Source organism: Theropithecus gelada, chromosome 12 (assembly GCF_003255815.1).
Source record: "Theropithecus gelada isolate Dixy chromosome 12, Tgel_1.0, whole genome shotgun sequence".
Taxonomy (NCBI): domain Eukaryota; kingdom Metazoa; phylum Chordata; class Mammalia; order Primates; family Cercopithecidae; genus Theropithecus; species Theropithecus gelada.
This window is the reverse complement of record NC_037680.1, coordinates 95640946-95709761: the sequence shown is the minus strand read 5'-3', so window position 1 is coordinate 95709761 and position 68816 is coordinate 95640946. Positions and strand designations below refer to the sequence as shown.

The following is a 68816-nucleotide window of genomic DNA, read 5'->3' as shown; positions in this document are numbered from 1 at the left end:
GCGGGAGAGTTCTGGGCGAGGCTGCGCCTACACCTGCACCTCGGCAGTCTCCTCCCGCCGATTTCGCTCCAGCTGATTTCGCGCACATTCCTCTCCCAGCGCTGTAAGGACCGGCTGAACTCGCTGGCTATCTCCGTGATGAACCAGTGGCCCGGTGTGAAGCTGCGGGTGACTGAGGGCTGGGACGAGGACGGCCACCACTCAGAGGAGTCCCTGCATTATGAGGGCCGCGCGGTGGACATCACCACATCAGACCGCGACCGCAATAAGTATGGACTGCTGGCGCGCTTGGCAGTGGAGGCCGGCTTTGACTGGGTGTATTACGAGTCAAAGGCCCACGTGCATTGCTCCGTCAAGTCCGGTGAGCCGCCGCCGGGGGGCTGGGCCCGGGGCCGGGGCCGGGGCCGCAGGGCGTGGGCAGGAGGCCTAGTGCCAAGAAGGTGAAGAGGCCCGCCCAGGGATGGAGGCAGGGATCCGGGGGAAGAGGACATCGGCGGCGCTCTCCAACGCTACTCCTGACCTTGACTGCCTGCTCATCCCATGCCTGGTAGTGTCATGGTAGGAGCCTAGGGAGATAGGGCCCTGTCCCAGGGCTGCTGGGTGCTGACCTGGTGGCCCACAGTCCAGAGCCTGCCACAGGAGGTGCAAGACAGAGCAAGCTGGACAGATGGAGGAAGCCAGGCTGCCAGAAAAGGCCTCCCCACCCCACCTGGTGCAGAGTAAGGCGGGTGGTGGGGCCAGGGGCCGGGATATGCCCAGACACCTGCATGCCTGACCAGGAGCCCAGAGGCTCCGAACCCATCACCCAGCTGCAGGTCAGCCCTCCCTGGGGCGCAGGCGTCCCCAAACTCAAACTCTACCCCTCATGCCCTGAAGCTGGACATTTCAGGGCAAAGCCAGCCAGGAGAGCCAGACTAAACAAAGTGGACTCAATAAAGTGGATTTTCCCAGATTGGCCGCATTGTTGATCAGAATCGGCAGGCACTGGGGCCTCACCCCTCCCTCAAGTCTTGTCAGCACCCTGTCAACTACACCAAACCCAGCCATGGAGGCTCCAAATGGTTCCTGTGTGGCTTCCAGCCTAGCCCCATCTGGCTGCCGGCTCAGCCCTTCACACTGGCAGCATGTAGTAGTCGCACTCTCATAGACCTGCACACTGAGCCCAGGCCCACATGTTGATATTCCTGACCCTACCCTGACCCACAACCACACCCTGAACCTTCCACTCAGTACTTCCCTGCCAACTGTGTCTACTGCAAGCCCCATCCACCCTCCACTGCAAACACCAGTCCAAACACTGTTCTTCAGCTCACTTGCTGATGCCCCAATGTCCTGTCCCTGCACAGGGACTCAGCACATGAACTGAAGATGGTGACTGTGTCCTCGCCCCTGGCTTGCTCCTGACCCAACCATTCACTCCGAGGCTGCCCAGGAGTCTGCCTTCGCCCCACTGGGTGGGCTTCTCCCATATCCCTACGTTCAAAGGGCCAGCTCTGTTACAGAACCTGGGGAATCAGCCTGAGAGGGCAATTTTTGGGGAGTGTCTGAGCAAGGGGTGAGAAATAACAAAACATCTAGGCCTCGGAGGAGCTAAGCAACCTCCCGCTCCATGAGGCAGCCCTTTCCTTCTCATCCACTGGGTCTTGGAGCCCTACTGTGCTCCTCTCGTTGGCAAAGTATTAGGCTGGGGAGGAGGGGGCAGAAGATCATATTGGAGTGAGGGGATGGGGGGCAGTGAAGTGTGGGTTCAAGCCTGCATAGGAAGTGGGGGGCAGGAGCCAGGATATGGTGACAGGGGCTCTCTGGGAGCAAGAGGAGCTCTGGCTGGCTGGGGTGGCCAAGGGAGGATCGTTGTGACCGGGAGGCCGAGCTACACAGCAGTAACACCTTCATGTCCCTTTCTCCCACAGAGCACTCGGCTGCAGCCAAGACGGGCGGCTGCTTCCCTGCCGGAGCCCAGGTACGCCTGGAGAGTGGGGCGCGTGTGGCCTTGTCAGCTGTGAGGCCGGGAGACCGCGTGCTGGCCATGGGGGAGGACGGGAGCCCCACCTTCAGTGATGTGCTCATTTTCCTGGACCGCGAGCCCCACAGGCTAAGAGCCTTCCAGGTCATCGAGACTCAGGACCCCCCACGCCGCCTGGCACTCACACCCGCTCACCTGCTCTTTACAGCTGACAATCACACGGAGCCGGCGGCCCGCTTCCGGGCCACATTTGCCAGCCACGTGCAGCCTGGCCAGTATGTGCTGGTGGCTGGGGTGCCAGGCCTGCAGCCTGCCCGCGTGGCAGCTGTCTCTACACACGTGGCCCTTGGGGCCTATGCCCCACTCACAAGGCACGGGACACTGGTGGTGGAAGATGTGGTGGCATCCTGCTTCGCGGCCGTGGCTGACCACCACCTGGCTCAGTTGGCCTTCTGGCCCCTGAGACTCTTTCACAGCTTGGCGTGGGGCAGCTGGACCCCTGGGGAGGGTGTGCATTGGTACCCCCAGCTGCTCTACCGCCTGGGGCGTCTCCTGCTAGAAGAGGGCAGCTTCCACCCACTGGGCATGTCCGGGGCAGGGAGCTGAAAGGACTCCACCGCTGCCCTCCTGGAACTGCTGTACTGGGTCCAGAAGCCTCTCGGCCAGGAGGGAGCTGGCCCTGGAAGGGACCTGTGCTGGGGTGCACTGGCTCCTGCCATCTCCTCTGCCATGGAGATACATCATTGAGACTTGATTGGGCAACACCAGGGTTCCCCACCCCCGCCGTGGTGTAGTCATAGAGCTGCAAGCTGAGCTGGTGAGGGGGTGGTTGTTGACCCCTCTATCCTAGAGACCTTGAGGCTGGCACGGCGACTCCCAACTCAGCCTGCTCTCACTATGAGTTTTCATACTCTGCCTCCCCCATTGGGGAGGGCCCATTCCATCTGTCTTAGGCCCCTTTGGGTGGGCTTGCACCTCAGTTGATGCTGCTAAATTCCCTGGGAGCCAGCATGGAGCTGGCTGGACCCGATGCTGTCCAGAACTGGGAAGGCCACAGGGGTGGGGCAGCCATCCCGGCCATTCTGAGGTATGACATTCCTCCCCGGCCACACTCCTCAAGACACATCCAGAGACTGTTGCTGTCAGTGGGCAGAGTTCTGTGTTCTGGCCAATGTGACCATAGTGCCGGGGACTGGGGGAAGTGGGCTGGATGTGCTTGCCACCCCCCGGGCTAAGCTCCCTCTTCTGCTGAACCATGATCCCCACCCCTTCCGCTGGTCAGTCTCCCATACCTTATTTATTGGCGCGGAGGGGGAAGCCCATGGGAGAATTCTGGGGATGTTTTGGTCTTTTCTTCCTTTTGTAATAAAAATTATTTAAGTTGTTAGAGCCACAGAGTCCAAGATGCTGAGAGGGGACAATTCACGGATAGTTTGGAGCCCTGGAAGGGTATGTCCAGGGTTTTCTTCCCTCCTCAGAGAGGCCTGGCTCACCTTCCTCCAAGGACAGAAACTCCAGGCCTCCCACCCTCCCTGCAGGTCTATTCCCACCCAGTAGCTCTGCAAAGCCCCTACAGAGAGCTGTGCTCTGCGCAGGGCAGGGCCTTTACACACTGACCTCACCGTTTACCCCAAACAAGGATGGATCCAAGAGAGAACAGAGATGACTAGTCCATGGTCACCTCACTCATCTATAATCATGCCCTTGTGCTGTTGGGGCCTGGGCTTCTGACTCTTCCCTGTTGGTAATGGACCACAGTGTGAAAAGATTCTGTAAAATTCACATCTATCTTGTGGACTATTCTGACTTCTTGGACAGGTCAGAGATCTCTAATCCAGCAGTTCTGAAACGTCAGGATCACCTAGGAAGCTTGTTTAAAGATGATTCCTGGCCCCACTTCCAGGATTCCACTTTTTTTTTTTGAGATGGAGTCTCACTCTGTTGGTCAGGATGGAGTGCAGTGGCACAATCTCGGCTCACTGCAAATTCCGCCTCCTGGGTTCACACCATTCTCCTGCCTCAGCCTCCCAACTAGCTGGGACTACAGGTGCCTGCCGCCATGCCTGGCTAATTCTTTTTTGTATTTTTACTAAAGACGGGGTTTCACCGTGTGAGCCAGGATGATCTTGATCTCCTGTCCTCGTGATCCACCCACCTTGGCCTCCCAAAGTGCTGGGATTACAGGCGTGAGCCACTGTGCCCAGCCCAGGATTCCACTTTAATAGATCCAGTGCAAGGCCCAGGAGCTTAGTTTTGTAGACACCCCAAACATGGCAGATGGTCCATGGGCCACACTCAAGAACTACTGCTTAGTCCAGAGGAGGCCTGGTTTACTGCCAAGACAGCATGACCCCCTTCTTTACTTTCCCTCCATCCCTCCATCCCAAGGCAAATTTTTCTATACTCACTACAGATAAACTGAGGTTCTAGGTCCAGTGATACAAAATTTTCAGGAGTTTTGTGAGTCAGTTGAAATAGGCACAGTGGCCATAGAACACTGGAAATTGGCAGAGACTACAAATTAGGGTTTCCCCCCACCTTGGGGAGCTAGTTGTTGAAGTGTGCCACTGCCCAGGCTCTGTCCTCTTACACAGATGACTGTGTTGAAAGTGGTGGGGATGACTGTTCAGACTCTTAGCTTATCCTCTCCTCACATCCATTGAAGAAAATGCCAGAGAAAACCATTATTCTGTGGTCCGTGTCATCTGGAGAAATCGGGCTCCACTGGCTGTATTGATAATTTCTATCATTTAATGATGACTAACCCTTGCTAGGCATCATTCTAGATCTTTACATTCAGTAGCTCATTTAATACTCATAATGACCATACGTGGTGTGTACTTCATTTAATATTACTACTTTCCAGAAGAGAACACAGAAGCACAGGGAGGTTAAGAAACTTGCCCAAGATTACACAGCAAACAACAGAAGCAGAATTTGAATCCTTCCAGACTGGCTCTTGTGCACATTGTTTTTACCCCCAAGCTTTTCCTCTGGGGAACTCGGGTTCTCTCTGGAAGGTCACACTCAGCATCTGAGGTCTGGAAATCTGCTTTGTCAACACATCTAGAGTGGACCCATCTCTCTGTGGCAGACTCTTACTGACCAGGCTCACAGGGACCAAAATGTTCATGAACTCATTCACAGTGAGAAATATCAGGCCTAGGTCAAGATGCTCTTGTCCATTCATTCACACATTCTCTCCCTGTAGACATTCTACCTGGGAGAGCAGATTGCAGTGACAAGTTGTTGGTGAGTGTGGATGCATGCAGTGGATGACTCCCCAGGTCATGGGGGAAGGAGTTGGTGGGGGGCGCCTCTCCTACTGGGGTTGGGCACACGTGGTCCAGCAGACAGTCATGTGGTGTCCCTAGAACTTTCTGTTCTAGATAGGCCTCCTCAGGGAACAAATTCATTTTTCAGACAAAGATTTCAAAGATTTCAAAGACAAAGAACTTTGTATGAATTCAGTCCCTCAAAAGAACAAATTTGGGGTGGGAATGGGACCCTACAGCTTTTCCTGGAATCCTGGGCCCAGATATGAAGAAACAAGGAGACAGCCTGGAGATCATCTTTCGTGTCTGCAGTGTGGTCGCCCAAATCTCTCCCATCCTCCGTACAGTGCCGAGACCCAGAGGAGGGTCATTTGCACTGCCCAGACCCAGGCAGTGCAGATCCAACGCCTCCTTCTCCACTTGGGCCCAAGCCTAGCCCCAAAGGCTGCTGCATCCACAACTGTGACGTTCGCTCATAGTCAATGCTTATTTTATTTTTTTTATTTTTTGAGACAGGGTCTCATTCTGTCACCCAGGCTGGAGAGCAGTGGCATGATCTCAGTTCACTGCAGCCTCTGCCTTAGGTTCAAGCAATTCTCCTGCCTCAGCCTCGCAAGTAGCTGGGATTACAGATGCATGCCACCAAACCCAGTTAATTTTTTGTATTTTTAGTAGAGATGGGGTTTTGCCATGTTGGCCAGGCTGGTCTCAAATTCCTGGCCTCAAGTGATCTGCCCACCTCAGCCTCCCAAAGTGCTGAGATTACAGATATGAGCCGCCGCGGTTGGCCAATCTCATAGTGTTAATGGATGCCACTCCATGTCAGGCACTGTGCCCAAGTTGGGGGAAAGAGGCAGTGCCTGTCTTCAGTGAACTCCTAAGTTGGGAGGGAGAAGTGTGGGAGACAGGGATATCCACATGGTGCACCAACTGCTGTGGCTGACATCCTTACAGTGGCTACCGAAGCACCATGGAGTGGCTGGTGACTAGGAAGACTTCCTGAAGGCGATGACGCTACAACATGGGGCAAGAAGGAGTTTGCCTGGCAGGCATGTGGAAGAGATCCAGGCTAAGGACATAGTTAAATCAAAGGTTTGGGGGCTTGCAGGCTTAGAGGAACCACCATTAGGCCAGCATGGTAAAGTTATGTGGGTCACGTGGGCTTGGCAAAAACCAAAGTGGAGAGAGAGGCAGGAGGCAGATGACACAGAGCCTGTGTTGCATGCAATAGGACTCAATCCTGGGGGCCCTCAAACAGGGGAAGCTCATGACTAGGTTGCTTCCAAAAGCTCATCTGGCTACAGTATGGAAGGCAGACCAGAGGAAACAATCGTGGAAGCACTACTGGGAAGTTGGTGTCCTAGACTAGGGAAGTGGCTCTAGGCTCATAAAGAAGGTGACGGATTGTAGACACTTAGGCAATAGAGTGGCCAGGATGGAAGCCAGGGTTGGATGAGCCAGGGGGATGAGAAAAGGGCCCAGGTCAACTTTGGGGGTTTTAAATAGGAAATCCAACTCCCCCACCCACAGCATCCTTGACCTTGGACCTTGGTCTTCTTTGGCCTTAGTGGCTGCACCTGTAAGGGTGATGTCCAGGGCTTTCCTGTGGAGATATCCTCTCTCCCTGTCATCCAAGGGTCTACTTGGGTTCAGGGGACCCTCCAAGCACCTGTTCTGTCTGTCTGCCTCTCTGCTCTGTCTTGGAAATGTATGGGAAAGAAATTCAGAGTAGCCTCTGATATCCCAGTCCAGGCAAAATGCAAGACCTGTGCCTAAGTCCACAGGTCCCTGGGAGGACGTGGAGTGTCAGGGTCTAGGAGTCACAATGGGGGAACTTCCTGGCTGCGAGGCCTCTGGAGCTGCCTGGGCCAGTTACCTTCTATAGAAGCTCACTGCACCCTGGTTCCCCTATCTGGCTGTGCTGGGGCCTCTCCATAAGTACTCTTCCTCAGGCGGGCCTTGCAGCCTCCTCTTTTTTGTTTGGAAAGCCCCAGTCACTGCTTGCATGGCTCTTTGGAAGCCCTGCAGGCCTGCACTCAGCCATCTTCCCTAAGACACACAGGGCTCAGGATAGAATGGCTTCTGACAGTGAGTGGTCTTGTGTTGGAAAGGGCTGAACCCAATGCACATGGCCTTTAGACAGCAGAGCCTACTGCTAGCACCTATGCCACCTGTGTGGGAACTGGAAATAGGAGCCCTCCATTGAAATATTTAGTAAGAAGTGCTCCCTCAGGGACACTCAACTAGAAAAGGCAGCTCTCCTGGTCTGGTGCCCGGAGCAGGAAGTCCATTTAGAAGAGACTAGTGCAGGGTATATGCTGGGACTTTCAGAGTGTGTCTGGATTGCAGTCCCCCTGCTGGCTCAACCTAGAGCCCTGTGCAGTGTACAACTTTTACAACCATCAATTCTGGTCCTGGTGGGCCTGGGCTTCTGCCAGGCTCAGCAGATTCTGCCAGGGATGAAGATTCAGACAGAAGCTCCACACAGTGTGACGCCAGAGGAAGTGCAGAGCGATTAGACAGGACTAGGGGCAGGATGCGCAATGCTCAGAGACTTCCTGGGGCTGGTGTTGGTCTGGGTCTTCAGGGGTATGAGTGACTTGGGCAAGGGCAGGTGGGTGGATCATCAGGAGCAGATGTACAGAGGGGAAGTTCAGGGCATGCCCAGGGATTGGGAGCCAGTGTAGTTGGGGCTAGAAGTTTGAGGAGGGGAGACTTCAAAATGGGAGGTGGGGAAGGGAAATGCTGTATCCCATGGCAGGAATGGAGTTGAGGGCCTGGAGGGAAATGCCCCAGCAGGTAGTGTCCTAAAGAGGACTGGGCTCCCACAATGGAGGACTTCTCTGGAGAACACAGACCCAGCGTCCCACCTTGGGGGCGCCCCTTCAGGACAAACCTCCTTGGCAGGGTAGGTGGTGGCACCTTCCCAGCCTGTGCCCTCTGGTCCCTGGGTGGTTGTGCCTTCTGGGGCTCGGCCCCACCTCCCACACCTCAGCCTGGTTCTCAAAGCCTCTTTGTTTCACGGGGCCAAGTGGTGGCCGGCTCGGATCTGATAAGGCTCAGTTGGGTAGATATAGCGCCGCCCTGTGTGCCTCACTGGCCTGAGTCACACCTGCCACCTGGCACGCATGCACATCCCATCCACCCCAGCTGGGCCTTCTGCCCAGGCAGGGTCAGGGTTTGACTTCTGGGCTGGCCTTCCCTGCAGCCTATTTAAGAGCTCTCTCATCCGTGTGGGGAAGCAGAATTGGGGAATTATTACCCCCATTTCAGAGATAAATAAACCAAGGCCCCAAGAGGGAAAATGCCTTGCCCACAGCCATATCTTCCATAATCTATTATGCACCTACTATGGATTAGGTGCGCTATGTGTGATATTCACATGTCTTTTTTCATCCTAACAGTGTGTGACATGAGGTTGTTCCTAATTCCTGCTTTGCAGATGAAGAAACAGAGGCCCAGAGAGGTGAAGTCATTTTCTTAAAAATCAAACATTAGCAGAGTTCAGACAAGATCCCAGGTCTCCCACAGCAGCAAACCAAGAGGATGGGAGGGACATACTCCTCACCTCAGCCTAAAGGACTGATGAACTTGGTAGTAACCAGAACCCTGTTAGAGAAGGGAGTTCTGGAGGAATAATGTTCTAGGTGCTGTGAGGGGATCCAGGATAGGGTTGGGTTGGAGGGACGGTCAAAATATGTCCACAAATTCTTTGACACTTCTCCTGTAGAGATGCTGGGTCTACCTCAAATCTGGTCTGAGGCTAGGTCAGAAAGGCCATGCAGCTTCTGCCTGGTTCTACACTAAGACTGCCATGCTGGAGAGTGTGTGCACCTAACCTATAGAGAGGTGTTCCAGTCCATGGTCCAATTGACACCCCAGCTAACAGCCAGAGCCAATTGTCAGCCATGGGAGTGCACCATCTTGGACATTCAGCCCAGCCGGGCCTTCAGATGGCTGCAACCCTGGCCAAAGTCTGAATGCAACCGCATGAGAGACCCCAAGCTAGAACTACATGGCCAAGCTGCTTCTGAATTCCTGACTCACAAAACCACAAAATAAAATGGCTGTTTGGAACCTTGACATTTTGGAGTAACTCCTTACACAGCGATAGTAACCAGGACAAAGGGCAAAGAGGGAATGTGGACTAATGAAGGTCTCCTGAGGCTTTCCGGAGCCTCAAAACACAATTTGGCACAAAGGCTTTTAAAAATGGAGACTGCATGAGCCTGGAGGAGGTGTGGCCTAACCCTTTGTCATCTGAAGAGGCAGCACAAGAAAACTATGAAATGGAATAAACTTGGGGCAGATGGAGATGGTGACAAAGGGGAGGATTGAATGAGCACATCTCCCCACATTCAGTTGATTGAAAAAATCAACTGTACATCTGCCTTTCTGGCAGTACCACCACAGAAGCGAGGAGCTTTGCAGTGATTCTAGAAGAAAGGAAGCTCGTGGATACAAGCTTGTGGTTAGCAAGAAGTTATACATGGTCAATTGGAGAGAAATGTGATTAGAGATTTTTAAAACCCAAACGTTAAATGTTGAAGAAAGTGCTCGAGGGTTGCAGCCAGAGCTGGGAATTGGATTGGACATGTCTGTGGACCGTTGCTAGCCACATTTGCTCAGAATGTCCCTGCAAGCAGAAAATGCAGGACCTCAGCAAGAAGGTTCTGAAAGTACCCTGTTCCCCTAGCAAACTCCAGGTGTATTTGCATCTGGCTTCTGCACACACCTCTGAATGGCTGACTTAGGAAAACTCAGAGGAAAGGAATCAGGTAGATGATAGGGAATGGGTGTGGCTTGGGAGAGTGGTTGGGAGTGTAGGGGTGAAAAGGATAGTGTGAGGACAGAGTTCTTGGTTTCGACCTATTAATCCTAGAGAAGCAAAAGATGGGGATGATCAGAATCTAAAAAGAGAGAGAAATAGCAATTTTATAGTGGAGAATCCCAGCAGATACCACTTTAGCCAGTTATCAAGCTAGCATCACTGATAATGCATACCAACACTATGATATAGTGCTCTGAGAAGGGCATATCACCTCTGTGTTACCCTCACTCTAATCATGAGAAATCATGATACAAACCCAGAATTAACCTTTTACAAAATAACTGACAGTACTCTTGAAAACAGTTAAGTCATGAAAGGCAAGGAAAGACTCAGGACACAGTGAAGGATACTAAGTAGGCATGAAAACTAACTGCCAAGTGGGATCCTCAACTACTGGAACAGGAATAGAACACTAATGGACAAACTTGAGATATCTAAATGCCATACTTTTGTTAATAGCATTTGTGTATCAAGGTTAATTTCCTGGTTTTGTTCTATGGTCATGTAAGATGTTAACATAAGGGAAAGGTGGGAGAAGTGTTTATGAAAACTGTCTGTATTATTTTCGTGACACTTTGGTACATCTAAAATTAGCTCCGCTGGAGTGGTGGCTCACTCCTGTAATCCCAGCACTTTGAGAGGTCGAGGCGGGAAGATCGCTTGAGCCCAGTAGTTGAAGACCAGCCTGGGCAACATGGTGAAACTCCATCTTCACAACAAAAGTACAAAAAAAATTAGTCTGGCATAGTGGCACGCACCTGTAGTCCCAGCTACTGGTGGTGGCAGATTGGGTGGGGGTTGGGGGGTGATGTGGGAGGATTGCTTGAACCCAGGAGGTCAAGGCTGCAGTGAGCCATAATTGTGCCACTGTACTCCAGCCTGGGCAACAGAACAAAACCCTATCTTGGTAACAATAATAATAATTTTAAAAAGAAAAATAATAAAATTAACTCAAAAATTTTAAAATGCAAAAATAACTAACAAACACAGAAAACTAACAAACACAGAATCTTATGGACCAGTCAAAGGTGGGCTCTCTTACCATACCTGAGTCCAGGCTGACTTCCACACTGAGGAAGGCCAGCCACACTGAGCTGGTGGTCATATCATAACACCTTCATTTGAGAGAGGGCTCTAGTCAGAAATGGAGTGGAAAAAGGTGTGAGGAATTAAGTAAGATGGAAAGTCACAGAATAACAGTGTTCTTCATTTACTCACAACCTGTAATGAACCAGGCACTGTGCTAAGTTTCTTAATTCTTTTGTCTCCCATAAACCTCATAACCTTTGAGGTAGCAGTTATAGGTTTGCCTGTTTACAGATGAGGAACCTGGTTCTTACAGAAATGAAGGAAAATATTATACAGTTGATAGCTGATGGTGTTGGGATTCAAATTCCAGTCTGCTTGGCTCCAGAGTCTTTTTCCTAGCCACTCCCCTGTACTGTCTTCTCGGGGGTGTTGTCATTCAGTTCAGACCTCGGGATTTCTGCGTTAGGGTAAGTGGAGAAAGAGGCGATAGAAGGTTGGAGGAAGGAGAAAGGGGGATGGCCTGGCCAGCGGGAGCTGTCCGTGGTGCTGGTCATAGAACCAGCTGGAGACTGTGTAGGTGAAAGCAGCAAGGAGAGCTACCACAGAGAAGCAGCAATGTTTAGACTAGAAGAAAACAAGTAGTTAGCTGTGTTCACAATTCCTTCCCCAGCGAGGAGGATCAAGAAGGGGAAAGATTTCAAGTTGAAATAAACAACCATATATACAGTAGCCAATAAGGTAGGAATTTGCCCTTAGGTGTGACTTGCACCTAGTACAGTATGGCTGTACTGGTTGTTTATATCTGGAAATACTTTGGTGCCAGTGGTAAACAGTCACTTACTGAGCCCTACATTGCCCTGGACGCTCTTCCAGTCCCCTCCCTAAACTACTCATGCTTCCTTATGACCCTGGCACAATGTGGGCTTCCAGGACCCTGGCTCTGGCTCTAAGGCCAACTGGTGTCCAGCTCACAGGTCCATTCTCATGCTCATAGGTGCACACACCTTACCAATTGTTATGTATTTTGATTACAATCCTGTTTGTTCCCATTTTACAGATGAGGAAAGTCAGGTTTAGGGAGTTTAACCGTTTTCCTGACATTGCTCAGCTATTAAAAGCTGGAACCAGGACTTGAACTTGAGTTTTCTGAGATTAGACTTCATGTCATTTTTCCTCCATCCTCCTACTATTAGCTTGTATGTCTTTCTACTCTGTGGTGGGGACAATGAATAGAGGGAGAAAGTTATCTATGGGGCCTGAGTTTTCATAGGAGAGTTAGAAAATCCTGGCTGGCCGGGTGCAGTGGCTCACTCCTGTAATCCCAGCACTTTGGGAGGCCAAGGCTGGTGGATCACGAGGTCAGGAGATGGAGACCATCCTGGCAAACACGGTGAAACCCCATCTCTATTAAAAATACAAAAAATTAGCTGGGCGTGGTGGCAGGCACCTGTAGTCCCAGCTACTCGGGAGGCTGAGGCAGGAGAATGGCATGAACCCGGGAGGCAGAGCTTGCAGTGAGCCAAGATCGCGCCACAGCACTCCAGCCTGGGTGAGAGAGCGAGACTCCGTCTCAAAAAATAAATAAAATAAAATAAAATAAAAAGAAAATTCTGGCTGGGCGTGGTGGCTCACTCCTGTAATCCCAGCACTTTGGGAGGCCGAGGTGGGCGGATCACGAGGTCAGGAGATGGAGACCATCCTGGCTAACACGGTGAAACCCTGTCTCTACTAAAAATACAAAAAAAAATTAGCCGGATGTGGTGGCGGTCTCCTGTAGTCCCAGCTACTCAGGGAGCTGAAGCAGGAGAATGCTGTGAATCCAGGAGGCGGAGCTTGCAGTGAGCCGAGATCGTACCACTGCACTCCAGCTTGGGCAGTGCAGTGCAGGAGAGCAAGACTCCGTTTCAAAAAAAAAAAAAAAAAGAACAAAAGAAAAAGAAAATCCTGTAGGAGTCCCAAGCAGAAAGGAATGCTTTCCTTTAAATTTTCTTGCCATTTGGCAGTCTATCCCCAAACCCTGCCAGTTTTGGGCCCCAGCAGCCCTTTTAGACTGGAGTTGCAACCAGTCTCTTAACACTTTCCAATACCAGTAGCTGCAGGGGACCATGACCCTCTAATGCAGAGAATGTCCTCTGTCTGCTCCTAGATCCAGCCCTAAACTACCCAGTGGCCCTCTTAGCTACAGCCTTTTCTCGCTCTCTATCCCCCACTCCAGACTGGGCTGAGAATACTTACCCCACTCATTTCTGAGGACAGGAGCTTCTGTGGGAGTGCCTACCTTTTCTTTTTCTGTTTGTTTGTTTGTTTATTTGTTTGTTTTCGGTATACCTTTACATTTTATTTTATTTTGTTTATTTTTTTATTATACTTTAAGTACTAGGGTACATGTTCACAATGTGCGGGTTTGTTACATAGGTGTACATGTGCCATGTTGGTTTGCTGCACCCATCAACTGTCATTTACATTAGGTATTTCTCCTAATGCTATCCCTCCCCCAGCCCCGCATCCCCCGACCGGCCCCAGTGTGTGATGTTCCCCACCCTATGTCCATGTGTTCTCATTGTTCAACTCCCACCTGTGAGTGAGAACTTGGCAGTGTTTGGTTTTCTGTCCTTGTTATAGTTTGCTTATAATGATGGTTTCCAACTTCATCCATGTCCCTGCAAAGGACATGAACTCATCCTTTTTTATGAGGAGAGCCCACCTTTTCACCTCCATCCCTCAAGTACAACTTGAATGCAAACTGATTCCAGAACCAACACTCAAAATGGAGTCAGAATCTCAGGACGGAGAGAGGCAGGAGAGGGCTTTCTAAGTGCTGGATCTGGGTGGACTTGTAACTGAATAGCAAGGCACCCTGGTGTCTCCTTTTGTCTTTCTCCATCCAGAGCAGCAAGGTAGCCTCCTTCTTGGAGAAACAAAGCAGGAGGATGTGGAGATGGCAAAAATTTCCCACTTCTCCAGCATGCAGCAGAGAGGCTGGATGCTTGTAGGAGGCGCAGGTGTGCAGAAGGCTGAGTGGCTTACCTACAGAGATCTCCCATTTAGTGAATGTTCTCTCTCTCTCTCTCTCTCTCTCTCTCTCTCTCTCTATCTCTCTATCTGTCTCTCTCTCTCTCCCTCCCTCCCTCTCTCTCTCTCTCTGTTTCTCTATCTGTCTCTCTCTCTCTCCCTCCCTCTCTCTCTCTCTCTGTCTCTCTATCTGTCTCTCTCTCTCTCCCTCCCTCTCTCTCTCTCTCTCTGTGTGAGAGAGAGATTTTGTTGATTGCCTACCACATGTCAAGTACTTTACACATACCTTATCACTCAATTTTCCCACCTGCCTTCTCAGAATTATCCCCAGGTAACAGATGAGGAAACTGAAGCTCAGAGAGGTCATGTGACTTGCCCGAGGTCATGTGACTTTCCCAAGGTCACACAGACAGTTAGTAATAGAGTGGGGATTAATCTCAGGTCTGCCTGATTTCCCAGCCCAGGGTCTTCTCTATATGATGGAGGGCATAGGGGTGTGGGAAGATACCTGGGAAAAAGAAGCTTAGAAAATGTATTTTTTTTGTATGTGTGTCGAAGTTCAAATCATGGAGTGTGCTTTTACCTTTATTATTCCTCACCCCAGCTTCCAGGCCAGGAAGATCTGAGGCCATCTCCCTTCCATCCTTCCTCCCTTCTCCTACATACTGATAATCAGTTTCCTGTATCATCACCCAGTCTTGAATCCATGATCTTTTTTTTCTTTCTTTCTTTTTCTTTTTTTTTTTTTTTTTGAGATAGAGTCTCGCTCTGTCACCCAGGCTGGAGAGCAGTGGTGCGATCTCAGCTTACTGCAACCTCCACCTTCCAGGTTCGAGCAATTCTCCTGCTTCAGCCTCTCGAGTAACTGGGATTACAGGCATGAGCCACCATGCCCGACTAATTTTTATGTTTTTAGTAGAGGCAGGGTTTCACCCTGTTGGTCAGGCTAGTCTTGAACTCCTGACCAAACTCCTGATCCACTAGCCTCAGCCTCCCAAAGAGTGGGCATTACAGGTGTGAGCTACCACACTTGGCTGCCTCCCCCATGATCTATTTTTGGGTTGAGGGAGAATATGATCAACAGGTCCCAGTACCCATTATTCCACTGGTTCTGGACTCCTGGAAAGGGAGAGTTTCAAAGCAAACCCAGCTTCCTCTTTTCCCTCCTCAGGCTCAATCCGTTGTGAAGCCTCTTTCCCTGTGTGTGCCTCCCTGGGCAAAGTCCAGCACACAGGCTTCTCCCTGGGAGTCCACCGATGTCAGTTGCGGTCACTAGGCATCAGGGCTTCTAGGTGGCAGCTAGACACCTATAGAAGCAGAGCCTACAGGGGCCCTGTTAAGAGGAGGAACCATCCCCTTTAATTTTTCCAAACCCAGAATCCACCATTGAGCAGGCAAGAACTCTGGAAGGAGGCTCCCCACTGAAGAGGCACAAGGACACCTTTAGCATGAGCTGTTCTTCCTCCTTGGGGTTTTCCCACTGAGATTCCTGGGGCCAACACAAAACCCTGCCCCCAAAGTCCCAATTTCTTTCTTTTTTTTTTTTTTTTTTTTTTTGAGACGGAGTCTGGCTCTGTTGCCCAGGCTGGAGTGCAGTGGCCGGATCTCAGCTCACTGCAAGCCCCGCCTCCCGGGTTCACGCCATTCTCCTGCCTCAGCCTCCCGAGTAGCTGGGAGTACAGGCGCCCGCCACCTCGCCCGGCTAATTTTTTTTTTTGTATTTTTAGTAGAGACGGGGTTTCACCATGTTAGCCAGGATGGTCTCGATCTCCTGACCTCGTGATCCGCCCGTCTTGGCCTCTCAAAGTGCTGGGATTACAGGCTTGAGCCACCGCGCCCGGCCCCCCAATTTCTTTTTATCCTAAAAGTGAACCAGTTCCTTTCCTTGTCCCTAAGGTCTAGCTGAGTCAGGCTGACCATTTCAAAAAGAATTTGGGGAAAAACAAAAAGGAAATCATTATAGAAACTACAAACAGCGTAAAAGTCGTCATGGCCAAAGTGCAGGTTTCAGATTCTGAGAATCCCGTTAAAACCAGTGAAAAGCTCACTGAGTTCCACATTCTTTGATTCCCGGAAAACTACTAATCATGCTGGCGTAATTTGCCTGCCCCTTCCCTCCAGCCCTGCCAGTCTCTGGCCATGTGATCTCCCAGGCCAGCTCAGGTCACTTTGTCATCTCAGTCCATCTTTCACCTTTCACAAGTCAACTCCAACTCTCCCAAAATGATAGCTTATCTTCTGTGTTTACCCCTCCACTCACTAAGCTCTCTCCGTCTAGTCACGTTCCCCCTTCCATCTGAAAGGAAACCGGTTGGCTGTCTTGGGGAGCAAAATATCCTTAGTTACCCAAGAGTAACTTGGAGACTTTCAGCTTCACGTACTAAGGAGTCTTCACAAAATGGGACCCTTCCTCCAACACACATGCCAGCAAATGAACCAACGGGCTTCCAAAAGTCTACATTATGTATAATAATTCCTTTATACGTTAACCTTCCGATCCCTTCAAAAGAGTAGTTTTTCTTGTTGCTGAGCAAGAAGAAATGCCGGAAGAAAACGCAGAGGACACCTTCCCTGTCATCAGCAAAAGGGATCTATTTGCAAAGCAATATTCAAATAAGAAATAACTGCGGGCTGCTTTTAAGTTAACAATTGCAATCACAGGGAATGAGGTTCTGTCTCTATGCGTGTCAGAGTGCCAAGCCCACCGAGGAGCTTCCTGAGAATTTGGTCGTCAATTAAAGTCATGATTGCTGGAACGTCACGACAACTAGGGGGCTCTACATTACCATGTCGCGACAGGTAGAAGCCCACAGTTACTGCCAGCAGGAAAAATCAGGGAATCAAAACTGAATACAGAAAATAAACTTGGGCGGCGCATTCGCCTTCTACGAATCTTGCCTCACTAGGGCTGCCGTCGTTGCCCTGGGATATCTGAAGACGCCGTTTCCTGCGCGTCCTGTGTCTATGGAGACGGCAATATGGCGGCGATGTAAGTTCTGAGCGTTAGTCCCAGGGTCCCAGGGTCCCAGGGTCCCAGGGTCCCAGGGTCCTAGGGAGCGGCGCGAGTGGCCAGGGAAGGTGTCTGTCCCGGGAGACCCTATCCTTCGGGAAATCGTGGCCAGAGGTCCCCTCCATGCTCTTCAGAGAGCCCCATGGGACTGAGTCTTGGGCGCGATCAATCAGACTAAAGATCCCGAAGAGAAAGGAGAGACAGCTCTAAGTGTATTTTGTCCCCCTTTGTTTCATCTATTTCTTTCTCCCTCGACTCTATACGACGACCTGCCACTTTTTCTAGTGGTTATCTTGGAGATTTTTAGATCAGCAATTAGGCAAATAAAGGAAGCTCATGATACATATTTTCAAAGTTCTCTAAATTGGAAACTTCAATTTAAAACAAAACAAATTCAAAACAAAACAAAAAAACCTCTCTTGCCCAGTCTCTTCACAACGACTGCAGATGTGTGAGTCTTTTGGAAGAATAGTGCAGGCTAGTGGGGAAGTTATGGTTGTTAATTACTATAACATAGATTTGTTTAGTGCTTTTTCAAATCCTGTTTCATTCGAGCTGCACATCAACTTTGTGAAATCGTCAGGATAACCCACATTTTACAGGCGAGGAGACTGAGGCTCCAGGAGATGGAGAAATTTGCCTATCCCCGTAGAGTCTGAGAAGATGCTGGCATCCAGCTTCCCTTGCCCTGGGACCACTTCCCTAGCCCTATGACATGGGTTGGACCAGCTTTCTACCCCATCATCTCTCATCTCTTCTATGCACTCTCTGGAATAGTTTCATGTGTTGAGTGGAGACTTTTTCAGAGCTCTGAGGCAGGAGCTGTCTGTACAATCCCCTGAGGTCAGAGGCATTAATGAGTCAGGGCAGGGCTGCAAGACCATCCCGTGGCAGAGAAGTAATGGACTCTCTCTGTGTCTCCTCAGCTTACATTTTCTTTGACTTCATCTGAACATCCAGTTCACAGTTGGAGGTAGGAGCCTTGCCTGCCTTGTCTGATGCCTAGCACAGTACCTGGTACATAATAGGCACTTAGCAAGTGCTTTGTGAATGAACGAATGACTGAATCTAGATAGTCCCCTCCAGAGGGTTTAGACATGTTGCCAACTAGGAAAACCAGGGTCAACAGAACCTTCCACTTTGGAAGGGTGATGCTGGGTGGTGGGGGAGGGACAAGAGAGTGTCTGATGGAACTGTATAAATTCCTAAAGGGTGATCTTAAAATTGCTAAATCCGAATACATTAAAATAAGGAACTGAACGACAAACTTGAAAAAGGATCATTTTAGGTCAAATAAATGGGTAAGTCACACATAATCATAAACTGTTGTAAGAATTAAAATACCTGTAAGGGAGAATTGCTTGAACCCAGGAGGTGGAGGTTACAGTGAGCTGAGATCTTGCCAGTCTGGGCAGGAGAGTAAGACTCTGTGTCAAATAAATAAATAAACAAACAAACAAATAAATAAGGGCAACAGAGTGAGACTCTGTCTCAAATAAATAAATAAATAAATAAATAAAATAAAATCCCTGTAAGGACCTTACAACACTGCCTGCCATGTAGGTTCTCAGTACATGTTAATAGACATTATTATTTTTGAGATTGTTATTTGAAGAAGAGGGGGAGGATACTGAGTAGTTTGAAAAATATACAAATGTTCAAAAAAAGTATTAAAGTGATGCTGTCCAATGTGGTAGCCAATAGCCATTTGTAGTTATTCAGCACTTAAAATATGGGTAGTCCAAATTGAGATGTGCTGTAAGTGTAAAATGCACACCAGATTTCAAAGACTTAATACAAAATACGAAAGTAAAGTATCTAAATAATTTATTGATTATTTACATATTGATTTATATATCGATTTACATATCGATTATTTACATATTGATATTTACATATCGATTACATATTCAATGTAGTATTTTTGATATGATAAGTTAAATAAAATATATCATTATAATTAATTTTACCTGTGTCTTTTCACTTTTTTAATGTGGCTACTAGAATGTTTTAAAGTACACATGTGGATTGCATTATATTTTGGGGAGCAGTGCCATGTTCTGTGATGTCATGGATGATGGCTTCGTATCAACTGTAAAGGGAAATCAGAGATGAACCATTTGTGGTAAGTCATTATAGGGATCTGCAAACCACTTCCACATGTGCTTGAGTGGAGCTGGCTTAGTCTTGGTGTGTGAGTGTGAAAATTGCTGTCCTCTTATAGAGGTAACAAAGTCACACTTGAGTGTGTGTGCTAAGGGAAGCCAGCTAAAGGAAGAGGGGATTCAAGGTGATGGAGCCAGAGCTAGTCTGAGATACTTTGTGTCCCTTAGATCGAGGTCAAGCATCCTCTTGAGCATTTGGTGAAAACTGTGGCCATTCCCCCTGGAAAACAGACATGTATGCATACATAGCATCTGGCATATCCTTTACATATGTGTCACATATATTTGCGTATGATTTCAGCTACAGTCATCAGGGATCCTGCTGCTCTAGAGATGGATTGACTTATGCTTTCATTGATCTATTTCAGTGATGTTTACCTTAACAGGTTGTAGACTGGTGGAGGAAACCCAGAAGGTAGAGAATCCGTCAGTCTCATTTGCCTCTTCTTTCCCCCTTATTCCTCTTCTCACAAGAGGCAAGAGCGTTCAGAGGAAACAAGCAGAGAGTAAAAGCCAGATAAAGGTAATGCACACACTTCAGTAACACCCACTGGAGCTTGCTGAGCAGTGCCAAGAGTGGCCACGGAGGGGCATAGTGGGGTGGGCCTTGTTCCCAAGTCTCTCTTTGGAGTGCCTTTCCTGATGGTGAGTCCCTAGGCTCCCAGGCAAAGCCCTGGATCTCGTGTACAGCCTCATTCCTCATGGTGCCACCTAGCACCTGTTGCCAGAGCTGGAAAGCAGACCCTTTCCTCCATGACAAGGATGGCTATGAGAGTCTCCTCCCTCAGCCTCTCTTTCTCATGTCACTCCTGTCTCCCCCACCCTCTGCTCTCTTCCCAGCTCCATACTCAGAGTGCTCCCTTTGGACTGTGTCCCAAGGGCCTGATGCTTACACAGGCTCCAAGCTCCATCATGAGGTCCAGGAACAGCAGGGACCACACCGTGAACTCTGGCGGATCCTGCCTGAGTACCAGCACGGTGGCCATCCCCGCCATCAATGACAGCAGTGCAGCCATGAGTGCCTGCAGCACCATCAGTGCCCGGGTAAGGATATAGCCAGGGCAGGCAGAGCAGGGTGTAGCAGGGCCAGGGCAGGGCATGGGGGGCAGGGCACTGGGGTGGGAATCTGAGAGGCCCTGACTCTTCCCTATGCATCTTAGCACTAGACCCTGTCTAGACTTTCCTTGTCACCTTTTTTCCACTCAGGAAAGAAAATATTACATTGGCCATTGAATACACTCAGTAAATATTGAAACTGAGAATGTAAGGTCCAAGAGAAAAGGGATTTGTCAGTCTTGTTCACCATTGTAGCACCAAGCACACTGGAGTGCTGGGAGCAGTGAGTGCCTGAGAGGCCGTGGGATAGGAGAGTGCCGGAGAGGAATGAGTCAGAGGCTGGTTGGATAGCCAGGATTTCTCTTTCCTCAGAAAGTTCTTCTGGCCTTGACCCCTAGGACTTTGTGTTTGACCAATAATGTATGGATGCTGTTTACTTTTTGCAACTCTTTGTAGTTCTCTCTATGTGATGATGCAGCTGTCCAGGGGTGTGACTATGGGTATGGCTTTGTGTATGATACAGTGTGTGTCTGTGTTGTGTGGTATACAGTGCCTAGCTCCTTAGATGTGCTGCCCTTGCCTCCCTGTGAATGGAGGGTCGTGTTTTAGAAGACATCTCTGTCCTCTGTGCCATTCCGGGCCTGTTTGCCCTTGGATTTACTCACTGCCCTTCCCTGCTCTGCTTTGAGCCAGTAGGAGATTGGAAAGTGGGAGGAAGGGAGAAGCCAGGGCATTTCTCTTCCTCTCTCTGCTGTTCACAGTGTCTCTGTCAGCAGCTGCATTTCCCCTGTGGCTCCAGTTCCCATCAGACAGGCCTCAAGGCTGTATTGACTCCACCACTTCTCACCTAGGTGTGGTGGCAGCTTCTTGATGTTGCCAACTCCCAGGTTCCCTCACTACCCATGGTTATGCAGTAAATTCCCTGGTTTTTGTTGTTGTTGTTGTTTGTTTGTTTTTTTTTCGAGACAGAGTCTTGCCCTGTCACCTGGGCTGGAGTGCGATGGCGCAATCTCGGCTCACTGCAACTTCTTCCTAGGTTTAAGCGGTTCTGCTGCCTCAGCCTCCCAAGTAGCTGGGATTACAGGTTCCTGCCACCATGCCCGTCTAATTTTTTGTATTTTTAGTAGAGACAGGGGTTTCACTATGTTGGCCAGGCTGGTGTTGAACTCCTGACCTTGTGATCTGCCCACCTCGGCCTCCCAAAGTGCTGGGATTATAGGCGTGAGCCATTGCGCCCGGCCACAGTAAATTCTCTGTTTTAAACATTCAGAGTGGCTTTTGTTTTCTTACCTGGACATTGGCTGATGCACCAACTGATATTTATAGTAAATTACCTCCCATAATCCATGTCACCTTTCTTCCATAGGTGACTCAGGAAAGAAAATAGTATGTTGGCCATCAGACACACTCAGTAAATATTGAAACTGAGAATGTAAGCTCCAAGAGAAAAGGGATTTGTTGGTCCTGTTCATCATTGTAGTCCCATAGCTAGCACAGTGTCCGGTGCATTATAGGTACTCAAAAAATATCTGTTGAATGGATGACTATATCCTTATATTATGCAACAATATAAAAGCAATACTTGGTCAAAGATTTAAAAAATGGTGGCCGGGCATGGTAGCTCATGCCTGTAATCCCAGCACTTTGGGAGGCCAAGGTGGGTAGATTACCTGAGGTCAGGAGTTCAAGACCAGCCTGACCAACATGGTGAAACCCTGTCTCTACAAAAATAGAAAAATCAGCCGGGCATGATGGCGGGTGCCTGTAATCCCAGCTACTTAGGAAGCTAAGGTGAGAAAATTGCTTGAACCTGGGAGGCAGAGGTTGCAGTGAGCTGAGATTATGCCATTATACTCCAGCCTGGGCGACAGAGCGAGACTCTTACAAAAAAAAATATATATATACACACACACACACACACACACACACACACAGTATAAAATATATATATACACATATATAGTATCAAATACACACACACACACACACACACATATAAAATGCCAATGAGTTGAGTGCTCATGCCAATGACCGTGGTAGGAAAAGGCAACCAGTTCATCCTCCCTCCACCTTACCACCCCAGGGAGGGTTTCCATGCCCCCTCCTTCTTCATCTAGAAAGGGGTGATGGATAAGCCTATGAAAAGATTTTCCATTACAGATGGAAATGCTGCACATGGCAGTGCTAGCATCAATCACCAGGAGCAGCCCTTAGAGTGGCCTCAGAAGTCAGGGGATGGGTGAGGTGAACAGCAGACAAATTGACTCCTCCTCTGCCCCACCAGCCAATTGAGGAATGGGAGAGGGAATGGTGCAGAGGGAACTGTGGTCTGGAAAAGGGCCTGGGATAGACTGCTCTAGCTAGGAGAGGCATCTGTAGCAAGGGGCAGGGCTGGGAGAAAGAAGAGGGGAGGAGGTACCTGATGGGGTGGTATCTGAGGGCGCACTGAAGAACAGAACAGAAGCCTGCATTTGTGTGCTTGCACAGAGTGGCTGATGGGGCTGCCCAGGGAAGGCTTCGGGGGCAGGGGCTCTAGTTGCAAAACAGTTCCAGTCTTGGAAGAGGTGATACCTGACTTCAGGGCCTACCTGCCTCTCACTATCTGTCTCCAGACCATCCTCCAGGGGTGAGGGGTGGTGTCAATCATTGTTTTTCTGTCTTGTCCTTTATTTTCTTGGTGGTGGAGGAGGAAGACCTTCACCTGTTCTCTGGATCTTGGCATCCTACCCTGCTGATACATCCTTTCTGCTCCCCCTTCTCCCTGCCACCCGAACAGCCTGCAAGCTCCGTGGACACTCAGATGCACTCCCCAAAGAAGCAGGAGAGAGTGAAGAAGAGGGTCATCTGGGGCATTGAGGTGGCCGAGGAGCTGCACTGGAAAGGCTGGGAGCTAGGAAAGGAGACCACAAGGAATCTGGTTCTGAAAAATCGATCCTTGAAACTCCAGAAGATGAAGTACAGGTACCAGTATAAGGGATCAAGGACCCAGTGCCAGAGCATTGAGCCCTGAAAGCAGGCTCTCTTCAAAACAAAACAAAGCAAACAAAAAACCTTCAACATGCCATATAAAAGCCAGTGAGTGTTTAAAACACGTGCAGTATGAATAATTGTGCAGCTATAGTCTATTCTTTTTCATTGTGGTATAGTGTCCCAATGTGTGCCTATACCATAATGCATTCATCCAGAATGAAGTGAGTTTGGACTGTTTCTAGTTTGGGACTGTTACCAACATTTGTGTATATGTGTCCAGTTACATAAGTACGAGAGTTTTTCTGGGGAATACCAGGTACTATGAAGGCTCACGTGATTTTGGGGTCTTATGAAAGTGGTTTTTTGTTTGCTTGTTTGTTTTTCTGCGTAGTTGTTAAATTAGTGTCCTTGCGGGATGGAGCCATCTATTCTGCCACCTTGCTCCACCTTCTGTCTTTTCTGGGGAATAGACACAGGAGTAGAATTGCTGAGGCTTAGGCCATGTACCTGTTCACTTTCTGTAGATAAACCAAATTGTTTCCCAAAGTGCACAGATTTCTTTAGACGCCCACCAGCAGCGTTAGAGAGTTCCCATTCTTCCACATCCTTACCAATAACTGCTATTGTCAGAATTTAAAATTTTTGCCAGTAATGGTAACTTGTGGTTTTAATGTGCATTTCCCTGATTACTGATGAATGAGGATGAGTGTCTTTTTGTAGGTTATTGACCCTTTGCATTTCTTCATGTGTGAAATTTATGATCAAGTCTGTGGCCATTTTTCTATTACATTATCTTTTCTTTCTTCTTTTTGGTATAAGTTCTTATCCCAATTAAAAACCCTTTGCCAGTTATGCGTTGTGGATATCTTCTCTCATCTTATGATTTGTCTTTACTCTCTTTATTGTGTCTTTTGAAGAATAAAAGTTCTGAATTTTAAAGGTATCAACTTTATCAGTCTTTTTCTTTTATGATTGGTGCTTTTTTATGCTTTTCCTAAGAAGTGCTTTTCTACCCCGAGGTCATTAAGATATTTTCCTCTAGTATCTTCTAAAGACTTTATATTTTTGCCTTTTAATATTTGTCTTTTATCTATATGGAATTGATTTTTATGAATAGTAAATTTTGATATCTGGTTGTATAAGTCCTCCTACTTAATTCTTCTTCTTTTTTTTTTTTTGAGACGGAGTCATGCTCTGTCGCCCAGGCTGGAGTGCAGTGGTGCTATCTCAGCTCACTGCAAGCTCCGTCTCCAGGGTTCACGCCATTCTCCTGCCTCAGCCTCCCAAGTAGCTGGGACTACAGGCGCCCACCACCACGCCCAGCTAATTTTTTGCATTTTTAGTAGAGACGGGGTTTCACCATGTTAGCCAGGATGATCTCGATCTCCTGACCTCGTGATCCACCCTCCTCGGCCTCCCAAAGTGCTGGGATTACAGGCGTGAGCCACCACGCCTGGCCTTAATTCTTCTTCAAGATTGTCTTAGCTATTCTTGGCCCTTCTTTTGATCTTTTATATAAATATTCAAATCAGCTTATCATACATGCACATAAAACTCTTCTTGAGATTTTGATTGGGATTTAATTGGACCTATAGATGAATATGGGGAGAAATGATATCATTACAATATTGAGTCTTTTAATCCATGAACACGGGCTATCTCTATATTCATTAGGTTATTTTTCATGTCTCTCAATAAAGTGTAAAGTTTTCTCCATAGACATTTAGCACATCTTTAGTTAGATTTATTCATAAGTATTTTATATTTTTGCTGTTGTTATATATGACATATTTTTTAGTTGTTTCATTTCTGTCTGTTGCTAGTTTTTAAAATGTCATTTTTATATAGGTATTGTGTTCAGTGTCTTGGCAAATCCTCTTATTAATTCTAATAATTTATTTGTTAGTATTCTTGTTTTTTCATGCACACATTTGTATTTTAAATGGAAAATGACATTTTTTTCTTTCTAGTCCTTACACTTTTTGTGTTTCCTTACTGTGTTGTTAAATAGAAAAGTGTTGAACAGAAGTGGTTATAGAGGCATCTTTGTTTTGTTTATCATCTCAGAGTAAAGGACTGCAATGTTTCACCATTAAGCTGTCTGGTAGGATTGATTTCCTGTAGGATTTCTGTAAAAGTGTATACATTGTCAGATTATGGGAATATTCTTCTATTCCTGCTTTGCTGAGAGGTTTTCTCATAAACACACATTAAAGTTTATCTAATTTCTTCTTTCTTTTTTTCTTTTCTTTCTTTTCTTTCTCTCTTTCTTTCTTGTTTTTTTTTGAGACAGGGTCTCGCTCTATTGCCCAGGCTGGAGTATAGTGCATTAACATGGCTCACTGTAGCCATGACCTCCTGAGCTCAAACAATCCTCCTACCTCAGCCTCTCAGGTAGCTCAGACTGTAGGCATGCACCACCATGCCTGGCTAATTAAAAGAAATTTTTTTTTTTATATAAACAGTATCTTGCCATGTTGCCCAGGGTGGTCTCGAACACCTGAGCTCAAATGATACTCCCGCCTTAGCCTCTCAAAGTGCCGGGATTCCAGATGTGAGGCACTGTGCCTGGCCTGTGGAAAGGTTTTTGACCACCCATTCCATGTTTTGGTGTTTTTAGGCAGAGCAGCCATAATATTTATTGTACAATTATTGGGTCAGTTTTGATAAATTATATTTTTATAGCAATTTTTTTTCATCTAAATTTAAACATTTGTTAGTGTAAAGTTGCTGACAATGTCATCGTCTTATTAATGTTTTGAAAGTCTGCAGCAGCTGTGGTTCTGACCCACTGTGGGATGCTGCAGCTCTGCTGAGGTCTCTGGAAAGGCATCCCCGGTCCCACCCTCCTCAGCTTTGGTTCCCCTGCCTCAGTGCTTGGGGACTTTTTAAAATCTGGGCAACCCTTCCCTGTCCCTGTCCCTTTCAGGCCTCCATACTCATCAGAGGTACAAACACTACTCCCTTTTTGTTCAGAGTGAAGATCTCTGAGAATAGGAGGGGGAGGAGGAGAATGGGTCCTCTTGTAACCAAACCCCTGAGTTTCCACCTCCACGTGCTCATCTCTTGATCTCTTTCTCTGTGGTCCCAAGGACTCAAGCTCCCTTGGCTGCAGGGCTTCCCTCGTTTCCTGCCTCTTCCAGTTGTTCTGAGCCTTGATCTGAGGTGCTCACCTCCCGGCTCTCTTCTGCAGGCCCCCCAGGACCAAGTTCTTCTTCACAGTCATCCCTCAGCCCATCTTCCTGAGCCCAGGCATAACCCTCACGCTCCCCATCGTCTTCCGGCCTCTGGAGGCGGTAAGGTCTGCCACAGTGAGTGAGGGCAGGGAGGCACCTGGGAACAGTGACCTCAGAACAGAAAGCAGGACAGAGCAACCAGGAGCACCCCCTGCCCCCTGCCCCACCACACACACACACACACACACACACATGATGCCCACTTCAGCAGCAATCCAGCTTGGGAGGCCCTGTCAAGGGCTTGGCCCCTCATCTCATTAGACAGAGGGCGTTCCCCAGGGGATGCTGGGGGTAGAGGCTGCAATATTATATTGACCATCAGAAAGCCCTACATTCCGTGGCCGGGGATGGTGACTCATTTCTGTAATCCCAGCACTTTGGGAGGCCGAGGCAGGCAGGTCACTTGAGGCCAGGAGTTTGAGACCAGCCTGGCCAAAATGGCAAAACCCCATCTCTACTAAAAAATACAAAAGTTAGCCGGGTGTGGTGGCGCATGCCTGTAGTCCCAGCTACTTGGTAGGCTGAGGCAGGAGAATCACCTGAACCAGGAGGCGGCTGTTGCAGTGAGCTGAGATCTCACCATTGCACTCCAGCCTGGGTGACAGAGCAAGACCCCCCCTCAAAAAAAAAGAAACCCCTTCTACATTCCTTGGCGTCTTCCTGCCACCCCCACCCACATTTCCTCAAAATACTTTTTCTACAAAAGAGACTCTAATCTTTGAGACCAAGACAACATAGGTGCCCAGCTCCCCTCAGAGTCTGACGTGGGGACCACGGCCCAGCCCTCCCCTCAGTGGTTGTGTTGGGGGTGGCTGAGGGTGGGCTGGATGTGCAGTCCCTGAGTGCCACTGATGGGTGACCGCCTCTGCCCCGCCTCACACTACAGAAGGAGTACGTGGACCAGCTGTGGTTTGAGAAAGCGGAGGGGATGTTCTGTGTGTGCCTGCGGGCCACCCTCCCCTGCCACAGACTGATCTGCCCGCCATCCCTGCAACTGCCCATGTGTGCTGTGGGGGACACGACCGAGGCCTGGTTCTGCCTGGATAATGTGGGGTGAGGAAGAGGCTGAAGTGCAGGCGGGGAGAGCAAGAGCTGTGAGGAGGGTGTCTGGAAGCAGGAGAGACAGGCATTCCCTTGTGGGGGTAGGGCAGTCTGAGGTCTGCCCAGCATCCTTGACTTGTTACTGCAGGAGCAGGGGCCAGAAGCCCAGTGCCCTGACCTGCCCCCCACCCCCAGGGACCTGCCCACCTTCTTCACCTGGGAGTTCTCCAGCCCATTCCAGATGCTGCCAACCACGGGGCTCCTGGAGCCAGGCCAGGCCTCTCAGATCAAGGTGACCTTTCAGCCCCTTACAGCCGTCATCCACGAGGTGCAGGCCACGTGCTGGTATGGGGCAGGCAGCCGGCAGAGGAGCAGCATCCAGCTGCAGGCTGTGGGTGAGGCCCGACCTCCCACCATCCCCAGACTGGCCCCTGCTGCACCTTCTGGGACCTCCAGGCCTCAGTGTCCCCCACCTCCCATCTGGCCTGCCCTCCACAGGGCCTCCACCGGCCTCCTGCCCTCCCCCCAGCCCCGAAGGCTTTGCCTTTGTCTTCCATGATGCTACAGACTAAATGTTCCCTGGGGCTATCTGCTTTCTTCAAGGGGCTGTTCAGCTGGGGCCACAGAGGCCCTGGCGGTTTCCCCCAAGACTCCCCCATCTCTGACCCAGCCAAGTGCGCCCAGCTGCTGGTGAGCATAAAGCACAAGTGCCTGGAGGACCAGGATGCCGAGGGCTTCCAGAAGCTGTTGTACTTCGGCTCTGTTGCTGTGGGCTGCACCTCGGAGAGGCAGATCAGGCTACACAACCCGTCGGTGGTAGGCACCAGGCGGGAGGGGCAGCAGGACTCATGGCCTCCAGGACTGGAGTCTCCTAAAATCACCGCCTTACTGAATGCCCCCCTTTCTTTCTACACCTTTGGCCCCAAGCCTTATATAACCCATGTCAACTGTCAATAGGTGTGTCCTTCTCCTCAGCTGGGGGCTGGGCTGGGGTATACCCCAGCCAGAGCCACGAGCAGCCCTAAGACTGTCCTGACCCCAGGACCACAGTTAGCTGTGATAGTACCTTGGGGAGAATTAAAAGGCAGGTCCAGCGCGGGGCACATGACTCGGCTCCTTCTCTCCAGAATGTGGAGGCAGTCTGGCTAGTGAGGCACAGGGTGGATGCCAGCTGCCCCTACCCCTTTCGCTGGGCACGCCAGTACAATGCATAGACTGTCGCATCGTACAGTGCTCCACTCCGCGACCTGACCCCTTGTCCTTCTACCTGGCCCTACAGGTAAATGCCCCCTTCAGGATTGAAATTTCCCCAGAAGAACTGGCCGAAGACCAGGCCTTCTCATGCCCCATGGCCCGTGGCGTCGTGCTCCCGGGAGAAAAGAAATGCGTGTCAGTGTTCTTCCACCCCAAGACTCTGGACACCAAGACTGTGGACTACTTCTCCATCATGCCTTCTGGCTGTGCCTCCAAGACCCTGCTCAAAGTCGTTGGTTTCTGTAGAGGTACTTGTGACCCCAGCGGTCTCCCCTGGGGACAGGAGCAGCCCATGCTGAGGATTCTGAAGCGCTCCTTCCCTGCTCCTAAGAGCCAGGGCCACCTTGCCTCAGCCTGGGTGTCTGCTGCCCTCTGGTGGCCCCATGGGGAATCATTTGTGACTACCTGGAGATTCCAGTCCCACGGGCACCCAGTGATGCTGGAGTTCTGCTCAGGCTGCCAGGGCTCTGGGCCTCTGTAGCCTGGCCCTGAGAGTACCACCTCCCTTCAGTGGGACCTTGTCTAAGACATTCTTGGGGAAGCTGATACCCCATCTCCTGTGTCCAGGCCCTGCTGTGTCCCTGCAGCACTACTCTGTCAACTTCAGCTGGGTCAACCTTGGGGAGCGCTCTGAGCAGCCCCTGTGGATTGAGAACCAGTCGGACTGCACGGCCTACTTCCAGTTTGCCATCGACTGCCTGGAGAGTGTCTTTAGCATCAGGCCTGCCTTCGGGACCCTGATGGGCAAGGCCCGCATGACCCTGCACTGTGCCTTCCAGCCCACTCACCCCATCATCTGCTTTCGGCGTGTGGCCTGTCTCATCCACCACCAGGTGAGTCGTGGGGAGGGCATAAGGCTGAGGGAGGAGGGGCTCCCCTGGGGCCCAGTGATGGTGACAAGGCTTGGTGGGCACTCCCCTGTATTCTGGAACTTCTAGAGCTGTCTGCCTGGTCGTCTCCCACTCCTGGGTCCCAGCCCTAGCTTTTGGAGCCAGTGTGCGGCCTGGGCACAGGGGAGATCACTCTGTGCTAGTCTTGCCCTGCTACCAGGCCAGGCGCTTTGCTGCTGCAATGCTCATGGGCTGGGAGAGGGCGGTTTGGACCCGCGGTCCCCCACTCTCCCGCCGAGCCCTGCAGGCTTTGCCTTTTCTTGGCCTTCCATGACTTCACAGACTAATTCTTCCCTGGAGCCACCCCACATAGCATGCATAGGGCAGAGAGCTTTCGAGTTAGACCCCAACCCTAGGCCCCTGGGCATGATCAGACACACTGTGCCCTGACCAGCGGGGCCTGGCCAAGATGGCAAACAGGGCTGAAATGTAACCCATAATCCCTCCCTGAGCTAGTGCCCAGGCTCAGGCTGTGTCTGTGTATCTGGAGGAATGGGTGCCTTTCTCTAATTCTCGTGACAGTTTAGTATGGGCTAGGGGAGGCCTTGGGAATGGAGAAAAGAACAGAAGCCCAGAGGGAAGCCTGATGAGGCCGCATATTCTCCTCCCTTGGGAGGGCCGGAATTCTAGTTTGGCAGGCCTCTGGGCTGGCAGTAGGGTGGGTGGGAGAATGCCCAGGGGCCATGGCAGAGGGGGAGGGTGGGCAATGGCTGAGTGTCCTAAGGACAGGGGTGCTCTCTCCTGACCTTCCCTGGACTCCTGCTGTGCCCTGGCTGAGCCAGACCACTGCTGAGTGCTCGCTCACTGGCCACCTGGAGCTTCTGCCCCACTGCCTGTTACCCTGTCTGCCCAGCTTCTGTCCTCAGTTCAACCCCCCAGCAACCCCCTTGCCCCACCACCCCTCCCATGCCCCATCACACACAGACAAATGTCACAGGACCCACTGTTCCTGGACCTGATGGGGACCTGCCACTCGGACAGCACCAAGCCAGCCATCCTGAAGCCTCAGCACCTCACCTGGTACCGTATACACCTGGCCCGGGGCCTGACGCTCTACCCCCCTGACATCCTGGATGCCATGCTGAAGGAGAAGAAGCTAGTGCAGGACCAGAACGGGGCCCTCATGATTCCCATCCAGGTACATGCCCTCCCCAGCTGCATATCCCTTCCCTAGTCATTCTTGGGCAATCCTGTGCCCCCAGGGTCCCATGGGCACCATTAGTAGTTGGGGTGACTGGTGCAGCCTTTCCTAGACAGGAGTGTGTCCAGGAGGGGCCACAGCAAGAGGAATGGCAGTTGGGCCCTGTCCATCTCTTTCCCCATGCAGGATCTGGAGGACATGCCGGCCCTGCAGTACCCTTATATCCCCCCCATGACCGAGTTCTTCTTCGATGGCACCAGCGACATGACCATCTTCCCCCCACCCGTCAGTATAGAGCCTGTCGAGGTAGACTTTGGTGCCTGCCCAGGGCCTGAGGCCCCCAACCCTATACCCCTGTGCCTGATGAACCACACCAAGGGCAAGATCATGGTGGTCTGGACACGGAGGTCTGACTGCCCCTTCTGGGTGACCCCAGAGACCTGTGACGTGCCCCCTCTCAAGTCCATGGCCATGCGCCTGCACTTCCAGCCGCCTCACCCCAACTGCCTTTACACGGTGGAGCTCGAAGCCTTTGCCATCTATAAGGTGTGTGCACACAATGACAGGGAGGAATGCGGGGTCTCTGCTGGGAGCCTGAACGGCTGGGTGGGGTAGCAGGGGGTGACCGAGGGCGGCTTCGGGCTCCATCCTCTGCGTGCCAGGCTTTCTGTTGGCTGGACAGCAGCCCCTATGGGTTTGTCTCCTCCAAAGCTCCTGGCCCAGCTAGGTCCATCTGATTTTCTCATTCTTATGTAAGTCTCCCCTCCCCTCCAAGGGAGGATTCAGCTGAGATCGAGCTGTTTGGGGAAACTGGGTGCACAGGGGGACACTCCCTGGGGTTCCTGGCTAGGAGGCCTCCTGGCTTCTCTACTAGTACTTGAATTAAGAAGTGGTCCCTCTAAAGGAGCTTCGAGTGGGCAGGAACCTGGGCCTGGAGACAAAGTCAGCAGCACCAGGTGATTGTGATGGGAGGGGCTTCTAGCTCAGCTTCCCTGGGTCAGGGAACTCTGAGTGCTGGCTGTCCCCAGCCCTGCTGTTCTGGCCCCAGATGCATGGTGCTCTCTCCTCATCCGTTAGTCCTGCCTGTCCCTTTCTTATTGGCTCTGGCCACCCCACTGCCCTTGCCCAGTGGCCAATGTGTTGGGGCCCAGAGAAGAGTAGGGCTGTGCAGTCAAGATCAGGGTTACTTACCAGCTGTGTGACCTTGGGCAAGTTCCTTAATGTCTCTGAGTCCTGATCTTGTCATCTCTAAACTTAAGACCACATCCGATTTTTTGAGGAGGCTTTCCAAAGTGGAGGCTTTAGTTGCCTCCATCCTAATGCCTTGGCAGTGGGGTGACGTGGAGGTTTGTAGGAACAAGGTTGTAGATGCCTGGCTCTGCTGAGGCTGAGCCTGTCAGATATTTAGGTTACAGGCTGTAGACCTGCACAGTCCAGTACAGCCACTGTCAGCCACACGTAGCTACTGAGCTCTTAATATGTGGCTGGTCCCAATTGAGAAGTGCTGTGAGTGTAAAATGCACACTGGATTTCAAAGACTTAATATGAAAAGAATGTAAAATATCTCATTACTAATTTTATATTGGTTATATGTTAAAGTGATAAGATTTTAGATCTATTGGGTTAAATAAAATATACTATTAACATTAACTTCACGTGTTTTACTTTTTTAATGTGGCTACTGGAACATTTAAAATGACATTTGCGGCTGGCATTTGTGGCTCACATGATATTTCTATTGGCCAGCGCTTCTCTAGGCTCATTCCTACAGAATGAATGGTGCTTTCACATCCCAGCCCCACCCTCCTCCTGGGTTGTGAGGACTAAAGAGAGCGTTGCTGTATGGACGCAGGGCCTAGCTCCCCGCGGGAGGGACTTGGTTGGGATGCTTGTTCTCTGCACTGTCTTCCCAGGGAGGCCCTCCTGTCTGTGTCCAGTGTAGGACTCCTGCAGCACAAGGGTAGGGAGGGGCAAGGTGGGGCACCCCACAGGGCAGACACAGGACTCTGAGCTTTTCCGTGGGTCTGGCCCCCCTGCAGGTCCTGCAGAACTACAGTAATATTGAGGAGGACTGTACCATGTGCCCATCCTGGTGCCTGACGGTGCGGGCGCAAGGCCACAGCTATTTCTCTGGCTTTGAGCACCACATCCCCCAGTATTCCCTAGATGTCCCCAAGGTGAGTGTGGTCCCAGCAACAGTGGGAGGGAGACAGAAGAGCCCTAGATTCTGCCTTGGCCTGCAGATCCCTCTCCCCTTCTCTGATGGCCTCAGAAACACATCTTTGCACCCTCCCTGGCTGTTCCCACCTCCGCCGTGCCAATTCTGGGGATCTGGGCCAGTTGAGGACTTGCTCCTGGGCCCTGACACTGGGACTGGGGGGAGTCTGGGGCCTGGACAGCTGGCCCCTTGCTGCTCCATTGGAAATACTCACTGGCTCCTGTGACTCTCAGGTTCAAAACCCTCCAGCTCCTGCATGTTTGTGTCCTGTTTACTGAATGCCTGGGTGCCCCAAGTCCTGGGTGCGGGCCCAGGGATGTGACAGCCACACCAGCAGCCCCTGCCTTTGGGAAGCACCCTGCCCTATGAGAGCGACAGCCAGCCCCATCCTCAGGAGATCATAATTCCCAGGCCACCCCAAGGCCCTTAGAAGCCCTGACCTGACAAGCAAGAGGACATAGGGCTGAAAAGCATAGGGCCTGGGGCCAGACCTCCGGCTTCCAATCCAGTTTCGCCTTCGATGTCTCCTCCAGTCTCCATCGCCTGGAGGTTTTGCGTTAGACTTCTGGTTGCTGGAAAAGCACCACTTTGGGACAATGTGCTTTGGGTTGATTCTGCTCCCCTCACCACCTACACTTCTGCCCTCCTATCCCGAACCTATGCCACCCCAGGATTCAGCTTGGAGGCCGCTGCTTCCCAAAGGCCTTCCTGCCTCACAGAGTCCCCCTCAATACCTCCCTCAGCCCCCTTCCCTTGGCAGTTCCTCCTGGTGGGTTGTGGACTTTATGCAGCCCAGCAGATCTGGTGTCACTCCCTCACTGGCTCACACACAGGCACTGTCACCCCAGCTGGATGGGGACCTCTGGTCAGGGATTGCAGGTTTTGTGTTTTGCAGCCTGCTCAGCTCTCAGCTGGTGCTGGCCACACCCTGGATGCCTGAAGAGTGTTGGGAGCTGAGATTGTCCGGGCTGGTTTCCATCAGTTACCTGTGTGAGAATCATCTAGAAGGGGTTACTTGCTTTTTTATTTTGTATTTGCTGATATAGAATTTTGCTCTGTCACCCAGGCTGGAGTGCAGTGGTTCGATCTTGGCTCACTGCAACCTCTGCCTCCTGGGTTTGAGCGATTCTGTAGCCTCAGCTTCCCATGTAGCTGAGATTACAGATGCATGCTACTACAACTGGCTAATTTTTGTAATTTTAGTAGAGATGGGGCTCACCATATTGACCAGGCTGGTCTTGAACTCCTGCTTCAAGTGATCCACCCGCCTCAGCCTCCTAAAGTGCAGGGATTACAGGCATGAGCCACCGCACCTGGCCTGAAGGGGTTAGTTACTGCAGCCCAAGAGCTTCTGGACCAGGCTCTCTGAAAATGAGTTATCCAAAGGGTGATGCAAAGACACCCTAAAATGAAACAATTTCCACTTTATCCTTGAGGAGCGGCCTTGGAGGCCTGAGTTTCCCAGGGGCCTGTGGCCCCCTGTCTCCCTGTCTGGAGGTCTCTGGAGAACAAAAGCATTCTTTGGTGTCAGCTCATGGCCTCCTTCAATTCCCTGTTCCCAGGGTGTTGACTGGGCTGCAGGGCAGCACCTCGGATTTCCTTGGAGACAACTCCTCCCAAGCCCCCATTCGGCCCTGTGTCCCAGGGTGGAACTCTGAGCAGGGGCCGCTTTCCTTCTCTCCCACCCCCAGCTGTTTCCAGCAGTGTCCTCCGGTGAGCCCACCTACCGCAGCCTGCTCCTGGTCAACAAAGACTGCATGCTGCTGACCTTCAGCCTGGCCCCCCAGAGAGGTTCAGACGTCATCCTTCGGCCCACCTCGGGCCTTGTGGCACCCGGGGCCCACCAGATCTTCCTCATCTGCACCTACCCCAAGGGCAGCTCCTGGAAGCAGCACACTTTCTACCTGCAGTGCAATGCTTCCCCCCAGTATCTCAAGGTAGGAGGCAGAGGTAGGGGACCTGGGTCCTTGGGAATGGGCCATAATCTTGAACCACCCTTTTCAAGGCCACATTCTGGGGTTGGCCCCTAAGATTTCCAGGGAGCCACTTCCCCTCCAGGAAGTAGCATAGTAGGGAAGGAACCCCCTTGACCACACTGTGAACAACTTTCTCACCCCTCAGGACCTTGCCTGTCCACCCCATGGGGTTTGAGGCCAAGAAAGAGGGTGCAGAGAACCCAGAGGAAGGATCTGGGGGAGGCAAGACACCTGCAGGTGGTAGAGGGGCCAAGCCAGCAAAAGGTTCTGGGGTAGTGGGTCCATGGCTGGCCCCATGAAATGGTCTATAGATCCTCTCTCAGTCCCTGAGTTCTTTTCAAGAATTATCTCCTGGGCCAGTCACCACTGACTCTGCTTTTGACAGAAACTGCCAGTATACAGGCTGGCAGAGGGCCTTTCACTGCCTGCTTCAAGGGGGGAAAGTTGCCTAGCCATGGCTTCCTGGACATGTGGGTGGAGCTGGGACTGCAGAGTGAGGTCAGGGCACTGTCCTCCTTCCTCTGGCTCTAGGAGGTGAGCATGTACAGCCGGGAGGAGCCGCTGCAGCTGAAGCTGGACACCCACAAAAGCCTCTACTTCAAGCCCACCTGGGTGGGCTGCTCCTCCACCAGCCCCTTCACCTTCCGCAACCCCTCGCGTCTGCCCCTGCAGTTCGAGTGGAAGGTCTCTGAGCAGCACCGAAAGCTGCTGGCTGTCCAGCCCTCCAGGGGGCTAATCCAGCCCAACGAGAGACTTGTGAGTGACTCCCCTCCTGCCAAGTGACGGCAGCCTTCACCTCTGTCATCTCTTACTTGTGCCTATCATAGCCCAGACTTGCCAAGTGCACCCCCTATTCCATCCACAGTAACCTCCCCCACCTGGTGATGAGGTGTTAATATTACTCTCACCATCCCCCTACCATTTTACAAATAATTGAGGCTTGGTGGGGCAGCCATTTACTAAGAGCATAAGTTAGGCCGTGCAGGGCTGGGACTAGAACCAGTGTTTCTGATGCCAGGGCCGAGGGGCATGTCACCTCCCCATCCATGGTCCCCAAAGCTGGGAGGTTACTGGGAGGATGGGTTGCAGCAGCTGGATTTGGGCCCAAATGGCCAGCCACCAGTGAGGGTGAGGAAGGGGACTGTAGTCATAGCGGGGGTGCTGGCTGGGATTCAAAATAGCAGATTCCTGTCCCTAGTCTAGAGCCTTACAGATGGGCTGGGGAGGCCAAACTTGGGACAAGAAGCACCAGCAGAGGCATCTGTAAGAGCCCGGGGGACAGTCCCTTGGGGGTACAAGAGGCCTCATAGCCTGTGGAGTTGGCCTGGAGTGTTGACATCCTGCTCCCACCCTCCCTACTGTCTGACCCTGGGCAAGGGACCCCACTTCGCTGAACCTCCAGTTTCTCATCAGAAAATGAGGCATGGAAATAATGCTACTGACCCCGTGGGGATACAGGATCGAGGGGCTTGGGGAGACTCCATGCATGTGCCGTGTACAATGCCTGGCACACGGTAGATTCTGAGAAAGGGCTGCCAATAGCATGATGCCCTGCAGTGGGGCCTTGGATGGCCGGGTACCCGTGGAGAGGCTTCCGCAGGCCACTGCAGGGATCATTTCTGTGACCCCAGACGCTGACGTGGACCTTCAGCCCTTTGGAGGAGACCAAGTACCTGTTCCAAGTGGGGATGTGGGTCTGGGAAGCTGGCCTGTCGCCAAATGCCAACCCCGCTGCCACCACCCACTACATGCTCCGGCTGGTGGGCGTGGGGCTCACCAGCAGCCTCTCAGTGAGTGGGAGGGCTCTGGCAGGAGGGGGCTGGGGGAGGGGCCCGGACATGTGGGAGGGAAGGCCCCAGGGAACCTCACCTCAAGAGGGCAGGGGATAGGAGCCCTCTGCCCTGGACACCCCAAACTTGCTCTTCGTTGGGGGATGCTCTGAAAATGGGGCTGGGAGAGTGGGGCTGTGGGTCTAGAGGAGCCCCCACTCGTGGCTGGCTGACTGTGGCCTCCAGGCAAAGGAAAAGCAGCTGGCCTTTGGGAATGTGCTGGTGAACAGCAAGCAGTCCAGGTTCCTTGTCCTCCTGAATGATGGCAACTGCACCCTCTATTACCGCCTCTACCTGGAGCAGGGCAGCCCTGAGGCCGTTGACAACCACCCACTCGGTACTTGGGCCTGAGCTGGGACTGGGGCCAGGGGAGGTGAGAGGAGGTACTTAACTGAGGTTAAGATCAGTTAACCTGCTGGGCACATTGGCATGTGACTGTAGTCCCAGCTGTTCAAGAAGCTGAGGTGGGAGTATTGCTTGAGCCCAGGAGTTCCATGCTACAGTGCACTATGATCACAACTGTGAAGAGCCACTGCCCTCTAGCCTGGGCAACATAGCGAGACCCCACCTCTGAGCCTCAGCTTCCTCATCGGTTAAAAGGGGCCACAGGAGGCGCCTACCTCACAGGGCTGCTAGGTGGGGAAAAGTGCTTAGCAGGTGCCAGTGACACAAAGTTGGGTGTGGTCCCTCTGACCCAGGCTGGGAGGAGGGGCTCCAGTCCCTGTTTCCAGCCTCAGGGCCTGCTGTCCTCCCCTGGTGCCCAGGGGAGGGTATCTGCAAACGAGCAGGAGGAGAGGCTGGGCCTCCTCTACCCACTGACCCACCGGCATCACCCCTGAGCAGCTCTGCAGCTGGACCGAACAGAGGGGAGCATGCCACCCCGGTCCCAGGACACCATCTGCCTGACTGCCTGTCCCAAGCACCAGTCCCAGTACTCCTGGACCATCAGCTACTCTCTCCTTTCCCACAGAGGTACCTAGACCGCCTAGCATAGAGAGTCAGGGCCAGGGAAGTGCAGGATGAAGGGGGAGGGCTGTGTGAGGCAGTGGATACCAAGCGTCAGGCAGAGCTGGCAGGGTGAGTGGGGTGTGCTGGAGTGTGCCTTTGGTGTCTGGCATAAATGCCACACACCAGATGTGTCTGTCCAGATGAGTGTCCATATGTGCGTATGCCCAATGCAGTTAGGAGCTGTGCTGACTTACTGTGGAATCTTAGCTCCCAAGCCTCCCTGGACGTCATCTTCCTTCTCTGTAAAATGGAGTTCTTACTAGCCTGCCCTAGGCAGGCTGGAAGGAGTCTAGGGCAGCATAGAAAGGAAATTAAGAGTGTGGACTGGGGCCAGAGGCTCTGGACCTGGATCCTGGCTCCAGCACTTGTAACCTTAACAAGTTGCTTCACCTCCCTGTGCTCAGTTTCAATGTCTCAAATGGGGATAATAAGCTGGGCATGGTGGCTCATACCTGTAATCCCAGCACTTTGGGAAGCCCAGGTGGGAGGATTGGTTGAGGCCAGGAGTTCGAGACCAGCCTGGGCAACATAGCAAGACCCCATCTCTACAAAAATAAAAGTATTAGCTGGGTGTGGTAGCATGCACCTGTAGTCCTAGCTACTTGGGAGGCTGAGGCAGGAGGATTGCTTGAGCCCAGGAGGTAAAGGTTGCAGTGAGTAAGCTGTGATTGTGCCACTGCTCTCCAGCCTGGCAACACAGTGAGACCCTATCTCAAAAATGAAATGAAATGAAATAAATAAATAAAAATGGGGATAATAATGTCACACAGGCCAGAAAAGGGAAGCGAAGTCACAATACCTGCCACCACTTGCATGAACTTTGAAAACATTAAGCTAAGTGAAAGAAGCCAGTCACAAAAAGCCACATATTGAATAATTTCATTTATATGAAATGTCCAGAATAGATAGAGGGAGACAGAAAGTTGATTAGCAGTTGCCTGGGGAGGGTGAATGGGGAGGGATGGCTAATTGGTACTAGGCTTCTTTTTGGGATGACAAAAATTTTCTAACATTAGATAGCGGTGATGGTTGCACAACTCTGTGAATATACAAAACAAACAAACAAACAAAAACACTGAATCATATGTGTTAAAAGGGTAAGTTACCCAGTATATAATGGTGTCTCAATAAAGCTGTTATTAAACAAAATAGTTTGGAAACAAATCACAGCGCACATTAAGTGCCGGCATGTGTATAAGGCACCGAGGACAATGCCCAGTACACGGAAAGTGTCAGACAAGGGCTGGCTGTTGTTGGAAATGCCCTAGAGCCCAAGAGGGGTCCACTGCTCCTGATGAGGGTCCTGCCAACTGCCCAGGACTCCTGCCCCTTTGGCCTGCATGCCCCCTCCAGGGAGGGTGGGAGGCAAGCCCACTTCTCTCTTCCTCACCCCTCTCCCCAGATAACAAGGCTGGGGAGAAGCAGGAGCTGTGTTGTGTCTCCCTGGTGGCCGTGTACCCCTTGCTTTCCATCCTGGATGTCAGCTCCATGGGCAGTGCCGAGGGTATCACCCGGAAGCACCTGTGGCGCCTCTTCTCTCTGGACCTACTTAACAGTTACTTGGAGCGTGACCCCACCCCCTGTGAGCTCACCTACAAGGTGCCCACCCGGCACAGGTGAGCTGAGCCTGGGGTGCGGGTGGGGGCTGGGGGCAGGGCCTATCTAGGGATGTTCATGGAACTTTCTGCCCAGACCCCCAGAACAAGGAAGCTGTTTCCCATCTCTTTGAGGGAAGAGCTCTCCAGTTCTTGCCCATCCCTGGAGGGGCCCAGGGAAGGGAGGAATTGGCTTGAGGTCTGAAGAGCCAGCCCATCCTTGTCCCTGAGTCCCAGATTCTCCAGTTCCCAGCTGGAGGGAGGGGAGAGCCCAAGCCAGCCATCCCTGGGAGGGCCCTGCCCTGGCCCCATCCCCATCTCTGAGCTCCTTTCTCTGTTCCACACAGCATGAGCCAGATCCCCCGCATCCTCACCCCTTTAAGGCTTGACTTCAATTTCGGGGCCGCACCATTCAAGGCCCCACCTTCTGTGGTATTCCTGGCCCTGAAGAACAACGGAGTGGTGCCCCTGGACTGGTATGGTTTGAAGGGGGCCACTGGGGGGCCTGGGAGACAAGTGCCTAGAGGCTGAAGGAGAACAAGAGCTGCACTCTCTTGCCAGTGGTGGCCTGGCTGCTTGCTGTCAGTGAAGAGTGGGTCCCTCACTGACGGCTGTGGAGGCCAGGGTGTGACTGGGGTTGCCAGCAGGACCTGGGACCTGTCACCAGCTGAGACATGGTGATAGGCTCAGAAGTGGTGGGACTGCCCTGATGGAGCCTGGGCATAGTGGCCTTAATAGCGTAACAAATGAGACGCATTTGCTGGGTATCTGCTGCACACCAGGACCTGCGCTTTACAAGCCTTTTCTCCTCCAGTCCTGTGGGAAACTCCTCTTCTCTAGACTCTTTCATAGACAGGGAGGCTGAGGGTCAGCAAGGTTAAGGACTCAGCAAAGACCATTCAGCCGTGAATGGACAGAGCCAGGTTCAAAGCTGGATTTGTCCGGTCCAGAGCCCTTGCCTACCCCAGTTAGTCAGCAAGAAGGCTGTGTTGCTTCTACATAGTATGCACTGGCTCGGTGCTGGGGCCCACCTGACACAGCCCCAGCTTCATGGAGGCTGGGCCTGAATGGGAGCAAGTTGAGGGTCTCTGGTGGGGAAGGACAGAGATCTGCTGCCGGGGACAAAGCTGCCCCTGAGGGTCCTGTCTGAGGGGCTTTTCTCCCCCAGGGGCTCAGAACTTGTGCCCAGCAAACATCCTGCTTCCGTGCCTGGACTTTTCCTCCCTCCACCATGTGCCTTGGTTTCCTAGTAAACTCCCTTTTGATGACTTCCAACTTTGCTTGGCTAAAGAGAGGTGAAAAAAAAAGTGTCTCCATCTGGGTCAGATTTGGGAGACAGATCCAGGGGTCTGGCCAGGGCGTGGCAGTGAGTGGGGGAGAATGAAAATATGCAGATGGGGCTTCTGTGATCAGGAACTCGCTGGCCTGAGCAGAGAGAGCCTTGGGGAATGTGGGGTGAAAGGGATGGGGTCTGCATCATCGGGGGGGCACTAGCGGCCCCTCACTCTCTGACTGTCCCCTTTCTCCTCCATGGTGGAGGAAGATGGGGAAACTGGCTCTTTAGGGGGCTCCTGTCTGAGAAGGGCCAGAACTGTGAGTAACTGAGGGCTCCCAGCCCTGAATGACTGGGAAGCTTGGCACAGCTGCCAGCCTGGTGGGGAAGGCCAGGGACTGCCTTGAGCTCCAGACTTGCCATTCACTGGGCTCTTTGAATGGGCCCGGAGCCAGGCCCTACAGGGCTCCAGGGAGAGGGGTGGGGGCAGAAAAAGCAGTGTTGGCCTGTTTCCTGGAGGGGACCGCGCGCCGGTGTTTGTGTAGGAGCAACCAACTCACGCTCTCTGTGGAGAGGGTCCAGGCTGCTGGAAACAGAGGCGGGGGAAACCCAGGCAGCATGCCCAGCCAGCGGGGCCCATCCATCAGGAGATCATCTGAGGTGCAGGAAGGCAGTCCGTGCCTCTTCCAGGATTCTAAGTAGATTGACTCTCCTATGCTTTTTGTGTTGTTGTATTTCCTTTCAATTTCTTAGAAGGCTATTTTTGAAAATTCTAGTCCGTCTCTTCTGAGCTCATAAAGAACAGATGGAGAGTTTTATTCCTGCCAAGGCCTGTCAGAGAGGGCCAGGAGGCAGCAGCAGGCAGGAACCCCACGTGGGAGGGGGAGCTCCAGGGGAAGCAGGGAACCATGCAGCCGCCCCACTCCCTCCACACCTTCTCCCCTTCGCGCCTCTGCTTTATCTGGCCCTGGCCTTTGTAGGGTCTTGCATTTAAGGGGAGATTCTTTTCAGATGTCAAATATGCTGGTTAACGGCATTTGTTCACTCATGCAGTCTTTAATTCATTGGCCACACCTTTACTGCGAGCTTCCTAGATGCAGGCTCTGGGCTGGTCTTCAGGATAGAAATGGGGATGGGCCTAGTCCCTTCCTTCCAGGTGCGGCAGACTAGCCTCCTGTTGCAGGGTCATATGTGCTGTGAAGGAGGTGTGTGCAGCATTTCAGAAGGGTTTCCTACAGAAAGCTACAACTAAGCTAGACCTACAGCCTGGCGCAAAAGGCAGAAAGGCTGTGAAGCGCCTTCCAGACAGAGGGCCTGGTGTGTACAATGCGTGGCTGGAGCAGCGAGTGGGAGAGAGTGGAGAGTCTCAAATGAGACTGGGGAGGCAGGCAGGGGCCAGGACGTGCAGGGCCTTGGAATCCTCCTTCAGAGAGTTTGGACTTCTTCCTGAGGACATCGTGGGATGGGCATCGGGAAGTTAGGAGCAAAGACAGGATCAGCTTTCAAGACCTGTCACACTGGAGGAGAATGGATTAGCAGCTTGAGGCAAGGGGACAGGTTGGGAGGCTGTTGTGGTCCTCCAGATAGAAGGATGCAAGATGGCGTAGAAGCCCACACTAGAGGGCTGGAAGGGAAAGGGGTTGGAATTATTTAGGAGGGAGGCTGGGCCAGGCACGGTGGCTCATGCCTGTAATCCCAGCACTTTGGGTGGCCAAGGTGGGAAGATCACTTGAGGTCGGGAGTTTGAGACCAGCCTGGCCAACATGGTGAAACTCTGTTTCTACTAAAAATACAAAAATTAGCCAGATGTGCTGGTGCACACCTGTAATCCCAGCTACTCAGGAGGCTGAGGCAGGAGAACTGCTGAAACCTGAGAGGTGGAGTTTGCAGTGAGCCGAGATCACACCACTGCACTCTAACCTGGGTGACAGAGTGAGACTGTCTCAAAAAAAAAAAAAAAAAAAAAAGAATGGACCAGGGCAGAAGGCAGTGAGGACAAAGGAGAGGCTGAAATATTAAAGGACTGCAAACTAGCAAGGTTTCCAATTTTACCACTGCTCAATATCCCCAGTAAAATGACAACAGTGGTTTACTCACTTGTAACAAGTCAGACAACATAGGAGCTATGGGAAAAAAGTAAGAAGCTCCGCAGTCCCCTCTCCAAGACCAGCTGCTAGGGTGATGCGGATTCGGAATGTGCCTTTCACACTCAGCATTTGCACAACACACAGACATGCACACATTTACAGAGTGGTTCTCTTTCTTATTTTTACAGTCATAGCCCAATACTATACCTGTTACTTTCAGGAATAGTGATGCTTTCATTCAGCATTATATCAGTAACATCTCCTTTAGATCAATACATATATCTAACGCATTCTTTTAAATAGCTGTATAATATGCCATAATATGGGTGGACTTTAAATCGTTAAATCACTCCTTTATTGGAAACTCTAATTGTTCCCAGCTGCTTTTTTTTCACGACCACTACAAAGAAAGTGGTGATAGGCATCCGTGTATATATGTGCATGCACACATATGTGCTTTTGTTCCTACGAATTGGTTTCCCAAACAAAGACTTCCGGGTCAAAGGGCATATGCTGCCAAAATTCCATCCAAGAGGCTGAGCAGTTCCCTCTCCATCCACCTGTGTTTGAGTCTGTTCTTTCTAAACTTACCAGTGTTGAGTGTTACTATTCTTCATGCTTCAGAGGTGAAAAAATTTAAGACTGGTTCCTTCTGAGGGTTTGCACTTAGGCCTCCCTGACTCTTACTGAGGCTTCCAGGTGCATGTTGCACGCTTTCTCTCAGGTGTGCATTACATGCTTTGTTTCAGGTGCGTGTTGCGTGTTTTCTCTCAGGTGTATGTTGTGAGCTTTTTCTCTCAGGTGTATGTTGTGAGCTTTTTCTCTCAGGTGTGCGTTGTGTGCTTTCTCTCAGGTGTGTGTTGCATGCCTTCTTTCAGGTGTGTGTTGCGCGCTTCCTCTCAGGTGTGTGTTGCGTGCGTTCTCCTCAGGTGTGTGTTGCGCACTTCCTCTCAGGTGTGTGTTGCGCGCATTCTCCTCGGGTGTGTGTTGTGCTCATTCTCCTCAAGTGTGTGTTATGCGCTTTCTCTCAGGTGTGTTGTGCGCATTCTCCTCAGGTGTGTGTTGTGCGCTTTCTCTCAGGTGTGTGTTGTGCACATTCTCCTCAGGTGTGTGTTGCGCACGTCCTCTCAGGTGTGCGGTGTGCACTTCTGCTCAGATGTGTGTTGCGTGCTTTCTCTCAGATGTGTGTTGCGTACTTTCTCTCAGGTGTGTGTTGCGCGCTTCCTCCCAGGTGTGCATTGCACGCTTCCTCTCAGGTGTGTGTTGTGCGCATTCTTGTCACTTGTGTGCTGTGCACTCTCTCTCAGGTGTGTGTTGCGTGCTTTCTCTCAGATATGTGCTGCGTGCTCTCAGGTGTGTGTTGCACGCATTCTCCTCAGGTGTGTGTTGCGCATTTCCTCTCAGGTGTGTGTTGTGTGCTTTCTCTCAGGTGTATATTGCACGCATTCTCCTCAGGTGTGTGTTGCACACATTCTCCTCAGGTGTGTGTTGCGTGCATTCTCCTCAGGTGTGTGTTGCGCGCATTCTCCTCAGGTGTGTGTTGCGTGCATTCTCCTCAGGTGTGTGTTGCGCGCTTCCTCTCAGGTATGTGTTGCGCACTTCCTCTCAGGTGTGTGTTGCATGCATTCTCCTCAGGCGTGTGTTTTGCACATTCTCCTCAGGCGTGTGTTGTGCACATCCTCCTAGGTGTGTGTTGCGTGCATTCTCCTCAAGTGTGTGTGGCGTGCTCTCTCAGGTGTGTGTTGTGTGCATTCTCCTCAGGTGTGTGTTGCATGCTTTCTCTCAGGTGTGTGTTGCACGCATTCTCTTCAGATGTGTGTTGCATACTTTCTCTCAGGTGTGTATTGCGCGCTTCCTCTCAGGTGTGTGTTGCGCACATTCTCCTCAGGTGTGTGTGTGCACATTCTCCTCAGGGGTGCATTGCGCGCTTCCTCTCAGGTGTGCGTTGCACGCTTCCGCTCAGGTGTGTGTTGCGCTTCCTCTCAGGTGTGCGTTGTGTGCTTTCTCTCAGGTGTGCATTGCGCACTTTCTCTCAGGTGTGTGTTGTGCACTTTCTTTTCGTTTTCTGGATGCTCCCTGTCGTATCCTCCACCCGGTTTGTAGCTGGAACCAGTTCTGTACCATCTCCGAGAGTGAAATGGGTTCTCCTTTCAGATTGTGACCTCAGGACCCCTTTGTCACTAGTTTTGTCAGCTACTTAAGGTGCATTATCTACTTTACTGCAGTCCTAGGCATGTCAGGGACATTAACTCTGTGCACAGACTTGCTTCTGTTTCAAGAGTGCCAGCCCTGCTGGGGCATCTGTTCTCCACCCTGTGCCCAAGTTGACCTGGACACCCCACTCCCTGGGCCTGCTAGTTGGTGGTGCCAGCCTTCCTAGGTGTCCCAAATGGCCCTTTCCCAAGAGCTTTGTCACAGAAGGGTTCATGGCCAGCTCAAAGTGGCCCCCATATTCAAGCAACACCTTGACTCCTGGCACCCACAGTGGGAGCCCCACTCTTCACTTCTTGAGTTGCCATGGCCCTGTGTCTGTTCCTGGGTTTTGGGGCCATTATTAAATGAGAATCCACAACAGCCACATTTGCTCAGACACACATGGGACAGTTTGCCAAATGGAGCATGAAGTGTGGGAGTCATGGAAGAAGCCTCCACCTGCCCGTCGGGGTCTCAGAGCCCCTGCCTCTCTGTTCTGCCTGACCAGTTCTTTGTATGGCTTTGCATCCGTCTCCCAGGGCCTTCCTCTTTCCAAGTGACCAGCGGATTGACATGGAGCTCTGGGCAGAGCAAGCAGAGTTGAATTCCACTGAGCTCCACCAGATGCGCGTGCAGGACAATTGCATCTTCTCCATCAGCCCCAAGGCTGGGAGCCTGAGTCCCGGGCAGGAGCAGATGGTGGAGTTAAAATACAGGTGTTCCCCACCTCCCAAGTCCCTTGCACTTCCAGTCATAGAGACCCCTACCCCTGGCCTTTCATTGTGTGACTCCAGGGCACCCCAAATGGCCATTCCCTGGGAGGACCACCTTCTCACCTGCAGGGGAGGTCTAGTTTCCTTCTTGCCCCATCCCAACTCAAGGGCGAGTTGCTCCCAGGGGCTGGCCAGCTCAAAGCCACAGAAATGTCATGTCCATTTGCTCTCTTTCTTGTACCAGGGCTCCAGAACTCACTCCCAGACTTTTCTTTCTAGCCACCTGTTCATCGGTACTGATCACCTCCCAGTGCTCTTCAAGGTGTCCCATGGCCGGGAGATCCTGGTGAGGCCCCAGAACCCTGGCCCTGCCCTGGTTTCAGGCTGGAGGACGGGGCTGGCTGGACAGGAGCAGGGAGCTGTGTTCTCCTGGGGAGCTGGGGTCCAAATCTCCGCTGGCTGTGTCAGTTCCTCCTGGGGAACTTTTATTTCCAGCTAAATTTCATAGGTGTGACAGTGAAGCCGGAGCAGAAGTATGTGCACTTCACCTCTACTACCCACCAGTTCATTCCTGTTCCCATTGGTGACACACTACCCCCACGGCAGGTCAGTGGTCCACGTTGTCCTGTTGACCAAGAAGGCCTAGGTGTTGGTCTCTAGGTATGAGTGTCAGCCCTTGAAAGAGTGACAAAGACATGGCTGTCTGGAAGCACTTGAGGGGCTGGGCCAGCAGGTTGAACCCCCAGACTGGGCAACTGGGAGAGACTTGAGGGGAGAGGCTGCAGTGTCCTGGTGCCTGGTGCTAAGCCCTTTGCCAGGTCCAGTTCCAATTAAAAAATGAGGATTTTTTTTCCTTTAGCAAAATGTTCTTCAAACTTCTTTGACCATGAACCATACTAATATATTTGATGTTATATATGCTTATACCCCAGTATATATGTAAACATACAACCAAAGTGGAAGTATCACAAATTGATAATTATACTACTACATGCAAAGTATACTGATATTTTCTTTTTTATTCTATTCTGTCCAGTTTTTAAAATGCTGGACATGACCCACAACATTGATTTAGATGTGCTCACCAGTAGGTCTTAGCCATAGTGTGAAAATCACTGCTCCAAAAAGGATGTCCTTCTGGAATGTGAAGAACTTGGGAACCTTTAGACCTTTCTTTCTTTACTGATTGACGGCAATACAGTTTCCTTGCTTGGAAATGTACACTGGTCATCTCCAAGAGGGGGACATAATATTTTCCCAAACATTTCACAGCTGTGCAATTTCTAATCATTTAGAAGCCCAAGTGTTTCTGAGCAGGGGCCTCCAGCCATTCAGCCTAGAGGCCAAGGAATGGGCTTCCTGGATCTAGAGGGGAGTTTCCTATCCCCAACTCTGTTCACTTCTGTGGACACCCACTACCCCTCTGGCTTCCCAGCAGGAGCTGTGACAGTGAAGCTGGTTTGAGCTACTGGGAATATGTAGTGCCATTTGCTAAAAGGAGATAAACTGGGAGCAGGAATAGGCTTTAGAATGAAGAGTTTGGTTCTGGCCAAGTTTGAGATGCTAATGAGACAACCAAGAGGGCTTGTCAGGTAGAAGGTGGACACCAAGTGTCTTAGTCCATTCTGGCTGCTAAAACAAGTTACCATAGATTGGGTGGCTTATAAAGACCAGAAAATTTATTATAATTTATTGTAATTTAACTTATTATAAGTTATCGTAATTAAAAAGGCTGGGAAGCCCAAGATCAAGGCATGGGCAGATCTAGTGTCTGGTGGGGGCCCACTTCCTGGTTCGGTGGCTTCTTGCTGTGTCCTCACATGGTGGAGGGGGCAAACGAGCTTCCACAGGCCTCTTTTATAAGGGCACTAATTCCACTCATGAGGGCTCTGCCCTTGTGGCTGAATCATCTCCTGATCATCTCTTAATACTACTCTACGGAGGATTAGGTTTCAACATATGGATTTTGTGGGGACACAAGCATTCAACCCATAGTACCAGGTCTGGAGCTCAAAGGGTGGTCCAGGCTACAGAAATAGAGTCAGCACGTTCAGGAGTGAGTGCTCAGAAAGGGGAAAAGGGGCCAGGACTGAATCCGGATGGACTCTATTCTCTCTGGCTTCAATTTTCTCATCTCTAAAAGGAAGGCTTGGACCAGAAGATATCTGGTTTTTTCTAGGACATTCTATGATTCTCAACCTTTGGAGTTGGTCTTTGGTCCTTCAGACCTTTCCGCCCCCTTACTTGCCTTTAAGCAGAACTCCCTCGGCCAGGCGCAGTGGCTCATCCTGTAATCCCAGCAGTGTGGGAGGCAGAGGTGGGAGGATTGCTTGAGGCCAGGAGTTCAAGACCAGCCTGACCAATATAGTGAGACCCCATCTCTAAAAAAATATATTTTTTTGAAGCAGCTGTGTGTGGTGGTGCATGCCTGTGGTCCTAACTACTTGGCAGGCTGAGGTAGAAAGATTGCTTGAGTCCAGGAGGTCGAGGCGGCAGTGAGCCATGATTATGCCACTGCATTCCAGCCTGGGTGACAAAGTGAGACCTTGTCTCAAAAAAAACAAAAACAAAAACAAAAGCAAACAAACAAAAAAAACTTGATGAAGTTAAATTGAAGACAAATAAAATAAGCTGCCCCTTTACAAATAAGATTACAGATTATCCTAAAATGTCACCAGCTGAACATACAGTTAAATACTTCTTGGGTAATCAAGCCACATGAGAAATCAGAGATCTTTAGAGGAGCTCACAGACTCAAAGGGTGACATCATGGAGATCAGCCTGTGCTCCCACAGTGGGCACAGGCTTTCTGGTTTGCAGTCCTGAACTGATGTGGCAATTTTCCTATTCCTGCCCCCTGCAGATTTATGAGCTGTATAATGGTGGCTCAGTGCCTGTGACATATGAGGTCCAGACCGATGTCCTGTCACAGGTTCAGGAAAAAAATTTCGATCACCCCATCTTCTGCTGCCTCAACCCCAAAGGGGAGATCCAGCCAGGTACCACTGCACGGGTCTTGTGGATCTTCTCACCTATTGAGGCCAAGACCTACATGGTGAGCAGCAGCCTGGATGATGTGGGAGGTGGGGTGGTGCTGGCTTCCTCAGCAGGCCTCCCTCTGACCAGTCCCTACCCCAACCCTCCTAACTCCCCAGGTGGACGTGCCCATACACATCCTGGGATGGAACTCGGCCCTCATCCACTTCCAGGGAGTGGGCTATGACCCCCATATGATGGGGGACACAGCCCCATTCCACAACATCTCCTCGTGGGACAACAGTTCCATACACTCTAGGCTGGTGGTGCCTGGACAGGTGGGGAAAGGGGAACTGGGAAGGCCTGAGGCCTTGGGGAAGAGCCTCAGAGCCCAGGATGGCCAGGACAGAACAATGGGGAGGCTGGGAGGGACATGAGATGTAGTTGAGGAAGGACAGAGTCTGAGATGAGGCCTTGGAACTCACCCTCCTCCAGATTCAGGAGGTGGCACCGGCTCCATGAGAGGCCTACCCTGCCACCTAGTGCCCACAGGTGTTTCTGCTCAAGCCACTCCACCTGCCACAGGGCCCTGCATCCCACCCTCTTATCTGGGATGAGGATGTTAAACGATGGCACAGGAGTGGGGGTGTTGAACAGTGTCAAGAGGGCCAGGCCCAGTGGTCTTGATTTTCTGACCTCGTGATCTGCCCGCCTTGGCCTCCTAAAGTGCTGGGCTTACAGGCATGAGCCACCGCACCTGGCCAATTCTTATTTCTTTACCTCTACTCTCCACCCACAGGATGTCTTCCTGTCCCAGTCCCATATTTCCCTGGGAAACATCCCTGTGCAGAGCAAGTGCAGCCGCCTGCTCTTCCTCAACAACATCTCCAAGAATGAGGAAATTGCCTTCTCCTGGCAGCCAAGTCCTCTAGATTTTGGGGAGGTGAGAGTCCCCTGAGCCCTTGAACCTCCATCAGAACTCTGGACACATGCAACCCCACCTGACCCCATCCCATACGACCCCATCCCATACCACCCCACTCCATCCCATCCCATCCCATCCCACCCCACTCCATCCCATCCCATCCCATCCCACCCCACTCCATCCCACCTCATCCCACCCCACTCCATCCCACCTCATCCCACCCCACTCCATCCCATCCCATCCCATCCCACTCCACTCCATCCCACTCCATCCCACCCCACCCCACTCCACTCCATCCCACCTCATCCCACCCCAATCCATCCCACCTCATCCCACCCCACACCATCCCATCCCATCCTATCCCACCCCACTCCATCCCACCCCACCCCACTCCATCCCACCCCACCCCACTCCATCCCACCTCATCTCACACCACACCATCCCATCCCATCCCAACCCATCCCACCCCACTCCATCCTAGTACATCCCACCTCATCCCATCCCATCCCATCCCACCCCATCCCATCCCACTCCATCCCACTCAACTCCATCTCATCCCATCCCATTCCATCTTGTCCCATCCCATCTTGTCCCATCTCGTCTTACCCTGTCCCATCTCATCCCATCCTATTCCATGCCATCCTATCCAATTGCAACCCTGTGAATCTCCAGAGACTCCTTCCCCAAATCAACAGGTGTCCGTGAGTCCCATGATAGGGGTGGTGGCTCCTGAAGAGACGGTCCCATTTGTGGTGACCTTGAGGGCCTCTGTGCATGCCAGCTTCTACAGTGTAGACCTGATTTGCAAGGTAGGAACCAGCCCCAGGGGTAAGGTGGGATGGAGGCATGGCTCCCAATGCTGGGGTGGGGTGAGATGGGCTGTGAGATCCCCAGACCCCAGCAAAAGGCGGAAGTCAGCCCTTGGAAGGGAGAAGGCCTACAGCAAAGGCCCAGGGCAAGCTCCAGACCTTGGCCTTCTCTCTCTCTGTCCTGGGCCATAGCTGTACCCACAGCAGCTCATGAGGCAGTATCACGAGGAGCTGCAGGAGTGGAAGGATGAGAAGGTGCGGCAGGAAGTGGAGTTTACCATCACCGACAGGAAAGTGAAGGTGAGAAGGGCTGAGTAGATCTCAAACACCCAGATCTTTCTGACTGGCCTTACCAGAGGGGACAGAGGTAGTGGGCCAAGGTGGCCTTCCAGGCCAAACCAGCCAGCCTTCCCTAAGAGATTAGATTCCATTCACTAGACTCAGCTTAGCATCTCCACAGCCATCCGGAGAGGCTCTCTGGATAGAGAAGGCTGGCTGTCCATTCCCTGCCTCATGTAGCCAGCATTTAATGAGTGACTACTGTGTGCTGCACGCTGGGGATTCAGGGGAGATAAGCAGAGCTCACCTTCTTCTTTTTTTTCTTTTGAGACAGAGTCTCACTCTGTCACCCAGGCTAGAGTGCAGTGGCTCACTGCAATCTCCACTTCCCAGGTTCAAGCAATTTTCCTGCCTCAGCCTCCCGAGTAGCTGGGACTACAGGCGCCCACCACTAGACCCGACTAATTTTTGTATTTTTAATAGAGATGGGGTTTCACCATGTTGGCCAGGCTGGTCTCGAACTCCTGACCTTAGGTGATCTGATCACCTCGGCCTCCCAAAGTGCTGAGATTACAGGCATGAGCCACTGTGTCCAGCCTAGAGTTCACCTTCTGATGGAAGACACTGTGGCTTCAAGGGCAGGCTCTGGAAACAGATTGCCCAGGTTTCATTCCTGGAGTTAATGATTTCTAGCTTTGTGATCTCAGCCAACCTATGTAATGTCTCAGTACCTTCAGCTGTAAGAAGTAGGGGTGGGTCCTATTACATCTGGGATTTGCTTCAATATAATCCAGAGGTGGGGCACAGCTTGGACCAGACTGGCTATGAGGTGCTAGTTGTTGAAGCTGGGCAATGGGCAACGGAGAGTTCTTTGTAGCATCCCCTCCACTTTTGTATACATTTGAAATTTTCCATATTAAAAAGGTTAAAGATAAAAGCCTAGGCTGGACGTCGTGGCTCACACCTGTAATCCCAGCACTTTGGGAGGCCAAAGCAGGTAGATCACTTGAGGTCAGGAGTTCGAGACCAGCCTGACCAACATGGTGAAACCCTGTCTCTACTAAAAATACAAAAATTAGCTGGCAGTGGTGGCAGTTTCCTGTAATCCCAGCTGTTTGGGAGGCTGAGGCACAAGAATCACTTGAATCTGGGAGGCGGAGGTTGCAGTGAGCAGAGATCATACCACTGCACTCCAGCCTGGGAGACAGAGTGAGACTCTGTCTCAAAAAAAAAAGATAAAAGTCTAAAAATATTTTTTAATGTGAGTGAGATATCTGGTTTGTAACATTGTTGTGAGGATTAAATAAGTTAATACCAGTAAAGTGCCTAGAACAGTGCCTGGCACCCAGGAAGTGCTCACTGAATGGGAGCTATTAGTATGTATTTTGGGAGGGGGAGGGTCCGACAATAAACACGAGACAGCACTTTGTCTTGGTTCCTCCCCTAATTTCACAACCTTTCTTGAATGACCTCTTTCAAGAATGACCTCTGGTATTCTTGCTCCTCGGTCACCTTGGTGTCTGCCACACTGAACCCACAGGGAGTCACTGCTCCCCTCTGAAGCTGTGGCCCCACTGTGGATACGAATTACTTCCTAAGGCCAGGCGCCGTGGCTCATACCTGTAATCCTAGTGCTTTGGGTGGCCAAGGCATGAGGATTGCTTGAGCCTAGGAGATCAAGACCAGCCTTGGACAACATAGTGAGATCCTGCATCTACAGAAATGCATTTTTAAAAATTAGCTGGTGTGGTGGCTCACACCTGTAGTCCCAGCTACTTGGGAGGCTGAGTTGGGAGAATCTCTTGAATGCAGGAGTTCGAGGCTGCAGTGAGCTGTGATGGGGCCACTGAACTCCAACCTGGGTGACAGAGTGAGACCCTGTCTTTAAAAAAAAAAAAAAAAGAAAAAAACAAAAACAAAAACAACTCTCCTTGGGGGCATGAGAGAAAGAATTTCTGAATTAAATCTTAATGAGGGAGACTGATTTCTCATCTCACCAAACCACAGAGCTCCAGGGCACCAGGGCAAGCACCCTTGGAGCTGCCCACCTACATTTGATGGCATTTACTTCACTCAGGAAACCGGAATTTCCTGGTCTGCAGGCAGCACTTCTCTAGGGAAGGTTCTAGAGGAAAATGTGACAGGGAATTGGGCAGGACCAAGAGGGCAGCGAGAGGATCAAAGTGGGGGAGTCTCTTTAGGCCTCTCACATCTTCTTTTTTTTTTTTTTTTTCTGAGACAGAGTCTCGTTGTGTTGCCCAGGCTGGAGTGCAGTGGCGCCATCTTGGCTCACTGCAGCCTCCGCCTCCCAGGTTCAAGCGATTCTCCAGCCTCAGCCTCCTGAGTAGCTGAGACTATGGGCACGTGCCACTGCATCTGGCTAATTTTTGTATTTTTAGTAGAGACGGGCTTTTGCCATGTTGGCCAGGCGGGTCTGGAACTTCTGACCTCAGGTGATCCGACCGCCTTGGCCTCCCAAAGTGCTGGAATTACAGGCATGAGGCACTGCCTCCGGCTGGGCCTCTTGCATCTGAAGCAAGGATCTCTCTTCTTCCACAGAAGAGAACATGCTGCACAGCCTGTGAACCTGTGAGGAAGTACAAGGTGAGGCAGCGAGCCCCAGGCCCATCTTCTCGGGACGACTTGGGAGGGTCCTTGCTTTCTCCCAGAGAGACCTCCGACCCCTGGACCAGCCTCCCAGAAAGGAGGGATGAAAGTGCCAATGAGTGGGGCCACACGCTTATGTGATGGGGAACTAGGTCAAGGACCCCATTGGTGATGTGAGTACAGTGCCCAAACCCTTGTCATCCATGTCCCTCCCTTCCCAAAGACGCTGCCTCCCGTCAAGAACCAGCAGTCTGTCAGCCGGCCCGCCAGCTGGAAACTGCAGACCCCAAAGGAGGAGATGTCCTGGCCCTGCCCCCAGCCACCCTCTCCAGGCATGCTCTGCCTGGGCCTTACCGCCCGAGCCCATGCCACCGACTACTTTCTGGCTAACTTCTTCTCAGAGTTTCCCTGCCACTTTTTGCACCAGTAAGCTCATGGAAAGGCAGCAGTCGCCTTCCTCTTCTCTCTGTCTCCTCTTCCACTCCAGAGCAGGGGCTGCCCAGACCCAACCCATGGTGAGGGGTGGAGCATGGGCAGTGGCAGTGGGACTCACTGAGTGCCTCTGGGCCCAGGATGCCCCATTACCACTTAGGCCCTTTTGAAAGGGGGATGAAAGAGCCAGAGCCCCCTGGAGAACATACCTAGGCACCCCCTGCCCCTCTTTGTTCCTTCTTTTTCCAACTGGGAGTCTCTCTAGCTCCTGTGCTACTCTGAGGGTTTGAGCTTGGTTCTCTGAGCCCAGTAGCACTACATTTGGATTAAGGCTGGGAGTGCCTCAAACTCGTCTGTGTCCTCATCACTGGGCAGCTACCACCACAGCTTGTGCCCCCAACCCCAGCATGGTGGCTTGCCCAGGCCACTCAGAATGTCATGGCTGCCACAGGGAGCTGCCAAAGAGGAAGGCCCCCAGGGAAGAGTCAGAGACTTCCGAGGGAAAATCCCCTAACAAGTGGGGCCCTGTCTCCAAGCAGGAGAAGCAGCTCCTGGTTGACATTCTCACCACCATCATCAGGTACCAGCTTACACCCTGGGCCCTCACTGCCACTTTCTCATCCCTTCAGCTCATTCAGCCAGAGCCCCTTACATTCCAGCACTCTTCCTTTCTTGAGAAATAGAACTTGGTGGGGCACGGAGGTTCTTGCCTGTAATTCCAACACTTTGGGAGGCAGAAGTGGGAGGATGGCTTGAGCCCAAGAGTTTGAGACCAGCCTGGGCAACATAGCAAGACCCCATCTCTACAAAAAATACAAAAATTAGCTGGACATGGTGGTGCATGCCTGTAGTCCCAGCTACTTGGGAGGCTGAGGTGCGAGGATAGCTTGAGACCATTAATTAGCTTGATTAACTGGGATGTTGAGGCTGCAGTGAGCCATGATCACACCACTCTACTCCAGCCTGGGAGACAGCAAGACCTTGTCTCAAAAAAAGAAAAGAAAAGAAAAACAAAGAAAGAAAGAAAGACAGAGAGAGAGAAAGAAAAGAGAGAGAGAAAGAAAAGAGAGAGAGAGAAAGAGAGAAGGAGAGAAAGAGAAAGAGAGAAAAAATGAAAGAGAGAAGAAAAAAAGAAACAGAACTTCTTTGCAAGATCCTGCCACTTTCCCCCCGACCCACCCACCTCAGGACAGTGGGGCTCTGATGGAGCTGGCTGGAGGGATTCTCAGGTCTCTGTCCTGAGTTCTGCCCCTTTCCAGGGTTGGCAGATGAGTCTGGAGCCAGTTCACTGTCTCCCCAGGGTTCCTGCCCAGTATGTGTGTGAATCTGACCTGCCCTGCCTCCACCATACTATGCTTGCTTCTAAAAGTTCATGAGGCTCAAAGATGTCTTCCTTGAAAGAAGGGACAGGAGGAACAACTGACCGAGGGCTCCCCTCTCCCCACCTAGCAGCCCCTTTCCCACCTAGCACCTAGCTCTTAAGCCAGGCCTCCCCAGGGGCTTCAGGGCCCCTCAGCAAGGGCCTTTTCCTTCTCCTTGCCACCTAGGGGCCTGCTGGAAGACAAGAACTTCCATGAGGCTGTGGACCAAAGCCTGGTGGAGCAGGTGCCATACTTCTGCCAGTTCTGGAATGAGCCATCAGCTAAGTTCAGGGACCAGAAAAACAGCCTGTACTTAATGCCAATCCTGCCTCTACCCTCCAGCAGCTGGGAGGATGGGAAGGGCAAGCAGCCGAAGGAAGACAGACCAGAGCACGATCCAGGGTTGGGGAAGAAAGAAGAAGGGGAGGAGGAGGAGAAGGGTGAAGAGGAAGAAGAGGAGTTGGAGGAGGAAGAGGAGGAAGAAGAGGAGACAGAAGAGGAGGAGGAGTTGGGCAAGGAAGAGATAGAGAAGGAGGAGGAGAGGGATGAGAAGGAAGAGAAAGTGAGCTGGGCAGGGATGAGGCCCACACCACAGCCTGAGTCCCAGGAGTCCATTCGATGGCAGTGGCAACAGCAGCTGAAAGTCATGGTGAAGGAGGAGCAAGAACAGGACGAGAAGGAGGCCATCAGAAGGTGAGCAGCCAGGCCCCAGTGAGGATGGGAGGAGGCGAAGTGCAGAAGGCTCCTAGGAGGCAATGGGATGCCAAGGACAGCCGCTGCCTGTATGCACATTTCATCCTCAGTCAGTGCTTAGTGAGGTCATGTTGGTAGCTTAAGGCCTCTGCGGGAGTATCAGCTGAGCACCAACACTGAACTTCATTCTTTTTTCTCTGAGAACTGGTTGTTGACATTTACCAAGGCATGACTACCAGGAGAATTGTTATAGTCTGCAAAGTCTTGTAAATGGGCTTCTAGAGCCAGAAAAGGACCACCTGTCTTGCAGGTGGGACTTCCCACTGGGGCTGCCCTACAGATGATTTACATCCTTGTAGGGATTCCCTAGGCCCCACCCAGTCCCTTCTGAGCCTTCTCATCACTTCCCTACCTTTCTCCAAACTTGACCCTGAGATGCCTACTACATTGCCTGGGTTTGAATCCCACCCCTTAAACCAGCAGCATATTTGGCAACTTGGAATCTTTTAGCCACACTTGGAACGTCTGTAACATTGAAACAAGGATGGCCCATACTGTAGTGGATGAAGGGAGTCGAATGGGAATCTCTGTAGAGCTCGCGGCACACTGTACCGCACGGACAGGCGAGCGAGGAGGCGCGCGGTCACTGCGGCCACGCTCATGCTAGCCCCCGCCCCGTCGCAGGCTCCCGGCCTTCACCAACCTGCAGGAGGCGCTGCTGGAGAACATGATCCAGAACATCCTGGTGGAAGCGAGCCGCGGGGAGGTGGTGCTCACCTCGCGGCCACGCGTCATCGCCCTGCCACCGTTCTGTGTGCCCAGGTAGGGGCGCCGGGGCCAGCGGCCGTGCAGACCACGCCGGAGGGGCGAGGGGGGCAGGCAGGCTCTTCCCTAAGCCTTGTCCCCACCCCTACTTGGGACTTTTTGTCTTCCAGGATTCTGACCCCGGACACGCTGCTGCCGACGCAGCAAGCAGAGGTACTCCACCCGGTGATGCCACTTCCTACCGACCTTCTGTAGATGCCCGCGCCCAGCCTCTCCGACATGCCGCCTTAGGTCATGCCTGGCCCCCTCTCCGCCACCCCGCCAGTAAAAGCATCTAGTCTTTTTTCTATATCTACCTTGACTTTATTTCCCCGACGAGGGGGAAACGTGTGCGCACGCTCTGAGAGGGAAGGATGGCAGGGAGCAGCCTGGGCTGACTGCAGAGGTGCGGCGGGAACTTAGGGCCCGGGAGGTTGCACTCGCCGCCCGCACTGCAGCTGGACTGAGACCTTGCCGCTAGCTGCCGGCCGCTGGACCGGGTCTGGCCAGTGGAGGGCGCTCCGGGCGGGGCCTGGCTGGCCTTTGCCCCAGCGTAGCTTGGTGCACAGTAACTGAGTGCCAGGCCTGGCCAGCGAAGCAGGTGTCCACGGGGCAGGGCCACCCCTCACGTTTCCGCGCCGCGCCTGCTCTGAGGCTCGGCACCCCCAGGGCCAACCCCTTAGCATTTGGCGAGCTCCAAGAGCCCAAGAGGCTGGGGAGGAAGGAGAACAGAGGCACGCCGCGGAGGGCCAGGAATTAGGCTGGGGCGGGTCGAGGTCACCACTGGATTTCGGGCCACAGACCCTGCTAAGCGACTCCCACTGTGAATCAGTCCTCAGACGAGGATGGATACCCACCTCTCGGTTCCTCCTAACCCCTGCCTGGGAGCTTCTGTCCTCTGCTTCTCGGCTCCTCCCTCCCAGAGGCAGGTGGGTGGAAAAGTGACATCTGGTGTTGTTCCAGAGGCGCCCAGGTCCCCAGCACCCTCCCCTCCGCCCCCGCCACCAAGGCCTCGGAGAAGCTCCGGTCTCAGAGCCGGAGCGGGGGAGGGACAGGGGGGCTCCGCCTCCATGAGTCAATATTTGCCCCGAGCAAACGGGCGCCTGGACAGGTGTGAGTGTGTGTGTCTGGGGGCGGGGACTGAACAGGCAGTATAAGAGCACACTGAGCCCGGGCTCCGGGACAAGCTCCAAGGCGTGGGCTGGGGACGAAGCCAAGCTAGGCTGGGCCGGGCAGAGGGGCCAGGAAAGCCAAGCGGAGGATGGCTGGGAAGGGAGGGGCGGGCCAGGTGCGCACCTGCGGTGGCCGCCGCGGCCGCCGACGTGTCAGCCGCAGATGCGCTCAGGTGAGGGCGGAGGCTAGCGGGGCGCTGTGCAGCACTGCGCTCGCGGAAGACCAGGACCAGGAGATCACCGAGGGCGACCGCCAGGCCCCGGGCCCTCCGCTCCCGCCCCGCGACGAGCCCCTCGCACAAACCGGACCTGAGCGTTTTGTTCGTTCGGCTCGCGTGAGGCAGGGGCGGCCTCTCAGCACCAGCCCGGGGGCCCGGCCTGATCGCCACGCAGGCACCTGCCGCCGCCACCGCCACCGCCACCGCCACCATACGGGTGGGAGAGGCTGTGCGCCGCTCAAGTGGAGATCCGGCTCCCATCCGGCCCCACCCGCCCTGCCTTGCCCTGCCCGCAGCTTCTGGGCTGCCAGGCTCCATTCTGCGTCGTAATACGGGCTGAGCCGGCTCCAGCGGGTGGCGAAGGGGGCCGTGGCCCAGAACAGAAACCCTTCTGGAGGTGGAAACCCGGATTCTAGTCCGCCTCTGTCCCCGCGACTTCTGTGGCCTTGGGCAAGTCATTTCCCGGCCTCTTGGTTTTCCCATTTGCTCAGTGAACGATTGGTCTGGCCTCCCGCAAGGGCTAGGGCTTCCCCAGCCTCCTGTCCAGGTTCTTGGGCTCCTGGCCATGCTGGGGAAGATGGAGGCCCTCACGGAGTTGGAGCCAAGGCTGATGCGTGGAAAATCTGGGCGGGGGAAGCTGAGGGCCTCCATGGAACATCAAATCCACTCCTAGGATCTCTTTGGTGCTGCTGACATCCTGAGATGTCACTCCCTGACACCTCCTTGGTCCCTCTTTCAGTCTAACCACGTCTGTGACAGTCAGACTGACTGAAAAGGACAAGCCCCCAGGCACAGCCGTTCACCACCTTCCTCAAACCTCAGAATCCCACGTCCTCGCTTTCATCAGCTGGGGTGGGGTAGGTAGGCAGCCCTCAGCTCAGGCAGAGGCAGCCCCGGGAGATGGGTCAGAAGTCCCTCCAAATTGCATGTTCCTAGAGGTGCTGGCTTGTCCCCTCCACCACCACCGTCTCTAGTGCCCCTATGTCACCCAACTACCCAGAGGCCCCAAAGGATCTGCTGAGCCCGAGACTGTGGCACAGAGAGAGGAGGGGGAGAGGGCGAGATGGTGTTGGACAGATCCCAAGCAGGTCTGAGGAGAGGGTGGACTACAGGAGGACTCTTCAAGGAGCAGCCCCAGGGGCGGGGGAAGGTCCTTGGGTCCTGGGCTAGGGTGTGTGCAGCCCTCTCCTGGCCCCCCTGACCTGGTTCTGTCCTGGGCCAGCCCTTTGCTCTTTGCCTGGCATTGGAAGATTTGCCTGTCAGGGGCCTGGCATGGTCCCGGCGCACCTTCCCTGTGTCTTCCAGGGCTTCCTCTTCCCTCCCCAACCATGGCAGGGGCCAGGATTCCACATCCTGGGTCTGCACAACAAAGAGGTCTCCGCCTGGAACGACCCCCTCCCAAACACACACACACACACACACACACACACACACACACACACACACACGGCCTTGAGGGGAGGGTGGTGAGAAGGAGGCTGCCACCCATTGGGCTGAGATCTTTCCTGGTAACTGAGAATTACTACCCCTTCACCCCGGGGCCTAATTTCCCCAGCCCCCCGCCCCCCATCCATCCCTAAGACTGCGTTTGCTGGACATTACCAGGGATCTGGCCTCTCATCCAGGTCCCTCCTCAGCTGCCAGGCTGGGGGCGGAGTCTCCCGGTGCTGGGCAGGCCTGCAGGTGCGGGGCTGCATGGGGAGGGGGGCACTCAGCAGCTGGTGTGCGAGGCAGGCCCCCTCCCCCTCCTGCTCAAAGCTGGGGCCTGCTTCCTGTCGTCCCTGTCAGCACCCTGGGTGGGGGAGGGACCAGGTAGTGGGGGAAGTGGAAAAGGAACTGAGCAGCTGGAGTGCAGCAGCTGAGAAACAGCAGAAGAGAAATGGAGAAGGATGAGAAAGAGACCAAGAGCATAGACAGGACAGAGGGGTGTGAGAACACAGGGGAGATCTCAGGGGCCGCAGAGGCTGCAGACCCCAGACTGTGAGAGCGAGACCAGAGACAGAGATGACCAGAGAGAAACCAGGGAAGAGTAACAGAGAGAGACACATGGAGACAATTCAAGATAACAAGAGATGTACACTGAGAGGGATGGGGGATGTGGAGACATGGGGTTAGGGCTCAGGGGACCAGAGGCAGGAGGCACTGTGTGTATGGAGAAAGGGCGAAGCTGCGAAACAGCCCCATCCCACCCCAAACTGGGGTGGGAATTAGCCCCAGCAGAGGATAAACAGGTGGTTTCTAGGTGGGAGCCAGGTTTGGAGGTGGGGGGAGGGTGATACCCTTATCTTGGAAGCCCATCTCCTCCCAATAAAGGACAGAACGTGAGGGAGGGGCAAGGCCCAGGCTGTGGCTGGACACCGGGGGCCAGTGAGGGGCACAGATCTGACTCCATCTCTTTCAGTTTCCCTCTTGGCCACAGATGGACAAGCCAACAGCTATAGCAGCTGCTCTGCCCCCACCCGCCCCAATGATTCTGGCCTAGCCTTGGAATTTCTGGGCCTAGAGGCCGCCTAGGGTCTGTGTGAGAGTGGGGGGACCCGGGAGTGGAGGCACTGGGTGGCAGGGGGGAGACTCATACCCAGGTGCTAATCCCCATCCGGCCAAGGCAGTGCCAGAGCCTCACTGACCTTCTTGGAGATTAGTCCCCATGGAGACCGTGGCAACTCGCCCCCTCATTCTGGCTAGGCCAGGCGGGTGGGTGGGTGGGGCAGGCAGAGGCTGGATAGGGAGGGGAAGGAACCTTCCAGAGGCATCACAGGAGTCAAGGCTGGGAGGCCCCTCCAGGACCCACAGCCAGATTCGTTTACAGGTAAAAAACAGAGGCCTCAAGAGAGGAGTGACTGACCAAACGCCCCAAATGGCGCCAGGACAAGCACTGACACCAGAAGACAGGTCCTCGGCTCGGTTCTCAAGCATTTTTTCCTAGACAGCAGAGGCCTGAGCAAGAACAAAGGAAATTGGCACCCTGCCCTCTGACCCTCCCAATCTTCCCAAACTGAGGTCATGAACTAAGGAGTGGTTCAAATACGGTGAGGCAGGAAGGTGCTCCATCCTGAGCACTAGGCTGGCTTCTGCCAGGGACCAGGGTGAGAAGGAGGGTACCGCTCCCAGAGCCATGCTTGCAGCCTGACCACTCCCCCAACTTGGCCAGCCCCAGGGGTGATGGGAAGCACATGCATCAGAGCCAGTTATAACCACAACCACAGCAGCAGCGGCGGCGGACATTTATTGGGTGGACATTGCAGGCCAGTTCTGTTTTACATGCATTTAAATCATCACAACAGCCTCTTAACCCACTCTCTTCACCCTTCAGTGTCTGTATGACCCTGGGTGGGTGGCTGAGCTGATGCCTCCCTGGGTGACCGTGGAGTGAGTATGTGCACGTGTGAAAGTGATGGGGCATATTCGCCTGTGAGTCCAGTACCCAGCACAGCCCGTGGCACATAGTACATCGTATTAAATCTTTGAGGAATAAGTCTGCCCATACATGAATATGACATTGAGGTTTCTATTGAATCCTAGAACGAGACTATTTGCATGCGAAGCTTGTGGCATCACATCTATGTGCCTGGAACTGTGGATGACTCTGTCTCCATCTGACTGAACATGTGTCTGTGTGTGCCCTCTCCCTGTCACCCTGTGCCAGCCCTGTGGCTTTGTGTCCAGGTGTGTGAGCGACGGTGAAAGCTGCCTGCTAGCTCCCTGGATGGTGGCCAGTTCTCTAACCCCACTGAGAGGCAGAGGAGAGGGGCTCTGTTTCTAGTGGGATAGAACAATGACTCTGTGGGGGTGGGGCTCCTAAATGGCCTAAACTAGACTGGTCTCTGTACCCGTTATCTCTGTCTCCCAGGAGACCAGTCCTGCACAGCCTCAGGGAAGGTGCTCATCTGCTGGTTCTGGGCTCCAGACTGGGGGTGGGGGCGGGGGCCAGAGAAGCAGGGGTGGAAAGGAGGGGCTGGTGATGGTGGCAGGGTGGGGGAAGGCACCCTTCCCTGAATTTGCATCTTCAGTACCCAAACCCTGGATGATTTCCCAGTAAAATGAAGGGGGAGGGCTGGGAGGCGACCGGCTGGAGGAGAAGACATGAGCCACCAGCCCCTCTCCACTGCCCAGCAGTACTGAGCAGTCAGGCTGTTCCTGGGTTGGGGCTCTAGGTGAGAGAGGTGCCACTTCTTTGGGATTCTCAGGGCCTTTGCTGAGGATGGAGATCTGGGCAGGAGCTTAGGAGTGGGTTTGAGGCTTCCTTGCAGGATCTATGTGTCCCCACATGGGATGTGGGTCTGGGTGGGATCTGAGGGCCTCATGGAGGGGACTCAGGCTCAAAGGATTATCTGTGGGATCTTATGGGTCTGTATGGGATGTGGGTTTCGGTGAAATCAGAGGGCAGGAGACGGTGGCTAGGGGTGGGGTGAGGGCCTGAGGATTTCCCTGTGGGGCCCAGAAGTCCCAGTGTGAGATGGAGAACTGAATGAGGCCAGGGTGGGGGTGTCTGAGGGTGATAAGATCTCTGCGAGATTTTGAGGGCTCTGTGAGGTGTCGACTGGGGTTGCTGTTTTTTGTCTACGTAACTCCCGTTCCATGCCCCAAGGCCAGCCTGTGGATGTGGAGGGGGTAGGGGTGACTGTACTGAGCTGGCAAACAAAGCCACCTGGGCACCCATCCTTCAGGAAGCTCTGGGCGCAACTGATCTGGGAAAACAAACAGGAACAGCTGTTAGGGGTGGGGGGGCACGGCAGCTGGGGAAAGGGGCAGAGCTGGACCAGCCTGGTGGGGAAAGGAGGAGACGGGGAGGGGGGCCGTGGTACCCAAGGGGTATCGATCCCAGCGTCCTCCGCTGGCACAGTAGGCAGGGCTGCCTGGAAGCCCCTTCCCCTCAGTGGTTGTTCTCTTTGGCGATGACTGTGAGGCCCAAAGTCAGGAGGGGCCTGAGGGTGTTGGGGAACCCTGAGATGTTTAGAGGTCTTCTGGGCCAGTGACTATGGGTGGTGTTGGTAGGCATACCCGTTTCTGAGAGAGCTGGTCGCAGTTACTAGAACTAAAAGCCATGGGTGAAGGGGTGAGAAGGTGGGGGTACCTCCATACCATTTCCGAGAGGAGGGAAGAGGTAGAAAAGGGAAAAGGCTGGCTGCCGCCAAGACCAGAGCTTCACACTGGAGGAGGAGGAGGGGCCCTTCTCACACACAGGGTCCCCTCCCCAACTCCAAGCGGGACTTTTAATTCTAACCTGGATCTCGGCTGGACGACCTCCCCACTTTTCCTCCTCCCCTAACCCTGGAAAAGGCGCGACGCACCCCTCCTGCAGAATGCCGCCGTCGGACCCACACGTGGAGCCCGGCCCTCGGGAGTACGCCCAGCCCCTAGCCCCGGTCGGTGCACAGTGTCCAGTCTCCGACAGACACCCCCATACCCTCTGACCAATACTTGACGCCCGCGTCAGGGACAGCGCAGACGCACAGCCTGACGCACTAGCCACCCGCGCCCGCGGTCCCTGCCGACCTGGACCTTCCCTTCCACCCCGCCCTCCGCGCCAGCTTTGGGCCAGCGCGGCCTGCTCGCGCCCTCTGGTGGCTGAATCCAGAATTGTCGGATAGAGGTGGGGGAAGGAGGGAAGGAGAGATCTGATTTTTCACCCCTCACCGCTGCCCCGGCTGGTGACACTGAAGGCAAAGACTGGGACACCAAGGGTCCAGAACTGGCTCGTGCGCACTCTGTAGTTTGTATTCCCTCCTTGCGGTTTGTATTTGTTCAAACCCCAGCTAGGGTTGGGAATCAGGACACGGTTCTGACCTCACCCCCAATCAAACCTGCCTGAGATTGTCCCATCTCTGACCCATATCCTCCTCACTCGGACTCTACCTCCATGCCCAGTTCTAGGGCCCTGTACTCTTGGCACCCATCTTCACACACACTGCGAGCTCCAACAGTAACTCCTCCAGGGAAAATAGAGGCCCAAGGGAGCCTTTGGCCCCAGGGCCCGCTCTCAGCAACCCAGAACTTCAAGGGTGGGAGAGCAAGCCACCACCCCCCCACTGCCACTGGAGAATTTTCTCTACACCCATTTTCCGTGGACATTTTGCCCACACCTGACCACCTTGTTCGCTCACTCGTTCAAGAAGTTTTATTGAGTGCCTACTATGCATCCAGCACTGTGCTAAGTTTGAGGATAACAACTGAGAACAAAACACAGTCCCTGCCCCTTTAAATGGAGCTTACACTCTGGTAAGGCAGATGCTGGTACACCCATAAACATAAGATGAAAACGATTACTTTACAGCACGATAAATGCTACAAAGAAAAAAGGCTGATGTGAGGGACGGAAGGGTGCCTGGAACAGCATCACCAAGGAGGTGACACAGGAGCCAGCTATGCCACCATCTTGTGACCAAGACACTCCAGGTAGCAAACAGCAAATGCAAAGGCTCTGAGATGGGCTGAGCATGGAACAATGGGAAGAAGGCTTAGAAGGCAGGCTGGTATGGCAAGGCTTCTGGGAGCTGGGGTGGCTACAGCTGGCCTGTGAGCACTTTTTGGCACAGGAGCTCCGATGGACAGTGGTGGAGCACAGGTTTTGGCTTCCAAAGGTCCGAGCTCGATTCTTGCTCTGAAACTGGCTAGCCATATGAGTTTAGACAAGGCCCTGCACCTCTTTGACCCTCCGTTTTCATATCGGTGCAGGTAAACCTAACTCACTGGACTGTCCTGAGGACCCATAAGGGAAGCATGTGACTCGTGGGAGCAACAAAATATTAGCTCCCTTCTCACTAGGCCCTCTTACCTCTGCTGGAATATGCCCACCCACACTCACCACCATTAAGGAAAACTCACAATTTTGCAAGAAGCCTTTGTGTCTCATTAACAGCTGCTGTGGTTAGAAAATTCCACTGCAAGTGGTGAGAAAATTTCCTACCTGGAGCTACCCCTTGGGGCTCCTAACCTTTTTGGGGCTCCCAACCTTTTCCTCTTCCTCCTCTCCCTCCCCCTTTCTCTACACCCCCCCCCCCCCCCCCCCCCCACCGCTGCCTTTCCCCAGCTCACTCTGTCGCCCAGGCTGGAGTGCAATGGCTTGATTTCGCCTCACTCACTGCAACCTCCGCCTCCTGGGCTGAAGCAATTCTCCCATCTCAGGCTCCCAAGTAGCTGGGACTACAGGCGTATGCCAACACGACCGGCAAATTTTTGTTTGTTTTTGTAGAGACGGAGTTTCACTGTGTTGCCCAGGCTGGTCTCAAATTCCTGGGTTCAAGAGATCCTCCCACCTGGGTCTTCCAAAGTGCTGGGATCACAGGCGTGAGCCACTGCGCCGGCCCTGCAAGATTTCTTAGCTGTGACCTCTCCACCACATTCCAAAGCCCTCTGGGCCTCCACTTCTACATCTGGGAAATGCAGGACAACAACAGCATCTTCCTCACAGGTCAGTTTTAGAATTGATGGAGTTCACGCACCCGAAAGCCTGAACAGAGAGCTCCACCTGAACTAAGCGCTTCATCCCCAGCTGCTAACTGTCAGGCAGACGTTGGGGGCCGGAATCCTTAGAGCCTGGAACTTTGTGGGAGACCCGAAGCGGCACCGGTTGGGCCGAGCTGAGGCCCAACATTCTTCCTGCCTCCTGCGGCAAGCCACTCCCTCGGTGGCTATTATGCCTAAACTCTGAGTAAACCGTGAGGCCCTCGGGCGGTTGTTTCCAGCGCCCGGCGCCGCCGCGTGGCGGGTCCTGATCACCTCCTCCTCTCCTTCCCGGACCCGAGGACACCCCGAGGACGCGGCGCAGGATCTGGGAACGCACACTTGGGACGAAGGGGCCGCGGTGGACCGATCCTCCACGAAAAAGAGGACTGAGCACGTGAAGCGAATCCTTTGGGCAGAGCCTTCTCTACCTCCGCCCTAGCATCGCCCAAAAGAGAGGCCTGGACTAGGGCCGAGGAAGGCTGGCGATTAGACTCTGGGAAGAACTTCCGCTCCGCGAGTCAGCAGCGCGGTCTTAGCCCGAGGCCCCGGGGAGGTCAGGTCCCTTCGTCCCGAGGGCCGGGCCAGGGCGGGCGAGTTCTGCCCCGAGGCCTGGCACGCCCTGCCTGGCTCAGGCTGGAAAGAAAGAAAGCGCCGAGTCAGCCTGGGCTGCGGCGGGCGCGGGGTGCGCGCCTCAGCACTTTCTGTTGTCTTCCCCGGGGGCTGGGGCCACAGCGGCGGCTGCGGGAGAGGCCTCGGCTCCCCAGCGGAGACCAGAGCCGACCGCAGCCTGCCTGCTGACTCAGCTCCCCCACCCCCGAAGGAAAGGGTACGGGCAGGGGGACAAGGCCAGGGTATAAAGCCCGGCCCGCCTGGCCGCGCGCAGCCTCGCAGCCCGTCCATTTCTCTCGCGTGCGGCGCTCACCCACCCGGTGAATGCCCGCTGCTGGGGTGGGAAAGGGCGGGGAGAGCGGGATGAGGGCGAGCCCCTGGCAGCTGGGTCCAGAAGCTAAGGCCTGGTCCAGCCCCCGGGGTCTTCACCTCCTAACCAGACTGGGCAGGCTGTGGCTCGAAACGGGGCTCTTGAGACGCTGAACGCGTGGTTCCACCCTTCCTGTCCGCAGCGGCATGAGCAGCGCCCCCGCACCGGGCCCAGCGCCCGCCAGCCTCACGCTCTGGGATGAGGAGGACTTCCAGGGCCGTCGCTGTCGGCTGCTGAGCGACTGTGCGAACGTCTGCGAGCGCGGAGGCCTGCGCAGGGTGCGCTCGGTCAAGGTGGAAAACGGCGTGTGAGTGACTGCCTGGCCGCGGCTGGGCTAGGTTGAGGGGCACTGGGCTCCACTGGCGCAGGCTCAGAGCCTCAGCACCCTGTCCCGTGAACCCTGGAGAGACCTGCCAACTTGGGAAACCCCATAGCCTCCCCAAAATTCCCCACCCATCCCAAGATAAATCATGGGAAAGTGTGTATTTTTGTGGTAAAGAGACACGGGCGAGAAGTACCCCACCGTGAAGGAGTTTCTAATGTACTTACATCCTTCCCACAGTTTTTCTCTGTGCAAAAGTAGAAGGCTCTGCGCTTGGCTTAACAAAAGAAACCCAATCCTTTTCCCTGGCCCCACCCTGGTCTTAGAGTCCAGCTTTTCCCACCCTGCCACCCCCTACCCCTGCCCCAATTGAGGTCCCAGTTCCTGCTATGATACTCGGGAGGGGTCCTCCAATGTGTCCCTGTGCAAAGGCCTAAACCTTTGGGGCAGGAGCTCTTGGTCGGGAGATCTTCATAACCAGAAAAACTCCTTCCCAACCTGGGGTCCTTGAGTGGGAAGCCTGGGCTCCTCAGACCCCAGAGAGCAGCAGGTTGGGGACCTTTAGTCCCGAGAGGGGCTGGATTGCCATACAATGGGTGTGTCAGGGGAAGGGTTGGGGGTTGGAGAAAAATACTGTGCTTCTCAGTCTTTTCAATCATGGTAAGCAAGGGGGAGGCAGTGGGGGTGCGGCTCAGGCAGATACCTCCCAGCTCTTCTCCTTTAACAGTTGGGTGGCCTTTGAGTACCCCGACTTCCAGGGACAGCAGTTCATTCTGGAGAAGGGAGACTATCCTCGCTGGAGCGCCTGGAGTGGCAGCAGCAGCCACAACAGCAACCAGCTGCTGTCCTTCAGGCCAGTGCTCTGCGCGGTGAGCACAGCCCACTTCTCCTCCTCTGCCTCCTAACTCCAGGCCCTGGCCTCACCATGGCGCCTGGAAAGGCTGTTCAAGCCCTGCAGGGGGGATATGTAAACAAACTCCGAGATGGGTGGTAGTAGCATTATTTCTCAGAATCAGAAAGGTGTCCCCAAGATTGTTGGGATTGTGGGCGTAGGCCTGGAATCCAGAAATCATCACCATGGACAGCACTGAGGCCATCCCATTCCTGAGCGTCTAGCGTTCCCTCACATCCAATAGTCCACACGTGTGAGTGAGTGCCTCTGGCGTCACACAGCCCTGTGAGGTCAGGGTGGCTGCTGTTAGCCCCATACACAGGTGTGGAAATGGGGCTCAAAGGGACAAAGTGGCTTGCCCAGGGTCACTGAAAAGAGTCAGTCTCAGTGTGTGTTTGTGTATGTGTTATTGTATGTGTGAGGGTGTTGGTAATGAATCAAATACACCGGAAGAGAGGATCTCATTTTCCATTTGTGCCGACCTGGTTGCTAGTAGGGCTGGGGAGTGGAGAGCAGAGGACCCAGCCCAGGCCAGCCCACTTCCTCTGTTCCAAGAGGCTGAAGAACCCTGCAGTGGGAAGGCCAGAGCCAAGATGCAATCAGTATTGATGCCCTGACATGTCTGTTCTGATTCTGCCAACCAGTACCCCTTAGCTGGGCACTAATCTGTGAGAGGCTGGCTGTGCTGAGGGGCTGGGCAGGGGATTGCACAGTTAGTCAATGAAGCCCTCAGGGAACTGTCTTGGTGAACGGGACAGATTTCTTTAAGGACCTCTGGCTTTGCTCCTGCAAAACAGGCCCATGTCACAAGGTGCTCTCTAGTCCTGACCTGAAAGGGTCTCTGGAAACCCTATCTCCCCAGTCACCTCCTTAGCCCAAAGCCATGGGAGAGGCCAGGTTTGGGGGAGCCTCTGAGTGATCCATTTCCCAGCCTGCCAGGGAGCTGATGGGCTGAGCTCTGGGAGTGCCTGTGGGTCCTAGACAGCTGCACAGCTTGTGTGGGGCAATGGGTGGGGGAACTGAGGCTGAGGATGTATCTGTTAACAACCCTTTGGAAGCCCTGACTTTCTGTCCCAACCTTCCTGTGCCTCAGAACCACAGTGACAGCCGTGTGACACTGTTTGAGGGGGACAACT

The 68816-nt window shown here is 52.9% G+C and overlaps 3 protein-coding genes across 3 annotated transcripts in view; all 3 read left to right on the top strand.

Annotated features, from left to right (window-relative positions):
• The window catches only part of IHH (indian hedgehog), a 6225-nt gene extending 2873 nt beyond the window's left edge, over positions 1-3352 (top strand). Inside the window, exons 2-3 of the mRNA XM_025405060.1 lie at positions 100-361; positions 1911-3352. Coding sequence (XP_025260845.1) covers positions 100-361; positions 1911-2569 — 921 coding nt within the window. The 3' untranslated portion in view covers positions 2570-3352. The remainder of the gene's footprint in view (positions 1-99; positions 362-1910) is intronic.
• A 13683-nt stretch (positions 3353-17035) lies between these two features.
• CFAP65 (cilia and flagella associated protein 65) lies at positions 17036-56960 on the top strand. The gene is made up of 35 exons (XM_025404821.1): positions 17036-17099; positions 18047-18093; positions 19654-19808; positions 20126-20329; positions 23118-23302; positions 26505-26607; positions 27434-27600; positions 27784-27983; positions 28259-28404; positions 28868-29090; positions 29410-29675; positions 30670-30870; positions 31060-31419; positions 32913-33050; positions 34783-35028; positions 35599-35823; positions 36699-36857; positions 37083-37233; positions 37740-37868; positions 39307-39520; positions 39847-39975; positions 45592-45768; positions 46045-46111; positions 46261-46371; positions 48629-48820; positions 48921-49079; positions 49541-49684; positions 50362-50475; positions 50668-50775; positions 53314-53358; positions 53585-53787; positions 54245-54373; positions 55341-55847; positions 56532-56669; positions 56783-56960. The coding sequence occupies exons 3-35, from the start codon at positions 19656-19658 to the stop codon at positions 56865-56867; spliced, it is 5778 nt and encodes a 1925-aa protein (XP_025260606.1). The 5' UTR covers positions 17036-17099; positions 18047-18093; positions 19654-19655; the 3' UTR covers positions 56868-56960.
• A 9415-nt stretch (positions 56961-66375) lies between these two features.
• CRYBA2 (crystallin beta A2) overlaps positions 66376-68816 on the top strand; it is a 3193-nt gene continuing 752 nt past the window's right edge. The window contains exons 1-4 of the mRNA XM_025404665.1: positions 66376-66416; positions 66609-66773; positions 67516-67657; positions 68774-68816. The exon at positions 68774-68816 is cut by the window's right edge and continues 100 nt beyond it. Coding sequence (XP_025260450.1) covers positions 66613-66773; positions 67516-67657; positions 68774-68816 — 346 coding nt within the window. The 5' untranslated portion in view covers positions 66376-66416; positions 66609-66612. The remainder of the gene's footprint in view (positions 66417-66608; positions 66774-67515; positions 67658-68773) is intronic.

What these genes read in the sequence shown, in the direction of transcription:
- CFAP65 (XM_025404821.1), top strand. Translation starts at nt 19,656, where the DNA reads ATGTTTACCTTAACAGGTTGTAGACTGGTGGAGGAAACCCAGAAGGTA. An exon ending in CCCATGGCCGGGAGATCCTG is followed by an intron (nt 46,112 to 46,260) that starts GTGAGGCCCCAG and finishes TTTTATTTCCAG; the next exon opens with CTAAATTTCATAGGTGTGAC. An exon ending in GGCTGGTGGTGCCTGGACAG is followed by an intron (nt 49,080 to 49,540) that starts GTGGGGAAAGGG and finishes CTCCACCCACAG; the next exon opens with GATGTCTTCCTGTCCCAGTC.